This window comes from Xenopus tropicalis, chromosome 8 (assembly GCF_000004195.4).
Source record: "Xenopus tropicalis strain Nigerian chromosome 8, UCB_Xtro_10.0, whole genome shotgun sequence".
Classification (NCBI taxonomy): Eukaryota; Metazoa; Chordata; class Amphibia; order Anura; family Pipidae; genus Xenopus; species Xenopus tropicalis.
The window spans coordinates 102,751,214-102,823,302 of NC_030684.2; the positions used below are offsets into that span (position 1 = coordinate 102,751,214).

A 72,089-nucleotide genomic window follows, 5' to 3' on the forward strand; every position below is an offset into this window, starting at 1 on the left:
TTAGGAAAGCCAGTGGCTAAAGAATCATTGCTTTCTGTACTAATACTGGAAGGGCAGCTATGTCAAAGATTTTACAGTACTTTCCCAATCCATATGAGAATGTATTCAGTTTATTTAATAAATAAAGTTAAGTTTTGATTTCATAAATAATTTAGGACACTTGGTGAAAGTGAGTAGTGTATATTTAATACATTATGGGGCACATTTGCTAATCCACGAACGTCCGAAAAGCGTCCGAATGCGTTTTTTTCGTAATGATCGGTATTTCGCATTTTTTTCGTAAATTGTTGCGACTTTTTCATAGCCATTACGACTCGCTCGTAAATTGTCGCGACTTTTTCGTAGCCGTTACGACTTTTTCATAAATTGTCGCGACTTTTTCGTAGCATTACGACTTGCGCGAATTGTCGCAACTTTTTCGTAGCCGTCGCGCTGAGTACGAAAGTTTCGGATTCATTCAAGCTTCAGTATCGTGACTTTCCTGGTTGGAGCTGCAGAGTGCCATTGAGTCCTATCGGAGGCTTCCAAAATCATGCAAAGTCTGAAAGGTTTGGCCGCCGTTTATGAGAGCTCAATACGAAAAAGTCGCGACAATTCGCACAAGTCGTAACGGCTACAAAAAAGTCGCGACAATTTACGAAAAACTCGTAACGGCGACAAAAAAAATCACAAAAAACACGCAAAATGTTCATTTCCAATCCGAATTTTTCCGATCCGGATTCGTGGATTAGTAAATGTGCCCCTATGTGTATGAAGTAATGGGGGGGAAGGAAGAAGACGGACATATGAAGTGCTAGATGTAGGACTGAGGTAGATGTGTGTGCATGTGATCTTGAAAGTGTACATTTGATTCAATAATATCATCTTCATAGGTTTTGCTAGGCTTTAATCTTCATGGGCGATTTTGCCGTACGTTCTCGTTACCTAGTAGCCTGTAAATTAACCAGATATAATTATTTTACTTTATTTGATCAATTTTTAGTTTATAAAACAACTTTCTCCCCTAACTAAACAAGCATTGAGTACTAAAGCAAATAATGTAAAGTGTAGAGTGCAGAGTGAAAATGCAATTTCCAGGGGACATGATTACTTTACAAGTAAAGAGGGGATTATAGGCATACAGGATTTTTTTCCCTATTAAAACACCAGAGGCAACCCCTTTAGATTAGAGGAACAGAACTTTAGTTTGAAGCAGTGTAGGGGGTTCTACGCAGTGAGGCAGTGGAATACCCTGCTGGGTGATGTTGTGATGACAGACTCTGTTGCGCCTTTATGGCAATGTTACGCACTGCATATCTACACCAGCAAAGAAAAAGTCAATCTTCTCCCATCTGCCCAGGCACAGGATAAGCTTGTTAGTACACACAGGGGGAGATTTACTAAGGTACGAACGCTTCGAATGCGTCCGAATGCGTTTTTTTCGTAATGTGCCGGTTTTTTGTGACAATTTAGTCGCCGTCGCGACTTTTTCGTATCTTGCGTGTATTTTTCGGATTCATTCAAGCTTCAGTATCGTGACTTTCCTTGGGCCAGGTTGGAGCTGCAGAGTGGCATTTATTCCTCTGTGAGGCTTCCAAAATCATGCAAAGTTGGAAAGGTTTTTCCGCCGTTTACAATCGTTCAATACGAACAAGTTGCGACGGTGACGAAAAAGTCGCGAAATTTTCATTTCCAATCCAAATTTTTGCCATTCGGGATTCGAATTCGTGCTTTGGTAAATCTGCCCCACATTGTAGATTTTGGCACTGAAATCTAATAGTATGCATTGTCACTTCGAAAATCACTCCATGTGGGCACTGACAAGCTGATCCCATGCATTAAAGCAGTGCTGTCCAACTGGCGGCCCGAGACCCCCCCTCTGTGTGGCCCCCCACCTGTCTGGCTTCTTTGATGGCTTACCTTTGTGTAAACTTTAAATGGTATCAGTACTGAGATTAACTGGCCCCCTGCATTACTTTTTGTTTAAAAATGTAATCCCCTGAATTGTTCACACCTTTTAATCTCTACATTGTTCACCCTCTGAACTGTTCACACCTCAGGCTCAAAATGTAATCACCCACATTGTTCACCTGTTCACACCTCAGACAGACAGTAGGAGCAGTAGAAACCCACAAATAAACCCTGCACACTACAAAAAGAACACATACTGAGGTGGTACTACAATTAAAAAGTTTTTTTAATATATAGTTATGGTTCAGACTGTAGGAACAGTGCCAGCATTGTGTTACTGTATGCTGCCTGTGTGTGCCATACTCTCTCTGCCCTACCCTGCCTGTGTGTGCCATACTCTCTCTGCCCTACCCTGCCTGTGTGTGCTATACACACAGGCAGCATAGGGCAGGCAGAGTATGGCACACACAGGCAGGGTAGGGCAGAGAGAGTATGGCACACACAGGCAGGGTAGGGCAGGCAGAGTATGGCATACACAGGCAACATAGGGCAGGCAGAGTATGGCACACACGGGTAGGGCAGGCAGAGTATGGCACACAGGCAGCATAGGGCAGGCAGAGTATGGCACACACAGGCAGGGTAGGGAAGGCAGAGTATGGCACACACAGGCAGGGTAGGGAAGGCAGAGTATGGCAGGTTTATGCTGTACTACCACCATTAATATGGGTATGGTCATGTGATAACATGGGTGTGGTTTCAAAAAGGGAGTGGTCAAAACTGGCTTCCATTATCGGCCCTCCACCATGTAGGCCGGAAAAATTCCGGCCCTCGGTGCCATAGTAGTTGGACAGCACTGCATTAGAGCATAAACAAGACAGGGTGGATGGAAGTGGTTTGGCCTTTTCTCTGCTGGTGTATCTATGCCAATGAAGGAAACTCTTTATTTGATACTCCTTTAAGAATGGTTTGGTTGCCTTTTGATTTACAGATAGTTTAGTATAGTTATGTGAAATATATATATGAATGCATGCACAGGGATATATTTGGAAGAGTGGAACTTGATGAACTTTTGTTTCTTTTTTCCAGCCCAAATTAACTATTCAAGAATAAAATTACCACAGGATCCAGCAACAGCCATACAGACAACTATGTTAACTAAGATCTGCTAATATATTTCTTATTATAGGAAATATATACTGCATTCATTAGGTGTCTGCTGCATGAAAACCACACTCCCTTAAAATGCCTTTATTAGCTTTAACTTTATTAACGTGCCAATATGAACACTGATGTACTCACTTTAGCATTCCTTTCATGGTGATTTATATAATGCTGGGGGAATACACTGTGTGTTGTGCCTTTAATAAAAAATATATACTTTTCTATTAGAATTTGCAGAAAAGAAGATCTTAAATCTGTTTTACCACCGCAATGTATTGTAGTGCAGTGTATTTCTCGGTACTTAAATCTACTTGTTAAAAATACATTGAATATCTCTTTTAAAACTTTTAAAAATGCTGTTAAATGTCCTACAGTGTATACTGCTGTGAAGTACTAAAAATCCATATTAGTAATGCTGGTAGATTTCCTGTCAGTATATTTCATGAGCATTGAACAGTGCATAATACAATTCTATAGGTAGTTATTTTATTTTCATGCACACATACTCAGAACTGTGCCCCTTAATCTGCTATTCCATAGGCTTTATTGTATTGGATAAATGCTGATGCCATTAACTCTAACGATTGGTGTTGCATGTGCTTATCCTGGCTAATCACTCAGATTTCTCTGCATCCTGTGATAAGGGAAACAAACAGAAAATGACAGATAAAAGCAGTCCCCTCTTACTTATTATACACACCTTCCCTCATTTTCTTGATTGAATGGGTGCTTTTGTTGGCTGCGAGCTTGGCCACTTTGTTGAGTTAAGTAGGATGCAGGAAAATGTGTTCCTCCTCTGAGCTGCCTCAAGGCAATATCTTGGGTGTTCTGTGGATTATGTCCTACACCTACAGTGTAATTCTTTAACTTCTTGTCTGAAATTACATAAATGCATTTTACAAGGAATTGTTTATTTTCTATTTTTTTTTCCAATATATTCTTAATAGAAAAAAGATTAAGAGAATGCAGAATAACACAAAAAAACAGTTCTTTATGCAAGACTGTCTATTTATTTATGTAATACTATCAAGTTATGTTCGGAGGTGTAAACAGAGGCCTGTGGGTTCAGGTGCCTCCTTCCTTACTGCCCAAACTCCATACCAACGCCACAACCTATTTAACCATAATTCTTCCATCCACATATGGATGAAAGAATGTAAAAATGTGCTTTCACTTTTCATGTGACACTCCCTGCACTTATCACCCTGATACTCTCTTTAAAGTTTTTGTCACCCTATAGGGGCGATTTACTAATCCACGAACGGATCGAAAGCGTCCGAATGCGTTTTTTTTTTTTCAATGATCGGTATTTTGCGATTTTTTCGTCGCCGTCGTGACTTTTTCGTAAATTGTTGCGACTTTTTCTTAGCCGTTACGACTTGCGCGAATTGTCGCAACTTTTTCGTAGCCGTCGCGAAAAAATCGGAAAGGTTTGCCCGCTGTTTACTAGCGCTCAATATGAAAAAGTCGCGACATTTTGCGCAAGTCGTGATGGCTACGAAAAAGTTGCGACAATTCGCACAAGTCGTAACGGCTACGCAAAAGTCGCGACAATTCACAAAAAAGTTGCGACGGCGACGAAAAAATCGCAAAAAATACGAAAAAGTCGCAAAATGTTCGATTTCCGATTTTTTCCCATTCGGAATTCGGATTCGTGGATTGGTAAATCAGCCCCTATGACTTTGTACACATGTGTATATAGCCAGAGGTTTGCTCCATCTCCAAGCACATATATTGGTACAACCAAAGTATTTGTATTGCTCAGTTATCAGCACTTCTACCTTACTGGGGTCTGAGTTCAATTCTGCACAGGATACTGTGTGCAAGGAGTTTGTTTGTTCTCCCTATGTCTATGTGGGTTTCCCCAAGGTACGCTTTTTTCTGCAACATGCCAAACATATATAAAAGATATATCTTAGAAGTTAAGCTCCACACTGGGGCAGGGACTGATGTAACTGACAAACGATTTCTGCAAAGAGCTACACAAAATGCATTAGGAGTATAATTTAATATTTTCAATAAAAACTATTAAACAGGATGTTAGTACAACTATACACATACAGTACCATACAGTCACTGTTGGTTCTAAATGGAACATGTTTATATACCATTCAGTATAACTGTATTTATATGTGGCATATTTATTGTTTATGAAGAACTCTTCCATATATAAATACATTTTCATTAATATACAGCTAGAGTGCAGCGGCTGTTTAATTGCTAAAGGCTGACATCTTTGTCCTTATTTAATTGCTGCTGATTGACATTTTTGTTCCTAAGCATTAAGCATACGTTTTGAAATTAGCCTGTGTGTGTTTAATACAGAGTGCTTGAAAGAAAAGCTGTGTTTAGGGCTGTTCAATTATGTCAACAACCCTTGGCAGAAAATAATGTGTGCAGAAATTAGCTCTTAAGAGCCACCCAGCTCAGCGCAGACCAGCCAAGGGCGCAGAGTATGTAGACAGAATGAAAGCACAAATTAGCAATGTGATTAGGATTTTTAAAAAAAAAAAAATGTTTAGCATCCATTAACATATATACGGCAAACTGGCATCTAAATGTGATTTTCATATCCTGGATGTGCTGCAATTTACTTACACTTGTTTGCTTCATTTTGAAAGATGTCTTCATGGCCATTATTAAAATGGAGGTCAGCACCAAGGGAGTGGTGGGCCCCTCCTGCCAGAGGGAAGTTAGTTACACGTAGTGGCAAAGGCTTGCTCACAATCATAGTGGAAACAGGATTCCCCAGATCCATTACTGCATTCGGAACAGTCAGTGACTGCAAGGCAGAAACAACCAGAAATAAATCTCTTCTCAGCCTTATAATATATAAGCCTAATAAATCTCTTCTCAGCTACATGCTTCATAAAGTCATAGTGGAGCCTTAGCTATATATAAATATTTAAATACATTTGATAATGCATTTAAAAGCATTTTAAATTAACTGTTTAGTGTTCATAGATAGTCAAACAGGTATTGGATCCCTTCGCATTACAGAAAGACTGGGATTCAAAATAGGCCCTTCAAGAAATAGGCATTTCAAGTACACAGAGGCCCAAACAGCCCCCATCAGCCCAATAAATAGTGACTGTCTATGGCATCTTACAAGAGCCCCTCTGGCATTTGGCAGAACCCACAGATTGCTAGTTGTCTGTGTGACACATTTTATGGTGATGATTATAATAGCAATTTTGGGCCAAGCACCTTTTTCAATAACCATCAGTTACACAGTAAACACAGACTGCCCATATGATCATTAAAACAGTTTAGTAGACTTAGGGGCAGATTTATCAACATGTGCTTTTAAAGCTTAATACATAAAATCTCATCCACATTCTATTCATTCCTATGGGATTTTTAGAAGCATATTTATCAATGGATAAATGTTAGAATTCACCATTTGATAAATACGCTTCAAAAAATCCCATAGGAATGAATAGAATGTGGGTGAATTTTTATGTATTAAGCTCTAAACTCACATTTTGATAAATCTGCCCCTTGGTCTCTTAAAAAGCAGTGACATTTCCAGGGGCAAGAATCTATACTAGGGACTGCCACAGGAAACTAGTGATAGCTGTAAGCTACTTTGTGCCAAAGTTCATTCTTTGCTTGGAAATAATGCCATCTGCTGGGCAAATCAGGAAAATGGTGAATGGTGCTCAGCTATGGAAAAGCAGAAAATATCTAATTGCATTTCTCAGACATGAAGTAATATTAAAGGAACAGTAACACCAAAAAATGAAAGTGTTTTAAAGTAATTAAAATATAATGTACTGTTGCTCTGTGCTGGTAACACTGGTGTGTTTGCTTCAGGAACACTACTATAGTTTATATAAATAGGCTACTGTGTAGCCATGGAGGCAGCCATTCAAGCTGGAAAAAGGAGAAAAGACACAGGTTACAACAAACAAACAGAGATATCTTTTTTGTTTTTATTTACGTATTATTAGACATAAAACAGAGAACTTTTACCAATGCAGGGCATAATATTTTAATTACTTTGATACATTTTCATTTCTTGGTATTACTGTTCCTTTAATCATTTTAAATATGCAGTATACTGTACTTTTAATTGCATTAATACAAACAAAAGGAATTTGTATTTTGCCTCACAAACACAGCCAGAAGCTATTTCTACTGTCAAATAGTGGATTTTACCTGCTGTTCCATGAAATACATTTCTGCTCTTGCTCTGTCTTCTGCAGTTATGAGAATGCCATCTAATATCTGCAGGTTTTGCAAACGAACAACAAGCAGATTTCGGAGGAAAGGCTTGCGGGAAATCTAAAAGCGAAAGTAAGATATTTACAGACATGGCTAAATAACGTCTTTCTAGTGGCCAAATAATGTGATTTATTTTGCCTCCAGAACTGGTAATTGGTAACTGGAAGCTGTAAAGCATCACCAGGACTGAACTGCCGGCCATGCAGGACCTTTACAGACAGCGCTGTAGGAGGAAGATGCAGCGGATCCTCTCTGACCCCAGACACAGTCTTTTCACGCTCCTACCATCACGCAGGCAGTACAGGAGCATCCAGTCCCACACCAGCAGATACAGAGACAGTTTCTACCCACAAGCCATCAGGCTTCTGAACTGCTGACATTCTGCACACACCAACACACACTCCCCATAACTACTGGACTCTTTGCAGTGTCACTTTAAGCAAAGCCACTTTAAATTCTCACTGCATAATTTCAAATATTTCATTGTATTTTTTTATTGTAAATAATTGTACCTTTATTGCACACTTTTATTATATTTAATATTTGTATTTTTTTTTTTTTGTCTATGTAAAATTGGGAGGAACACGGGTCAAAAAAAATTTCAAAAAGCATAATGATGCTTCATTGTTATTTGTATATGACAATAAAACTTGGAACTTGAAACTTGAACTTGGTGGCATCCATAGTCAAACCTGATATAGCAATTATGCCACATGGTCTAAATTGTATAGGGTCGTATGACATAAAATGAATTTCATACACATTTTACGTTATTATTTAGCCAATTCGTTTCTCAGTTCATTTATTTTAAAGTCCAAGGAAAGTTAAAACCACCAATGGGAGGGGGGGGGGAGTGTTATGCACAACCCCCAGTTATTATGAATAGCTTGCCGGATACTAAGGGCCAGTGCTTGTTTTTGAAAACTGTATCTAGCTGGGGTACTTTTGTATGAGCACCAAGTCAGAAATTTTCTTCTTCTTTCTTTGGTTTGTTTGAAAAACTAGAATGTGCCAGTGCATAATACTCTTATAAATATCGAAGGGATGTGCTTAAATAAGCTGTGTCTCTGCTGATTTATTAAAAATTTAGACAAAACCCCTACTAATCCAGCCCATCTGTGCCACTTCCTGCTGCCTCCTTTCTCAGGATGTGCAGGGGAGTCAGTAGCATTCAACACACTGCACCCTAGCGTAGGAACCAGTCAGCAGCTACTGTAGGATGAACAAGGGAAGCCTGTCTTTGCTTGTGTAATTGTATGTGATTGATTAAAAATATTAAAAACATTCCCTGGAAGAAAAAGTAGGTATCTGTAAAGGTGGTTTATTCCCCTCTGGATCTTACAGTCTATGATTGGTACCCTTTTGGGTCAATTTACAAATATATATATATTATTAGCAAAAGATCCCTTGAACATAGTTAGCTTCTGTGTGGCTTTGTTTAGACAACAGATAAAAACGGTTGACCAATGTCCAACGCATTGCAATAAAATACAGGTCTGAACTTTGCTTTTGCATGTATTCTTTATAGAAATAAATAGTATTCCAATTAAAACCAATAGTTTCATCTTTGTTTTTATTGCTCCTTTAAATGCCTCCATGTTTTGCTTAATGAAACAATTAATGAAACTTACAAACCCTTTGGTTCTGAATATTTCCATTAATATATTAGTGTACGTAAACATAATTTCTTTATCTGTAATATACTCACTGGATTTCCAGAAATAGAAAGTTCCACCAGTGCTGGAATAACTTCAAGTTTTTCTATTTCAGATATTTCCTATTGAAAGATAAATACACATGCAGATAAAATGTGTCTCAACATTTGGTTTGGCTAAAAAAAACCCCAACAAACTTAGATTCAAGGTTAGATTCGGCATGAAAACCAATGTGGCAACTATCAATTCACTGGAAATATTAGAAATAGCCTATTATACGGAAGAAACATAGGAGTTTTTTTTTCTTTTTAATGCATGTTTAACCTAAAACCTTACTCTCTACAGTTCAGAAAACTGGGCCAGTGTAATAGTGTAGGTCTCTGTGTGCCTAGGCATTTATATATTTAACCAATGCAAAAAAATAAGGCAAGGTCCTATAAGAGAGATAAAAATAGCATTTAATTAATTCATTAAGACTGATAATAGCAATCTGGGAACATGATGACCGAAATATCTAATATAGTTCTAACCTCGATTCCTAGATGTGTTGGGAGATACATTTATGTATATAAAATATCTGTACTCCTCTTAAATAATTAGTGGCAAGATACCTTTTAGAATAGAACCTTGAGTTTTTACCAGTGTCAGCCTGGTACAATGGTTTAAACGTGGGGAGCATCACTACCATCACATAGCCGCATTATGGGACATTAAGTAAAAAAGAAGTTATCAGCAGATCTTGATAAGTGTTATTACTTTGTGCAGTTCATCTGCTTTATTGTGCTCCTCTCTGCATTTTTCTTAGTCTTTCATGTTACAGGTATGGGATCTCTTATCCGGAAACCCGTTATCCAGAAAGCTCCGAATTACGGAATGCCCGTCTCCCATAGACTCCATTTTAATCAAATAAATCAGAATTTTAAAACTGATTTCCTTTTTCTCTGTAGTAATAGAACAGTATCTTGTAACTGATCCCAACTAAGTTTTAATTAATCCTTATTGGGGGCAGAACAGTCCCATAGGGTTTAATTAATGTTTTATTAATTCTTTAGTAAACTTAAGGTATGGGGATCCAAATTACGGAAAGACCCCTTATCCGGAAAACCCTTGGTCCCGAGCATTCTGGATAAAGGATCCTATACCTGTATTAACATTACAGCTGTACAGCCTGGAGAATAGCATAACTGGGCGATGATAGGGGCCATGGGGTTATAATGTGTAAATGCAGCACACACAGCTGCTAGAGCTCTCACCATGAATGCAATGTACAGGGCACCACTTACACACTTTCTCAGCTCTTGCCAAAATAGAATCGAACTGCTTAGGTTGCACAGCAATTTTAGGGTAGCAAAATGAGATATAAACAAATGCCCCATTTCAAATCTGTCACATGAAACAGCAGCATTACATGCCCACATGAGTAATTAAGTCACTACCTGAATTTTATTGGAACCAATAAGTAGCTTTCTTAACTTAAGAAGAGGCGGTAAGTTATTTAGGTCCCGGAGTCTGTTTTCTTCCAGATTAAGAGAGACCAGAGAATTCAGTTTGGCAAATGATGTCTCTGCAATAGCTTTAATACGGTTATGGTCTAACACAAGCTCTCGGAGAAACTGTAGATTTTCAAGACCTTCCACATGACTAATTTCATTACCTGGCAGGCAAAGAAAAAGAGAGCAATTATTCCATATGCTGAAGTTGTAACTCATATAATATGTCTCTTAATATGCTCCTATTAAGGGGTTTTATGAATTCCAGTTACTAAACCTTAAATATAAGAACTTTTCATAAACTTAAAAGTAAAAATAAAAAAAGTAAAAATAGAAATATTTACAGGTATTGTGAGCACTGCTAACCAAATCTTGTATTACATTGCAATTATATTGCAATTAAATATGATCTCTGGGAACCAGGTTTCTCATTATTTTTACCTTTTTTTATACAGCACTGTTACATCTACATAGTGCTTTGCACGTGTTTATCATTCACAGCAACTTTTGCCCTAGTGGAGATAACAATCTAAGTTGTCTATCAAACTCATTCACACTATGGCTGTATGTTTTGGGACATGATATCAAAAGTGAACTCAGGACCCCTGTGCTAGGTGACAGTACTGTGTCATTTTGCCACTTATGAGCTCCTGACCACATTTTCAAGGCAACATATAATTTATATACAGGTATAGGATCCATTATCCAGAGAACAATTATCCAGAAAGCTCTGAATTTCAGGAAGATCATTTCCTTGTTTCCGTAATAGTAAAACAGTACCTTGCACTATATCCCAACTAAGATATAATGGATCCTTATTGGAGGCAAAACAATCCTATTTGGTTTAACTAATGTTTAAGTATTTTTTTTGAAGACTTAAGATTTGGAGATCCAAATTACAGATCAAAACCCCAGGTCCAGAGCATTCTGGATTACAGGTCCCATTACTGTGATATATAAATGATAAATGAACCATGTTTGATGTGAAAACATGTGCCAAAGTACCACATTTCTATGTACTAAAATATAATAAATGAATACTACATATTTAATCAATTACATTGAAAATGCTATTGAGATTTGAGTCTTGCGCATTACAGTTCCATCTATGCTGCTCTTATGACCTGGAAAGGTTTATACAGATGTAAGGGTGTGCTAGCACAGGTAATAAAAATCAACCATTTTAGAGGAACTAAAAATGCCCAAACAAAATTAGCTAGGAACCCCCCTCCCATACACATACATGCACTAACAAGGAAAAGAAAACAAGTAAAAGAAACATGCTAAATATTGGGTTTATCAGTTATCTAAGATATACATCTAAACAAGTGCATCAATAAGCTACCACAGACATAAAAGGATATATAAAGGGGCAGGCATAAGTGCTCACATGCTAGCAGATGCACAGTGATTCCTGTTTAAGGAACAAGTCCTAAGGCCAAAGTCTCGAGGCGCATTTCAGCCTCACAGACTCCTACAGTACCCAATAGCCTTAATGGGAAACGTGCAGGTAATGTGTAAGCATTTTTCGACTTGAAAATGCTCTTGTGAGTGTTTTCAGGATAAAAAGTGCTCATATCTGTAGTTCCTCATGTTTCATTCAAGTTAATGGGAACCAAGGGAGGCAGCTTCAAGCACTTTTTAGCCAGCTAAAAAGCACTGCATGTGGAAATGTACCTTATCTAACAGTACACAACAAAGTACCAGCCCTGAGAATTACAAAGATCCTTTTCAAAAATTACACAAAAACAATAAAGATACTGCCTATATTCCTTGTAGAAGCAGTGCACACAAGGATAAACGTCAGTGTATGTATTACTGCATAGGGAATGTTGGGTGTTCTGGGAACATCTCAGCAATGCCACAATTCCTAGACTTTGTTTTCTTGTATCCATTTTTCTAAAGTTTATCACATTGTTTGAAGTTGTTTGTCCCCTCCCAATCACTGCAACAATGCTGTCTGAATTTTATTACAGCATACTGTAGGTTAATTTGGGCTTTGTTTTCTTAACCAAACTAATTTATGAAATTTACCAAAAGAAGGTCAGTAATTGAGAGCTTACCTTGCAAATACAGTGATTTCAGATTTCGTAACCTGCCTAGCTGAAGCATGGGCAGACTATTGATGCCATTGTAACCCAGGTGAAGAACTTCTAAACTTTGCATTACTGGACTTAGGGCTTCTCCATATACTGTATCTCTGAAACAATGCAGTAATACAGATAATGAATAATTTTTAAAGGTTCATTTGAAATAAGCAGTATTATGCAATGCAAACAAGGGTACCTTAAGGCAGGGATCCCCAACCTTTTTTACTCGTGAGCCACACAAGCATGAAAAAAGTTCCTTTAGGATGCAAAATAAGGGCTGTGATTGGCTATTTGGTAGCCCCATGTGGACTGCTGGCCTGTAGGAGGCTCTGCTTGGAGTAAAACTGTGTCTCTGTGCTTCCAAAACTTGTCTCCAAGCCAGAGATTTAAAAATGAGCACCTGCTTTGAGGCCATTGGGAGCAACATAAAAGGGGGTGGTGAGCAACATGTTGCCCCAAGCCACTGGTTGGGGATCACTGCCTTAAAGAAGAACTACACCCCACCCCCCAGCTATAAAGGCCCCCTTAACTGGCTTGCCTCAACCCCCCTCACCTCTCCCTTATCACATACTTTGTAATTTAAAAACTGACACTGTCTCAAACCCCAACCTAAAAATGCAGAGCATTGCAGCTGCGTACCTGGGCACCATCTTCTGTTCAATCGTAGAAGCTTCGGGTCTCACCGCCGCTACGGACCCAGCATGAGTATGCGAAGTTGAGGTTATCAGAAAATGAGCTTCAACTGTGCATGCTCAAGCAGGATCCATGTTTGGGACAGGGGCAGTTTTTTAAATTATAGAGTATGCGATAAGGGAGAGGTGAGGGGGGTCGAGGCAGGCCAGTTAAGGGGGCTTTTATAGCTGGGGGGGTGTAGTTCTCCTTTAAGGCAATGGGGCTGCCCACTCTGGAGGAGCCTGAAGTGGGGGGGGGGGGGGTCAGTCTAAATGAACTGAAATAATCCAACAACCACTGCCTTAAGGGGAGGCTGAACAGAGGGGCAAATTACAAAGAAGTATAGAGATGTGTCTGGGATTAATACACAGAAAGATTCCAAATAATAGATTTGGGAGTAGTGTTACAGTTGCACCTGCTTTAACCATATCGTTAATCTCCCATGGTGCTATATCAGCACTTAGCCTTGAGGTTACCTACATGAGTAAGCTTTTCCTTGAGAAATTAATTAAATCTTAAATTATTCTAATACAATGCCATATGGAAAGGTAAATGAAGACAAAACATCTATTGCGTAGAAATGACAATTACAAAGTTTAAAGAATAAGTTAAATTATTTTACAAAAAGAGGCCCAAAAGGACTAACAGCAAGCATATTACCGGCTTCCCTTGGAAGTTCCTTGTTGTCCATAACCACTGGAACTGACTTTCTGGTGAAGGATCTGTCTGTTAGTAAGGTGACTTTGAGACTTTTGTTGGGGCAAAATCGATTCAATGCGATTGTGATTAAGATACAGGTTCTATTGGCAAAGGAACAGCATAGTGTAGTGTTTAAACAAGATATTTAATATGGTTACTGGCAAAGTTGCAAAAATAACTAAAGAAATTCCGTTAAAAAAGTAATCCTAAAATCTGTACAATTCACATCTGAATTGGTGAGATGCTGACTATGTTTTGATCCTTTTATTCCGGATACAAGTAACCTAAACATTCTGCTAGTGGGGACAATCGTATAATTTAATTTTTTTGCGCTTAAAAAACTCAAATTAGAGTTATGGTTCAAAAACTCGAATGCCTGGTTATTTAAGAAAAAACCTGAAAACCTGAATGTAAAAATTCACCATCTAAAAGCTTGCGCATTTCTATAGAAGTTAATGGGAACTGTCATAGGCAAAGGCAAGCCTTCACAAACTAATATTTTTTGAGTTGTTTGAGTTTTAGGGCTCAAAAACATGAAAAATTCGAGATATTCGAGTATTTTTATAGGAACAAGTTTTCCTTATTAAAGTGATACTGACACGAAAAAACTACTTTTCAAAATATGAATATACATAAAAAACTACCTATAGGTTGTGTTGACGGTTTTTCGCTGACAGGTTTGGTTTTATAAGTAATTGTTACTTGAAGTTCCTAAACCTGACTGTTTTGCCAACCTGACTGTCCCTTCTCAGCCTGTCAGTTATAGCTTCTAATGCTAACGGACAAATATGGCCGCCCCCTCATAGAGGAACACAGGGGATCAGACAGGTAATGTAAACGCATCAGGCAAATATTTTTATGGAAAAATTATAAAGTTCTTGCAAAGATAATGTTATGATAGATGTAAAAAAAAGATTTACTTTCTGCACTGCAATTTAAATTTTTACAGTCATGGCACTTGCACTTAGCATAAACCAAGGAACACTGACGGTGTCAGATAGCCTTCATTATATACTGTATATTTACATGTTTTCAATGACATCATACATTTACCTACTGTATTATAAAAAGGCAAGGCACTGTTAGTTTGTAAACAAAAATATAAAGAAAATATTATCAAGGCACAACTATAATGAAGCTTATAATATATGAAGTATATAGTAGAAGAAGTTATATGAATGATGTGTGATAACGGAATATATATCTTCCCGGTTAGCCTTAATGGAACACAGATACCCCCGATCCTTGTCAGTCATAAAAACATATATATATGGTAAGAGCAAGATGTGTTTTTTTGCATTATTCATAAAGCACTTAAACTAAAATCAAGCTTGATGGCTAAACATATTCTATATTATTATTATTTATTTATACACTGTCTTTTCCTTATAGCAAAAAACCTCTCTCCTCAGGCTCTTAATAGAGCTTACAATGGTGAACAGATATACTTGTGCAATTTAAAAGGGTAAATGTCTGAACAGTTTCATCATGAAACAACTCATGCTCAGTTATCTGCATGGTTTATTAACACACAGTTCTGTGTGAGTGTCTAGACTTGCCTGAAAGGGTAAATAAGCACTGGGAATAATTATTCTATAACAATTTTTCTCTACGCTTCCAAATGATATGTAAGACATCAATACTGTATGCTGCATACTGTGTTTTCTGCACAATGAATTGGCTATACAGACAGAGCAAGACTCCTGGGCCTGTATGGCAGATAATATTGGCCGAATAGTGTTCACAATGAACAATTCAAATAAGGGTGCATTTCATCATCTTGCTGATGGAATGCAGACATGCAGGAAACCTCTCACAACTATAAATAATGTATTAGCAGAGATCATCAATGCTTCCCACAGGGACAGGGGTGTTTATACATGACTGCTTCTTATGCTTCCCACGGCCAAACTCCCGGTTTCATCACAGCTTGAGCAAAGTACCTTTCTAACATACTGCACTTATAGCTCATTTGGAAATAATTGTTGGTATTTATTCTTTAAAAAAATATTGAAGCACTCTTGGTGGACATGTATGGTAGTCTTCCAGTTCTGGACAGAAACTTTTTAATTGTTCTCAACTGTTTAATACACCTATTAATCCAGATCCGGAATTGGCATTACTCCTTTTATCCTTTTGCGAACTTATCTAAGAAGCAAAATGCATTAGCCTCTCACATTTATAGCTGCAGCCAAATGGACGATAGCCTTGAATTGGCTTGTACCTTCCCCCTCCCTAGCTCAATTAAAAATGCAAGCGGACTACACTCGCTCTGTCTTACCTTTCTGCACTGTTACACGATAACATAGTCCTACGACCAGATTTGGGAACCCTGGAAGAAACTAAGACCTATAACATCATTGCATCTTGCCTCATAAAATGTGCATCTTATACATTTTAATTAAGTATACTTGCTCTTTAGAAGTATGGTAGAACCACCAAACCCATTGTTCCTAAACTGTTAATTTTGATTTTTTATTAGCTGTTTTGGAATATGTAACTAATATACCTTTTTGAAAAAACAGTCATATGTTATATATTATTAATGTCATTCTTGACCAATTTGTGATACATGTAAAAAGCTAAAATTTGTTCTTTTAATAAATAAAGAGAAAAAAATATATATATATTTTGAACACACCTTAATATTTGGAAGGAAAATTAATCCGCTGAATGACGTGAGATTATTATTCTCTAAATTCACAGTTTGCACGTTCCTAAAGTGGTCAGCAGGAACAAGATCAATTGATCTAGATCACACAAAAAACACAACATTTAATAAAGGAATTTTTGGGATGTTTCAGTATCCTTATCAGGCATATTTGTTGTGTAATTAAGTAAATGCATTAGCTATTGGGTGTAAAAGAAGTCTGGTTGATAGCATAACCATGTGCCCAATAAAAAAGCCAATGATTACCTTGACGTGGTATCTTATGATCATAATTTTAGTACATGTGTTAGCATAGATAATTTACTTATTAAACAGGGGGCCAGGGAATGTGCATTGATCATTCCCCCTATCCTTTTTGTAAAGTTAGATGGATTTGCTCCATCTGTATGTATACACAGAAAGCAAGAAAAAAAAACAAAAAAAATTCTACCTGATAGATGAAGTTCTCCAGTTTAAGTCCTGCAATTCAGTAAATCTCTGGTGGCCTATTCTTTCTGCAATCATATCAGATGTAAGTCTTCCGCCAAACATATCCTTAGCATTCTCACATTCTGATGGTTCCTTTCAAAACAAAAACCATAAAGAAAATCCAGAGAATTAATATATATCGAGATTTATTGTCATACAGTGTTGTGAAAACAGCTGTAAATGATATCACTGATCAGATGCTCTAAAGAACTGTATTTATAAGGACATAAGTATAAAAGTGTGTTCCATCTGGGCTAAAATGGAACTGTTCAAAAACTGATGTTTCAGTGTTGAAAAGTGAACAAAGGTATTTTCAGTAATCAATAGAGCCAACTAGGGACACAGAAACAATTTAGCTTGTCCAAGGAGATATTACTATGTGTGGTAGGGCAGTGGTTGGCATTCGTCTGGATGTGATAGGGACCTTAGAATGTAAGCTCCCAGGGGTCAGAAACAGATGTAAATGATGTTTGATCTTTCTAAAGCTCTGCTGGATATGTTGGCACTGTATAGATAAAGGATAGTAAATTTAGAAATTCCTTCTTCATCTTACCACTGCAACGCCATCCAAAGCTTTTATGGCAGAAAGATGGAAAATAACAAATAATCTGTAGTTCTCGTGTTTCAACAGAATTGGATTGCCCCACATATCCAGAATTACTAAGTTATTTAAACCCTGTTTAAACAAAAAAAAATATATTTAAATAATTTTGATGAATTATGAGTAGTTAAAAAGTAAATAGCAGGAATGTTTGGAAGGGTTATTTAAAAAAATCTTAACAGCCCTAAAACTTTGGGGCAGATTTATCAAAATGTAAGTTTAGAGCTTAATACATAAAAATGTCTAAAAATCCAATAGCAATGAATAGAACATGGGCAAGTTTTTATGTATTAAACTCACATTTTGATAAAACTGCCCCTTTTTGCAAGAAAAAAGTGGCTTTTCTATATACAGTAATCAGTACAATTTAGTCATCATTTTACCATTAAAACCCCCCCCCCCCACTCCTTCAGTCACTCATTTTATTTACAGTGACCGCTATTGTGTGCATCATTTTTTTTGAGCATATATAGTAAAACAGCAGTATTTTTTCAATTTTATTTTAGGCAGAGCCATAGCCTCTCTTCATTCATACCTCATAAAGGGATTCTATGTACACAGCAAAATGCTGAATTGCACATTAAAAGGAACAATGTCATTCTATTCTGAGATGATGGACTCTTTAGTTCCATTCTCTATACCAGGGCTATTGCTGTTACTTATATAACAATGGATGTTAGACTTATGGGCCTACTTATCAAAATTAGAATGTGTAAGTTTTTTTTCTACTTTGAATAATTTTAAAAATCTCAAGTGTTTGCTTATTTATTAAACAATTTCAATATAAAAAAACCCTGAATAAATAAAATTGTGAAAAAAAACTCAAATACCTCAAATTTGTTTTACAAGCTCAAAGTGTTTGAGTGTAAGTGTTTGTGCAAAAAGTTCAAATCATGTAAAAAATTCAAATTCAAGTGTTGATAAATCACCCAAATCACTCAAATGGAAATGCCTCTTACAGGCTGTAACACACATGGCCAAGAGTCAAAGTACCATTTTAACAGGAAAACCCCCGAATCTAGCAAAACAGAATCAAATAATTATGTGTTTGTTCCCATTTACTTTACCTTCAGACTGTAGATTTCTTGGTTGCTACTGATACAGTTATTGCTGAGGTACAGTTCAATTAATTTGTAACCTCTCTGCAGACCAGCTAGTGAGCTGATATTGTTGTTCTCAGCAGAAAGGAAGTGAAGATGAGACAGGCTCTCAATAACATGTCTGTCAAAGCCAGCAAGGAGATTGTTATTAATACTTAGCCTTCTTAATTTAGTCAGCTTTGAAAGCCCTACAAGAAAAAGGAAAATAAAAATGATTGGAAAATATTAACACATCTGTATTTATAAATGAACTTTTGGTATGTTTTTTCAAATTCAACATTCTGCATTTTTATGCTTCAATTAAATACTGTAGAGAAATATATGTCTAACTCACAAAGGCAATAGATGTGTTTAGCATGAATTCCAATAGATCCATTCAAATATCTGTGTGTGTAAGAGCCATTATTGGTCTCAATTCAGACACCATGTTCACAAGTAGTATCACCAAGCTATGGGTGCAGGCACCATGGTCCATTAAAACTAGTAAGCAGTTTTTTACAGCATATCTTTCTTTAGTACAGGTATAGGACCCGTTATCCAAAATGCTCGGGACCAAGGGTATTCTGGATAAGGAGTCTTTCTGTAATTTGAATCTCTATACCTTAAGTCTACTAAACAATCAATAAAACATTAATTAAACCCAATAGGATTGTTTTGCATCCAATAAGGATTATGTATATCTTAGATCAAGTACAAGGTACTGTTTTATTACTACAGAAAAAAAGGAAATCAGTTTTAAAATTCTGTATTATTTGATTAAAATGGAGTCTATGAGAGACAGGCTTTCCGTAATTCGGAGATTTCTGGATTACAGGTTTCCGGATAAGGGATCCCATACCTGTAATATAGCTATAGTTATCTGCCACATAAATTGCACAAATATGTATTGCAAACAATACATCATACCCTCTAGTTTGGAGATGGAGTTATCATCAAGGTTAAGCTCTTCCAGATTCACACAATGTTCCAATCCCTCGATTTTTGTCAAATGGTTGCTGCTGAAAGATGCCCATCGTAGATTTACTAGTTTTTCCAGGTTTGTAATTCTGACGAGATTCTGGCTGTCTAAGGTCAGGGAGGTTATCTATAAATATTGCAGATTAACACAGATTTGTAACTGAATGATTACAAGTAAATGATTTTTGTTTAAAGTAACTAATGCCTAAAAAACAAGACTATTATTGTATTGTGTACACTAAACTTTTAGTGTTAATACAGAGGTTCAGCAGCCCCATAACAGTAATGATCCAGGCATTCAAATCTGTCCACAGGAACTCCCCATCTTCTCACCATCTTTTTAAAGTCAGTGACACTGCACATGCTCAGTGTGCTCTGGGCTGCTGTTGAGAAGCCCAGATCATGCTCTTTAAGTTATCAGAAAAGATGAACCACTAAGGCATTTTCATAGGCAGAGCTTTTCACCTCTAAAGGGATGTAGTGGCATTGGTCCAGTACTCAAGTCGAAAACATAAGATGCAGCATCTCTAGCCTAAGTCTTTGCTGAGCAGCTTTACTTCTGACTGAAATAGAGCATTCTGTTCTATACAGCTAAAGATAGGACAGTAAATTAAAGTTTGTGTTGTAAATTAGTAGTTCACTTTTAAATTATGTTGTAGACAGGGTTATTCTAAGGCAATTTGCAATTAGTCTTGATTTTGTATGGTTTTTTAATTGTTCAAGATTTTGTTCTGAAGCTCTCTATATTCTCTATACAGTTTGAGCAAATGGTCCTATCTGTTACACTGAAACTGGAACAAAAATGTGTGAAATGCATGGCATGTATTTTACTGTCACCAGATCCAGAGCTATGTATGTATGTATGGATATATTTATTTATAAAGCTCTACTTATGAATGCAGTGCTGTACAGTAGAACAATATATTAATACAACAGAGGGTTATTATAATAAATACAAAGTATAATATTAAATACAAGGTACAGTTGCAATAAGTTAAGAATCAAAGAGATTAGAGGCCCCTGCCCTGTAGAGCTTACAATCTATATGGGTGGGTAACCTACAGACACAAATAGGAGGATATTAGTGCTGCAGTTTACAGTGGGTGACACTGCAATATAAGTGCTAGTTTCCAGATTGGTTGCTGTGCAAGTGCTCCAAGAGGTAGTCTTTGAGTTTAGTTCTAAAGAGACTGAGGAAGGATTCTCTCTGGCAGAAATCAGGGAGGGCATTCCAAATGTAAGGGGCAGCAAGGCAGATTTAAGGTGAGAAACGGCAGTAGTAGTGGGGGGCGCAACTAAGCGGTTGTTCTGAGAGGAGCGGAGGAGTCCACAAGGAACATATGGACACATAAGAGAAGAGATGTAGTGAAGTGCAGAGGAATGAAGGGCTTTGAAGGTTGTGAGAAGGAGTTTGTAAATTGATAAGAGGAGGAGAATTCTGGCAGCAGTATTTAAGACTGTGGGGAGGGGTAGATGGGAGTTGGGGAAGCCAGTTAGTAGTAGTAGTTACAGTAGTCTAGTCAGGATAGGATGAGAGCATGCATGAGCAGCCTTGCTGTTACAGTTAAAAAAAGAGGTTGAATTTTAGCAATGCTGCGTAAGAAAAAGTGACAGTGGAGTTAACATGGTCAGAAAAGGAGAGACAACAGTCAACATCACACCCAAACAACATGCTAAGTTGACTCTTCCTCAAGATTAGTAGTAGTTGGAGTCCCATGAATTGAGCAGTACAACATTCATCTGTAAATGAAGGCTGTCCCCTGGTCATGTTTCCCACACTGTGCTGAAATACCATACCAGCTCAAGAAGTCTACCTTGTTCTAAGGCTTAGCATACATTAACTTAGATCATATGCTTGCAGAAATTAATATATAATTAATTAAGAACAACGTATAGAAGTGTTAGACACTAATTCATAATTACACACAGAAGCAAACTTATTTGCTCAGTTCTTCCTGCAGTTTTTTAAACTTGTTAAAAGTGTTCCTCTGACAGCTGTTCTAAATGTCTATTTCTTAATTCATACGCTATGGTTACCAGATAAGGGAAATGATTCTCCCAGCTATTGTAAAAACTTGTAGATAAAATTGAAGTGACAGAAAAGCTTTTAACCTTTCATTTTTGGCAGTAGTACATGATTTCTCATGATCAGTAAGATCATAGCTGAAGGAAGATGCACCTTTGGGATCTGTAGTATATGCTATTTTGGAACATATTTCTATCTGCCTAGCATAAATAATTAAAAAGAAAACTACTGATGAAATGTGAAGATATGTAAGTCTTGACAAATATGTTTTTTTTAGAAAATGGGAAATGTATGGTTCCTTGCAATGTGCCTTGACACTCTTCATCTCCAGCTGAAACAGAAGTCATACTGTCACTTGCTATAACGACAGACAGGTTTCTGTCCTGTAATCATACATAATTACCAGTTAAAGGGAAAGTTCATCTATAACATTTTAATTTGTGTCAGAGTGGCCCATTTTTTCCACTGTTCTCAATTCTTATTATTTTAATTATTTGCTTAAATTGCTTAAAAAATGTAGAAAAATAACATGTACAGACCAGCAGCTGAAGATCTTTTTGTGCTGTGGAGGATCTGAATAGTCAGCTACAGTATGAACACTTTTGTGTGTATCAGTTTGTTTAATGAAACTGATAACCAAAATACAATTGGCAGGATTAGCCAGATGGTCAAGTATAGCATCATTTATTATTCACAAATGTTTCACCCAAAATGCTGTGTACTGCCTTATGTTGTTACAAACCCTTTTGTAGAAACCTTCTTTTACATCAAGTTGTTCTGAATTCGGTGTTTGTACTTTACAATGCTAATTAGTTTTCTCTCACAAAAAAGTGCTAATGTTAGATACCAGTACATACAATCTACTGCGTAACGTATCTTAGTTTTTTGTCACATACAATACACAGAAGACTTCTTCAATTTCTCCTATTATAAAGTTAGTATAAAAAGGAATTTGTGCACATGAATGTCTCTTACCTTGGTGTACCAACTGTTACTCAGTTCAGCATTTGGATCCAGACAGTTCTTGCTAAATTGAGCAAGAATTTGTGCAGATGGCAATAAATTTAGGCAGCGCGGTTTTACAGTATCTGTCCTTGCGTTGATTAGTAGTGAAGCCTGAAAGAACAAAACCCACAAATCCTCTTTGTAATGTTTATAAGGAAGGAATATGCAGTGTAAACACCCCCAACAATCCCAAATGAAAAGTAAGGCAAGCCCCTGATCCATATGAACCATAGTTACACATGTACTTGCCTACACAATCTGTCAAAAAACCATTTATACTGCTGTGTAAGCCCCTTACTTTAAAGTTCTGGATATTGGGTCGATCACATCTAAATGAGAACAATTTGAAAGTACAGTATGCAACACCACAAGGCTATTACATTATCTGTTTTATACTATTGCCAGTCTCTAGCCCTTATCTGAAAATGGCCAGAATGACTTTTAATTTAAATTCCAACTCAGATAAAATGACTAATACCCAGTTTAGGTAATACTAAATAATATAACATAGAAAACACACAAAATTCTATAAATGTTAATGTTGCATTATCAAATACCTAATAAAATATGAAATACACACACAGCTGATAGACTAACAAACGAAAATATTACTGTCTGTGGTAACTATGATACATGTATGCTTTCAACCTTGTTAGCATTCCAGGTTTTAACGTGACAAACATGCCCCTCTTCTGACTGCTTACAGAATAACCATAAAGTGTTTCTTTGCTCCACCAGCAGAGTTGCCAGTTTACTCATTTATGTCCCCATTTTGTCTTGTTTTTGTGTCCATTTTACCCCTGTTTTTGAACCCCATACAGACAAACAATACTTAGTTGGCTTTTATTGAAAAAAGGCACTTATAGTAGCTAGTTCATGTATGGTCTTAGATTCCCAGTATATTTACCTATTGCATGTCTACTAATTTAACTGGAAGGGAGATCCAAGCATCCAGTGCCTTTTCAGTAAAGTAGCATTTTCCATTATTAATTCTGAGCTCCCCACCTGAATGCTTTAGGGCACTGCTTCTTGATTTATTATTCTGCTTTCTATGAAATATAATCCTCCCTGAATGTACTTTAGTCATTTGATATATTTAAACCCTCTCTACTTTCTGTTTTTCAGTCTGTATGATGTTCAAGACCTGTCTCCATTTTGTCATTCCTCTAAATTATTTCAGCTAATTCTAATTAGTTACACATCACAATCAGGAAATCATAGCTACTGTTCTTACACATTTGTATAATTTTTCTAACATGGAGATATCTTCAATACATCAATATGTTTACTTGTATTAAAGAGAATAAAATTTTAACCTGTGTAATTCTGGACCCAGAGGAAATCTGCAAAGCCTCCGAAATCTCATCTTCTGTTATGGTGACACCATTCAAATGAGTCAATGATGGCAATATTGCAATAGTGTCCTTGAGCACTGAAGCTGGCTTGGAAATGTGTAAAGCAAGAATTACATGAGACATTTGATAAAAACAACATACAAGATTTCTACAAGAGCCTTGTAGAGTCAAATAATGGCAAATGTGTATTACGAATAACAATAGAAACTGTGGTATATAGGCCATTTTACCTGTTGGGACTAAAACTAGGACATGCATTCAAGAAATTGCTTTTATAACTACACAGTTGTTTGACTTTGCCAACATTATATAATCTTTATTATAGTAAAACAAAGATTTCTGCAATTTCATTTGATATGCTGCACAATACAGAGTGAGAATTTCTGAACATAATTATAAAGACACAAAAGCTGATAATGCAGTGGTATATTACCCATAATGCTTAAACAAACTATGTAAGGCAAACATAGCATGAGGTAAAAGAAAATAATTACACTTTCTTCAATAAGATATTCAAACAAAATAGTCTGCAAAGAAAGCTGCAAAGGGCTTCCATTGAGAGTAGGCTGAAATAATATTAAAGCCAATTAGCATCTTAGTCATATTCTTCAAGAAAGCGGTGCCTTATTTTGAAAACTCTAGAATATTAGATGAAATGGCATAGTGCTAAAAGTGTACTTTAGGGAAATCCATCACTGAGTTATTTTTTGGGAGTTATCCTAGGCAAAGTCAAGCCATATTTTCAATTTGAGATTTTTGATTTTTTTGAGTTTCTAAGCTCACAAACTCGAAGTATTCAAGTGTTTTTTATTCAAACACGTTTCCATATTAATTAAAAAGCAAGCATTCAAATTTTTTTAAATGCGAGTTTAAGCGAATTCACAAACTTGAAAACTGATAAATAAGCCCATAACTGTATATTCTCTTTCTATGCAATTCATAGTCAGTTATGCCTAGGTGGTTGACTCTCTAAAGTTCAGAGGTCTGTTCAGCCATAAAAGCCTGGTGAAAGCAGTCTAAATGAGTATTAATGTCTCAGAGAAGCAGTCAAAGTAAGTTTAAATCATTTTTTTGGGGGGGGGGGGTTTAGATCCCCTTTAGTGGTTTGTCCCTACTAATTATTATGTTATCCACTTTGAAGATTCCATATTGATACACCACAAACACATTGTGGTGGCTACTGTGGCTATGCCCCCTGTTGCTATGGAAGGGGATAAAGTGGACTAAGGGAAGCCAAGGGTAAAAGCTGCAAATAAGAAACAGGCATAGGGAACCAGAGGCCTGCCACATGTTGTACTACTACGAATGATGAGAAATGCTTTTATGTAGCATAATAAAAACAATACCAATACATTCTTAAATGCTGGTAATAACTAACAAAGTTAATAATTCGTTTACCAACCTTTTGCCAGAAATTGTATCGAATGTCCAGGGATGAAAGCTGTATTGCATGCTTACGTAAAATGTGTAGATCTTCTCTGCTATTAGTCAACTTGTTCCAACTTAAGTCTAAGTACTTCAGTTTTCCTAAACCTTTAAATCCTTCCAGAGTTATCACCTGATTGTGGCTGGCATCCAAGTATTCCAAATTAGTCTTTGTAAATGGTAAGAGGTTGAATGGTTAGAGAGACAAACAAAAAACTAAAGGAAATGTATAGCATTCAGTTATATGCAACTACAGTTATGTAAAGGACACCAAACATGAAATGTATGAGGAACAATCATGACAATCAAATTATTTTATGAGGAATGTTAAAAAAGTATATTTTTAATTTTATGTGATCAAAGAGTAAACATTCTGAATTCTTAATGAGTTAAGATTGCTTTTCCTTTCTATAAGGCCCTCCATTTTGTAAATGTTACTCAAATGAAAATTATATTCCCAATTTTAACAAAAGCTTATTCAGTTGGATTTACATAGAAAAGGTACAAATGTTTATGTTGTCTGTGTGTTTTGTCAGTTCAGCACCCACTCTAGAGTCTCACTATAATGCAACCCTACCCTTATCTTGTTTCATTGTGAAATGATGAATTCTGGGACTTAAAGTCCTCTGCTTTCTAGAGAATATGTGCACCATCCACTAGGGATTTCCAGTTCCCGGAATGTATCAGTTTACAATGGAACAAAGTAAGAGAGGGGCCAAACGGATTATTTAAGCGGCAATGGGGCAGTCGGTTCGGGAACCGCATCAACGAGCCGATGCGGTCCCCGATCCAACTGGATTTTCTAACCTGGCCGACCGATAGCTGGCCAATTTCAGGCCAGATATCGGTCGGCCAGCCCGCTCATTTCTGCCCCTACATGGGCAGATAAGCTGCCGAGTCGGTCCAAGGGACCCTTTAGGGATCTTGTTGGCGTTATCATTGTGTCCTTCAGTCTGTGGAATCAGGTATGTTTGTGTAAAACAAAAACACATTTATATCTGGAAATTCAAAGTGTTTGTGTACGTTTTCTACATAAACCCATCTGGATTACATTTTGTCATAATTTTGTCAAAAAGGAAGGGGGGCATATTTTCTCTTTTTAGAGAATGCCCAATCCTCAAGTATTTTAGTTCATGTAGCCTTGTAAGAGTTCACAGTAGTTAAAGGGAAACTGACACAACAAAAAAAATTAAATATAATATATTATAATATAATAAAGAACTTTATACAGTACAGTACCCTGATTTTCTAGGCTCAACTCACTTAGGACATTTAGAAAGTTGGATTTCTTTTCCTTTTTATAGGTGTATATGAGTGCTGCTACCCTGACTTCTTAAGCTACAAGTGGGACATGGAAGTTTGGGTGGCTCTACAGTTTATAAATGAGAAGCTTAGTGAGGGTAGCCTTACTAAGGATCACTGGAAGTCATTTTTCTGTAATTTTCTCGTATGAAAGTATGCTGCAACCCAGCTTCATATAACAGCCATTAGTTGAATCTGTCAATGAATTTCAGGTGTTTGTACCCACAAAAAAAGGATGGTAAGAGAAAAAATGTCACCCCCTAGGAAATCTGTTCCTGGATGGCATATAAAGGATTACAACAAACAAAAAGTTGTCTTGTGTATGTGAACAGTTTTAGTGTAGGAACATAATAATCTTTTGTAAACAGGATGATGGCTCATTTTTTTGGTCCATATCCACAGGTCTGATTTATAGAGTTCGCCGGCCGGCTTCCACAGCAAATTCCCAACATCATACTGTACTAAGGCCATTAGAAAAGTGCATTATATCAACCACCCTAATTTACAGGGTTGCTTGCTTGTTTGCTAAGAAAGTACCCAAGAAGGTCAGGAGTTAGTAATTCTGGTAAAAAGTAATGGATTTTTTTTTTTTTCAAATAATGTTTTTACAAATAATTTGACCTGGTTAAATTACCCCTAGTTATTATAGCAATTGTGTGCAAATATTGAAAATGTCAAAAGCTCTTTAGAAAAATGCACTCATTACGGGCCTATTACATGATTCTAGCAGTGGCACTGGTCGGCTTAAAGTGAACATTTTGTACACTGTGTATAAAAAAAATGAGTTTTACTACTGTGTACTATATACACAGGTAAGCAATTACCAGACAGCAACTATGAGGAAGCGCATTAAAAAAAAAAATATTTATATACATATAGGGGCTGTTTCATTAAAACACGAGTTCGAATCCCGAATGGGAAAAATTCGGATTGGATACGATAATTTTGCAGATAAAATCGCGATAAGATCGCAAATATCACGAAAATGCTTACAAAAAAATCGTATTACTCACAATAATATCGTATTGGCGATCCGAAAGTCACAGATTGTAACCAGCGGCAGAACCTTTCAGAATTTTTCACTCAACCGTGCGAAAAAGCCGCGCGGGCGTACGAAAAAGTCGCGGAATGAACGCTCCGAGTGTTCGTGTCTTAATAAATCTCCCCCATTGTGTAGTATGTTTGACTGATAATAACACCACCAAGTGTGAACAACTGTAAAAGTTACACTAGATATATAACCTTTACAAATGAAGTATACTGTGTAAAAAATATGTGAATCCTCCATCAGTAATGGTAAGCATGCCTACTGACCAAACACATATACCAGAGGTTTAAATGAAAAAAGTATTGCTGAATTCCTTACCAGGTAAGACACATCTTCCAAGCTAGAAAACTCATTAAAACTTATAATGAGTTTTCGAAGTCCGTTTAGTCTTGAGATATCTTTCAGTTTACTTAGACTGTTTCCATGTAAATTTAGGACCTATTTAAGAATAAAAACATTTTAATGAAACTAATATGATATTTTTTTTGTGTGTTATGCCAAAAGAGGATCTATCAAATTTCTGAAGTCTTTGAACAACCTGACCTACATTCATTCTGTACATAAAAAAACATAGTCTTCACTGAGGATCCAATATTCTATTTGTTTGTAAATAGCTACCTGTTCTTCATTAAAACATAAAATCTATTTTTTTAATTGTTTTGAATTACTTTAGTTATGGACTCTGGCATGCTGACATAAAGTAAGCTGATGTTGCTAACTTGCCAAGCAACAAAAAAACACAATGACAGGAATGACATGATATCCAAGGTGACAAGGGAAAGGTACTTGGAGGACTAACTGATCATAACTTAAAACACATGGGCAGATTTATGAAGGCACAAGATTTGGGTTTCTGTATATGATTGTTTGGGCTTGTTTCTGAACCCAGAAAATATGTATTTTTCCCTACAAGATAGATTTGTTTCATAAATAATTAGCTTGCAATGTTTTAGGGGGTGAGCTTTTTATTGCTAAACCAGTTCCAAAGTAAGCCAAAACAATGGTTTGCAAAAAACACAAGTTAGTTAAGAAACTCTATAGCATTTTCTGCAACCATTCTGCACAAACCTGAACCCTGACCCATGGGTTTAAAGTCCTTAACTGCAAAAGAAGACATTATAAATAATCCAAAAAAAGTTAAAGCTAATACTAACAATATTGTACAGCTGATGTTTCATAGGTTCCTTTGCATCTGTGCAAACCATCTTGGCTAAATTTGTAATGTGAAGCAAGGGGTAGAGCTCTGCTTGCACCCGCCAGTGGCACAGAAGCATGATTTTCATGTACACCAAACAATGTAGGCCTCTATAAAAATATATTGCATACACAAGCTCATATGTAAAACCCTGCTCCAGCTAAATAAACCATTGTCATAAAAATAAACTTTTTTAGTAGTATTTGCTATTGGGTACTCCTAAATAGAAAATTGCCATTTTAAGAATTATGGGCCACCCCCTGGGATCATAGGATTCACAGTGCACACAAACAAGCCAAGGCACACATACATGCTAGGCCACATCAGCCAATGAATGGACAGTCTTCTGCCTTTCGCTTCCACACTTCTTTCTGTTACAGTTAGAGCTGCATTATATCTGGTCAGGTCATCTCTGGGAGCACACAGCCCATCACTAAATAGTGGACCAAGGGAAAGGATGTAAAATGCCAATATTTTCTGATATATATCTGTTGGTTAAGTACGCATTCTGGGGGTATAGTTTTCCATTAAGCACTTAACCCTGTTCAATTGGTAATCAAGACCATAATATCTTGTATCACCAAAAATAAGCAAATGTTGAGTGTTGATATTAAAGACTAGTAGATACTTTTGTTTTTAGTTCCTCTGATCAACAGTTTTAATTATTTCACCAAAAGAAACACATATATACAGAAAATATATTTACAGTACTCACTGTTATCTGGCTATAAATATTAGCTCTAGCCACTGATAGAACTGTCTTTTCATCGAGGCTGATAATTTTGGGTTTTGGCTTTAAAAAAGGTTCTAGAGCAATGGCATCTTCATCAAGCTTAAGATCATGTGATACATCTTCAGCATTTTCATTAGATGGCGTGACAAACCCTGATGACTTTTCCTACAAGAAAAATACAAAATGTAACTTGGATAAAATATGGTTACATAAAGAAAAACAACACAGCTACATTTATTGGGTTTGCTGTATATTAATTTAAGCCTTTTTATAGTTACTGGTCTAAGAGGCACCTATCACACTTTGAATAAGAACTGAAGCTCAAGAAAGAAGTATGAGCGAGTAGTAGTGATGTAGTGATGAGCGAATCTGTCCCGTTTCACTTCGCCGAAAAATTTGTGAATCTTTCAAAAGATTCGCGAAACGGCAAAAAATTTGTGTAACGGCGAAAATGTTGTGCATCGGAAAAAAAATTGTCGCCCGCGGCTATTCTTTTGTCGTGCGGCTATTCTTTTGTCAATTCTTTTGACAAGTTTTGGACGCGCAGCGAATTTTTCCATGGCAAATATTTTCATCCGTTTCGCGAAATCATCCGCCAATGCCGAAACGCAGAAATTTGCCGCAAATCCATGCCTGGCGAAACATTTCATCCATCACTACATTTTATTACATGTGGGGGTAATTGTGCAGTATCCAGAAAACATCAGGAAAGCACTGTACAAAATAGCATGGTGAGAATACAAAATATGTATCTGCCAATACAAAGTCATTTTTTTATGCTATTGGAAATGAGTATATTTATCGTACCATGGAAATGTATTCAAACTCGACAACGTATTCAGGCAAAATGAATTCATGATCAAACACAAGCCACTCGCACTGTCGCAGACTGCAATCACAGTTCCCATGTTCCTTAGAAGAACAGATTTCTACAACAAGGTACATAAGCATTAGCACTAGCAATAATCAAAATGTTTATGTTCTTATATATTTTATATATATATATATATATATACAGTGGTGTGAAAAACTATTTGCCCCCTTCCTGATTTCTTATTCTTTTGCATGTTTGTCACACAAAATGTTTCTGATCATCAAACACATTTAACTATTAGTCAAAGGTAACACAAGTAAACACAAAATGCAGTTTTTAAATGAGGGTTTTTATTATTTAGGGAGAAAAAAATCCAAACCTACATGGCCCTGTGTGAAAAAGTAATTGCCCCCTGAACCTAATAACTGGTTGGGCCACCCTTAGCAGCAATAACTGCAATCAAGCATTTGCGATAACTTGCAACGAGTCTTTTACAGCGCTCTGGAGGAATTTTGGCCCACTCATCTTTGCAGAATTGTTGTAATTCAGCTTTATTTGAGGGTTTTCTAGCATGAACCGCCTTTTTAAGGTCATGCCACAACATCTCAATAGGATTCAGGTCAGGACTTTGACTAGGCCACTCCAAAGTCTTCATTTTGTTTTTCTTCAGCCATTCAGAGGTGGATTTGCTGGTTTGTTTTGGGTCATTGTCCTGCTGCAGCACCCAAGATCGCTTCAGCTTGAGTTGTTGAACAGATGGCCGGACATTCTCCTTCAGGATTTTTTGGTAGACAGTAGAATTTATGGTTCCATCTATCACAGCAAGCCTTCCAGGTCCTGAAGCAGCAAAACAACCCCAGACCATCACACTACCACCACCATATTTTACTGTTGGTATGATGTTCTTTTTCTGAAATGCTGCGTTACTTTTACGCCAGATGTAACGGGACACGCACCTTCCAAAAAGTTCAACTTTTGTCTCGTCGGTCCACAAGGTATTTTCCCAAAAGTCTTGGCAATCATTGAGATGTTTTTTAGCAAAATTGAGATGAGCCATAATGTTCTTTTTGCTTAAAAGTGCTTTGCGCCTTGGAAATCTGCCATGCAGGCCATTTTTGCCCTGTCCGTTTCTTATGGTGGAGTTGTGAACACTGACCTTAATTGAGGCAAGTGAGGCCTGCAGTTCTTTAGATGTTATCCTGGGGTCTTTTGTGGCCTCTCAGATGAGTTGTCTCTGCGCTCTTGGGGTAATTTTGGTTGGCCGGCCACTCCTGGGAAGGTTCACCACTGTTCCATGTTTTTGCCATTTGTGGATAATGGCTCTCACTGTGGTTCGCTGGAGTCCCAAAGCTTTAGAAATGGCTTTATAACCTTTACCAGACTGATAGATCTCAATTACTTTTGTTCTCATTTGTTCCTGAATTTCTTTGGATCTTGGCATGATGTCTAGCTTTTGAGGTGCTTTTGGGCTACTTCTCTGTGTCAGGTAGCTCCTATTTAAGTGATTTCTTGATTGAAACAGGTGTGGCAGTAATCAGGCCTGGGGGTGACTACAGAAATTGATATTGAAATTGAAAATTGAAATTGATAAACCACAGTTAAGTTATTTTTTAACAAGGGGGGGCAATCACTTTTTCACACAGGGCCATGTAGATTTGGAGTTTTTTTTCTCCCTTAATAATGTAAACCTTCATTTAAAAACTGCATTTTGTGTTCAATTATGTTATCTTTGACTAATAGTTAACGGTTTTTGATGAGCAGAAACATTTAAGTGTGACAAACATGCAAAAGAATAAGAAATCAGGAAGGGGGCAAATAGTTTTTCACACCACTGTATATATATATATATATATATATATATATATATATATATACACACACACACACACACAATAACATATGTCTAGAAATAACATTTGTAGAACATAAGGGAAGTCTATCACTGTTACAAAAGTGTATGTGTTATTGATATTTTCTTAACTGAACCAGTTAATTTATTGCTCTTTCAGCTTTCTATTACAATATATCAATTTCTAATATTTTCCACTGTACTGTTATGTAAACTTTGTTTTAAAAAGGTGTAACTTATTTATCTCATTAAAGGAGAAGGAAAGGCAAAGTCACTTGGGGGTGCCAAAATGTTAGGCACCCCCAAGTGACTTTAATCGCCTACCTTTTACCCCGGGCTGGTGCCCCTGTTAGGAGAGAACAGCACTAACCCGGGGTACCTGGAGCGCAGTGCTTCCTCCTTCCTGCTTCCTTTCTGAAAATGCCAGCGGTCGGCGCATGCGCAGTAGAGTTAAAAGCCGACTTTTCTGTTAAAGTTCGGCTTTTCACTCTACTGCGCATGCGTGCGCAGGGAACCCGGAAGTTGGAATCGATCGCTGCTACCCCGGGCTGGTGTGGTTTTTTCCGTACAGGGACACCAGCCCTGGGTACGGGGTAAGCAATTAAAGTCACTTGGGGGTGCCTAACATTCTGGCACCCCCAAGTGACTTTGCCTTTCTTTCTCCTTTAAATAATGTTTTTGTATGCGCTATTGCTATATATTTCACTATATACATATCTGACAGCTTACCATCATTTAATGAATTAAAGGTGCTGTTTGCAAACTTCTGCAGTCTGTAGACTGAATTCACCTTTGCATAATTATTTGGCTTGATAGGAAGATCATCCCGTGCTTTTACACTTCGTCCCAGAAACACTTTAGCAATGACAATTATACCTATGGATAAGCAAAGAGTTCCCAAACTTGTTATAGCTGATAGTCACAAATAATATGGGTTATTCAGAGAATAATCTTGGCAAAGGGCAAAGCAAAACAGATATGAAAGCAGTATACAGTAATATCATAACTTTACATGCAGCTAGTCTAAACACTTTTAAGTTATTTAAGACTAATGTGTATATAATAAGGAAACTAGGACAGAGCAAATGCTTTATATAGCATTATATGATTCTTCTAGTCAGAACAAGAGCGGTGTGTAATATCATCCTTAGTGCAATAAATGTAGAACTAATTTGGTCTCTTATCCCTAATAACAGTAGAAAATACAGTTCATATAAACATAACATTCACGTTATGAATATAATTCTTCTGAAATTTCTTTATGATGCATATACAGTATGAAGTACATCAGTTACCACCAAGAAATTTAGACCATGTGGCTTCATGGTTCTACTATGAATAGTATGAATTCCTTATGTACTGGGTTTAGACCAGGAAACTATCTGCATGAAGTATGGGTGTTTTCTCTGTGTTTCTCTTGGTTTGCTTCGCGTGTGACTATATACTCTGTATGTGTTATATGTTGCAGATTGTAACAAAAGAAGGAATTATGCCCATTAAGTTAAACCTTCTATATACAGTTCTCCTTTAGTGCTACACATAAAGGTATAAAACTATCATTTTAAAGAAGTCTTCAGTCACAAATAGCAGCTGCATTGTAAAACAACTTTTTCCAGTGCTGTAGAAAACTCACTGGTCCTAGAGGACTTTTTGCATGTGTGTGTGTGTGTCCTGCATATAGCCATGTATTACAAAGGAGCCATGGATATGCTATAAATTATATCCTTATAAATGGTCTTTAGTGATGTTATCAGCTATATTCGGTATGCAGTGATGTCATTTGTCATATGACTCACTAAAATTTGTGTACACATAAATAATGTGCCCCCCTACTGTAAAGTAGGAAAATATTAAGCCACCTTTGAGTCCCTTGACCTGTATAAAAGCACTTGGCCTTCAAGGTTGTGCAATTATATGGCCATGGAACGGTTCAGTGACTTTTAATACATTAATTCACTATATAAATATCTTGACAAAAGTCTCAAGAAGACTGAAACGTTGGAATAACAAATAAACTTTATTACTTTTTAACCATACTTTTAAGTCCTGTGAGTGCCCTGCTTTATATGACAGTATATATATATATACACACACTCACTATCTGTAAGGGTGCCTAGAATATTACAAATCCAATGTAATTTTTATTCTGGAGCAGTAACCTATGGCAATGAATCAACAATTAGTTGTGACTGCTGATGAAACACAGATAATTAATCAAAGCAAAAGTCTGCTTAGTGAATTCTCAGAGAATACATATTCATGACCTTCCTCAAAAGCACGACTAGTAAGGTAAGGTATACCATTTTCTTAAATCAAAAGATTTGAAGATCAAGGTAGTCAGATATTTAAACAATATATTTATTTTCCCAGAGTTTTGTTCAGTTTATCTTAAATGTGTTTCATTCCTCTATGTAAATGAGCTATCATTGTGCCTTCTGTAAATCTGGGTCTTTCACTATAACAGTAAAATTAATTCTTCTGATTCTTATTTAGTAAATTCCTATGTTTATCAAACCCCTTTCCCCAGTAAATGTGCTTGCTGAACCAAGCCTATAACATTCAGCACCGTTCCACAAGGCTTCCCAAAGTGCTTGATTGTTATGCAAATCGTTCCAAAACAAAATGTAGGATTCATCATGTCATTTTTAATTTACAGCTGAAGAGCCCCCCTAATTAGGTTACCATCTTTAAAAGCCTCTGGATCGCAGCTCTTGTTCATTGCTTGTTTTTGTAAGAACTCTAATCTTGGTCCCTCGCACAAACTCATACTGTTAGTAAGTAGAACAGCCTCAACTTGTTCTTGTTCAGGCAGCTGCATAAAATACAACATGACACATTATGGAGTAGAACAATACACTATGACAAAAAATTTTTTACCACATCACACAGTTCCAGTCTAACTTCAAAGAATTTGTTAACTTAGCCAAAAGAGGCCATCCTCTAATGATTCTTTTTTTTACATTTTTATGTTTTGAATTTTTAAAATATTAGATTTGCTGTAAGCCATAAAATTGCAGGCCAAAAATAATTTTCCAGTTTACACATATGTCTCCTTTTTGTTCATTTACAGGACTTATGTTTAAAATTCAGTTAAAATATCCGCATGGCATAATAAGAGTAGACCCTACTCTGCATCTAATTAACATTAAATATCTTAATATCCCATGTGATTGGTAAATATGCAGCCAATGTGCTTGTTTTGGATAAATGATATTTAAGCATATAATATACTGTCTAGAAACAGCTTCAAATCTGACAGGAATAAAGGACTTATGCAACAATTAAAAATATAATAATTATAAAAGTATAAACTTTACAAAATCATGAATTAGAACCTTTGTCTCTCAGAAGTTATCTGGAATTTTAGTTTAAACTTTTTCTAAAGACTGATCAAGAAATCTTGAAGGATTCGCAACAGTACAATTTTTTGTTTACATTTATCAACACTGGGACAATCAGAAAACTGGTAAGAAATTTGCATTATTACCCAAACAGTTGTGTGTGTTTGACATTAATTTTCATTGGGGTGTTAGTACTTAGCACAGCCCAGAATAAGTACTGAGCACTAACATCCCTCTGAATTACTGACCCCTAATGCAAATCACACACAGAGATTTGGAAAATTATTATGCATGTAAAAAAAATTCTAAAATAATTTGTAAAGTTTTACCAGGTGCCAACTATTTACTGTTCAGTACAGTTTCTAAATTAGCCTCCAAATCTCCCCTATAAATGCAATGAATAAATGGGCCTATGGCCGGTTCAGATATAACCCTTAGGCTAATGCCGCACAAGGCTAACCGAACGCTAGCATCAGCCTTTTTCTGCACCTGCACCCGGACCCATTGCATTGGCTTGGGTGTAGGCACATGTAGAGCAGATTTCATTGGCAAAATATACACTCATGCAATTTGTGTCCAGCCAATGCAATGGCTTCAGGTGTAGTCACAGAAAAGGCTAATGCTAGTGCAGGGGATGGTTCCAAAAATCATACCTGTGTGGTATTAGCATTAGGGGTGAATGCTAAGCAGGTTTAGAATGGGTATTATTTATAAGTTTTATCTCACTGTAATGTATCCTACCAGATAGCACAGGGGTGGTTCAGAAGAGGTGGAAACCTCTCGGCATATACTGCACAGTGGGGAAAATGTACAGTGCATCTTACACTATCTTGGCTTAAACAAAACCTACTACCACGCACTGAAATGTTTAAAATAGTGCGTTAGATGCTACTGCATCTTAGACATTTTTCATTCCAGTTGGATGTGTGTTTTGGATAATATTCTTGTGTCAAACCCATCTTACTCTACCTGGGATGACCTGGTGATATTGCAGCCATTTTCAAGAACGTGAAGAAGTTCCTTTTTATCTATAGGGAGTTTGGGGTCAAATATGTAAAAAAGATACTCCAGTTTTTTCTTGTAGCTCCTTATAAATATAATACAGAAAGGAAATAATTAGTGACAGTGGTAAATATCTATATCATTTTACAATATTTGTCTAGCACCAATGAAAACCTATTCATGATAGGAAATTGTGTATATGTAATGTATTTTATTTTCTAGCTTACTTACAATTATGAAATTATTTACAAGATCACAAGTACTTGCTTGGTGGGGGGGGGGGCAAAAGTTGATGCAAAGCAGCTGGTTTAGAGAATCTACTATTATTATTACAATCACATATTTATAAAGCACTAAAATATGCCGCAGAGCTGGGTGCATACATTGAACATACAAATTTATATACAAAGAAGCCAATAATCAATAAAGGCTAAAGAGGGCCCTTCCCAACAGAGCTTACTAGAATTGATTACTTATACAGCTGATTTATAGAACCGAACAAAGGTACTACATTTTGCAATAGTAAAATGTAAATCCTCTGGAGTCTGAACAAACTGCACTAATTACATATTTTAATTAAGTTAAAAAACTGAACTTATATTTTACATACAAAGAGCAAGGAGTAAGAAAGGTTGCACTAGAAGGCTGGTTGTTCTGTTCTGGTACTGCTGACTCACAGCACAGGTAAAAGCAGACCAACCTATTTATTTTTGTTTCAGACTGACGGTATAATCTAAAAGATTTTTTGGACCCTCCCATTTTCAGCTGTTATGTGAGTATTCTAGTTCAACTCACTGCTTGTGCATCTCCTTTTTAAGGGATCTGATCCAAACCAGTACAAAATGGTTAAAGTACAGTATTTTCCATGAATATACAATCATTCAAGAGGGTCAACTCAAACCACACCTGTTAGGACAGTTAACAGTGTGAAATATGTCTGGGTATGCAGATAGGCTAGATGATTATTATGGAAAAAAAATTATAAAGGATTGGAAGTCAGTCTTTAAAGGTTATTGATAGTGATGGGCGAAAAGTTTCGCCAGGCATGGATTCGCGGCGAATTTCCGCGTTTCGCCATTGGCGGATTGTTTCGCGAAACGGATGAAAAATTTCGCCGCGGAAAAATTCGCCGCACGTCCAAAAATTGTCGCCGGCGTCAAAAAAGAATAGTCGCGGGCGTTTCGCGAATTTTTCGCCGTTTCGCGGATCTTTTCAAAGATTCGCGAATTTTTCGGCGAAGCGAAACGGAACAGATTCGCTCATCACTAGTTATTGACAATAGAGATGCTCGCTATTCTGCATAACATTTTAATGTCCTGTCGTGCACACTGCTTTCTTGCTCAAGTATCTGAACATAATTACACCTAAAATATATGGAAAAATCACAGAAAACAGTCAGTAGGAATTACAGAACAGTACCAACATGGGTACTGCTATTAGTAATTCCATAAGAAATTATTAAAATAAAAACTTACTCTGTGGTGTACAGGTCTTCATTATCCATCCAGTACTGCACTTTATCTTCAAATTTTAGTCTAAGAATACGATTGTGTACTCTGACTATTCTGTGAATTTTAATGCCCGAAATTCCATAAGCTCTAAAGTTCATTGCACAAAATCTCGAAACAATCAAATCATAGCAAGATTTAAACCTGGAATGAGAATACAGAAAACAGAAATAGTTCAATTTTTCATGCCAATTTTCACATCTTAAAGCATTTGGTCAGCAAGTTCTCCTCTTGACAACAGTCTCTAACCAATGTTCACCTTAAGGGTGATAACAGAAAGGACAGTTTATTGCCAAATCTCCTCCAAATTGTAGGAAGATACCTTTGCATTGGTGTCAGTGTGAATCTCTCTCTGTATTTCTGTGTTCCTATGACACAATCCACCTCATTGTATGCACAGGCATTCTTATTTAAATAACACGTAAGCATGCTAGAAAATGCAAAGTTTTAAAGCACTAGTGTACCTGCTTTTTAGGCCTAGAAAAGAATGAAGTGTGTGCAGTGTTATATTTGATAACATAATAAAGGCATGTCGACCCTTCCCACCAAAAATCATTCAAGGCATTTTTAAACCTTGACCAGGGTCGCCCCAGGGGCCCTGCAGGTGCCCCCGCCAGTCATGTCCCCTACCCCCCCCAGGGGCCCCTCTAACCTCCCCGTAGGGCCCCCACCCGATGTCCTCTCCGAGCGTGTATAAATTGAACGCGTCAGGGGAGGAACAGTCAGTAGGGGGAGCGCTGGCAAAGGTCGGACTGGGGCACCGGGGCCCACTAGGTATTTTTCCCAGTTCGACCCTGACCTTGACAAAAGGGGTGAGTAAGTTCATGATCAATCTACTATATGAATATCAGAATTAGAATGAAAAGCATTAACTTTTTGGATCAGAAAGGAGGGCCTCAGTTTACAGATGATTTAATATGCTGAAAACTACACATTGGAAAGTTTCACAACTGCAATAGCTGTTAATTTGAATTCAACAAAGCTTTTAGAGCCATTATACTTTTCTGTCACCCAACAGATAGAATGTTAAAGTAATTATCTCAGCACTTAAAGAGAACCTGTCACAAGTTAAGCTTACCATGAATCTGCTGCAGTGCCTTCTTCAAAGCGTACATTCCCGACAGTTTCAAGCTCAGTCTGAAGAAACTGGTCTAGCAGGTGGAAGCTATCTTTCATCCTTCTACATTTTTCCTCATGATGTTTTTCTACTCTAGAACAAGAAATGAAGGCAAAAAGGGAACACATTAAACTAAAGAGGGTGTGCATCCTTTGTTAGCATTTAGCATCAGATTACAAAACCTGTTCAAGGGGGACAATTGCACAGAAAAGAAGTGGGCTGATTTACTAAAACAGTTGCTAAATTGTACCAACACGGTTAGCTTTAGTAACCAATGACTTTTTTAGCCTCTGTTTAAAATGGTCAAAAATGAAAGCTGAGTCATTATTATTGGTATGCTGTTGCAATTTAACACCCCCGTAACCCATCCCCACGATCTCAATTATTAATGCTGGCAGAGTATAAAGGGACCCTCTGTCATCGCTCACAACTGTCGTTCACTTTTAGCTTTTAACCATTCACCAAAATGAGCAAATGAAGTGATGTATGGTTTAACTGAAATATAATTCAGTCATAACTTGTTTTATCTCTAATTTAAAGCCACTTAGGATACATGAAGGTGCTGGTTTGTTCTTGCTAAGATGGCTGAGCAATGGTACCCAGGAACAGAAGCTGATCAAGTTACCCAGCAGTAACTGCAGATTTGACAATGGCAGTGACATTTTAATAAGCAAATTAAAGTTCAGATAAGGTTCTTCCATAGTATGCTTACAAAGATAAACTGGCAGTTTACTATAACTGTAAATAAAACACATATTTTTAAAGGATTGTAAACTTGGGGGAAAAAAACGTACTCAGACAATTTCCTTGTCCAGAATATCATCCTTTCTTTCAGTGCACATATTTTTTTATGGATCTGCTCCAGACGATCTGAATTATTCTTGCGTCTTTCACTGGATTGCTGTGAGTTTGACTCTTCTGTGTCACAGTTATTCTCATGAAACTTATTGGAAATGGGAATATTTGCTTGCATGTTGCCAGATGACTGCATGTCAGTGAGTTCATGCTCTAACTTTAAAACAAACTGAAGTTATTATTCTTGAGCTACGGACTAAAGGACTAAGTTTTATAGAGAATAAAGTAAAATATAGGTTTATTTTAAGTCACCGAGTAGTTCCATGACAATATAAAAGCACAAGGCCAAAGGTCGAGTCATGGAACGCCGAGGTGACTTCTAATATCCTCATATTTTATAACACTTTATATTACACTATATTTATTATAATATACAAGTTTTAGTAAATCATGTAACAGAAATTACATCACTAAGCTCCAATTAAAACTGATGGCATCACTAAGCACCATTTATAAGGATATAATTTACAGTTTCCCATAAGGAAATTACCAAATTGTATTTTATATAAGAAATAATGTACTCCCTATTGTAAAATATAAGGATATTATAAGTCACAGAGGAGTTCCATGTCCATGACCATATAAAGACTTGAGGTAGAAGGTCCTGTGCTTTTATACAAGTCATGGAACTCCCATCGCCCAGTATGGCCAATATTTTGCACCAGCCAATGGCCAACCATTAAGCCTGACAGCTCAACATTTGCTCCGCTTATGTTACTGGGTAAGAGCGTCCTACAGCACCAATTATGGTATTACCTGGGGGTTGCAACAGATGCTTTGCTAAACTATTTTGGATGCTATCTTGTGTCCTATGGAATACTTACTTTCAAATTCTTTGATAAAGGGGAAGTTCATAAGCTAAAGAGGAAAGGGTAGTTTATTCCGGGCACTCAGACAGAGCCAAGGAAAATAAAGGAAAGAGAATTGTTTTTATACAGCACTTGTCCCCTATAGGACTCAAGTGGCTTTACAACAAGCAAGGTGGTTATTACAGGTGCACTAAGTATGCTGATACACTGGGAGTTACCACAGGCAATTGGACTATGGTCTCAAGCACAGGATCCCATATCAGAGGGTGATTGCTTAACCTCTAGGTCAGGCAAGGCACAGGGAAAGGTGTGCTAATTTTAGTAATGAAACACTGGGTAAATAATTTGTAGTTAGAACTGTGATGCAGGTAAGAACATTAATATTTAGACCCCTGAGACACAGATGGCTTATTGTGACGCTGAGACACAGGATAATTCATTTTTCAGAACAGTATTCCTGCTGTTTTTGTGATGTGCAGATATCCACATGACATTCTCGTGATTACAAAAAAGTTTTTTTGTGATCACTTTGATCATATATGTACAATACAAAAAATGGTTAAATAAGGCTTGGGAAACATGTTGAAGGGGCTAAAGTGATACTGATATTTAATTGTATTTGCACCCAAACCTAAGAGTCAGATTTGTCAAAATTTGAATTTTTCTCATTTTTATTTTTTTAAAGTCGCAACTAAACTCACTATCACAAATGTCAGTCATTTATCAAAAGATCCAAAACGAAAAAAGCACGAGTGGGAAAAATTTGTGACTTCTTCGACTTGTTATTTACAAAAAATAGCTAAACTAGGAAAAACATTTTTTAAATGAATTAAGTAAGCATTGCAGACTCAGCCCTCCAGTGGCCAAAATGAGGGAAACACTACAATGTTAAAGATTAAGTCCGCAAAGAAATCAAAATATAAAAAAAAATTCTTTATTGTAATCCATTAAAAATCATACCCCATGTATAAAGCCTAACGCGTTTCATGCCAATCTGGCACTTAATCATAGGCTCACCAAAGTTTGTTTACACATCTATATATACACATGGTGAAACATATACCCACCAAGGTTAAAACCAATCAGTATGGAGCAACTCTCAGATACATAGTTAATTTGACAAAAGTTAAAATATACATAGCACAGGGTTATGAAGTAAAAATACAAATATTTAAAAAGTAAATAGTATTTTTTCATACAAAGCAAGTAACATCAAAAGTGAAATTCAAACCTAAAGGAATACGTGTGTTAAATAAAAAATCCAATATACTTCTCGCTTACGGAGAAGAGTAAGGGTATTTCCTCCTCTCCTTCCAGTTTTTACCTGTTCTATCGCTTGTACTGAGAAGAATTTTTTATCACTGTTATTGCATTCTGCAAAATGTCTGGTGACATGGCTCGTAAATGCATATTTAACATTACAAATTTGCTTAATGTGTTCTTTTATTCTATCTTTAAGGGATCGCATTGTGCACCCCACATATTGTTTTTTGCATTTTTGGCAAGTCACTAAGTATATTACTTCTGTACTATTAAAATGAATAAAACTTCCTATTTCATAACTTTTTAGTGATAGAAGATCGAAATTCCTTTGAGACCTCAAGGTGTTCACACGTAACACAGGGTTGCCACATTTAAAACACCCTTTTATATCTATAAAATGTTTTTTAACACCACTTTTGTTAAAAAAAACTGGGAGACAATCTATCCCTTAGGGTGTGTGCTCTCCTTGCTATGCTACTTATCCCTGTCCCAGAGTCTCAAAAAAATCTCGATCAGCATATAGTATTGGCAAAAATCTTTTAACTATCTGCACTATCTTATTATATTGCCTTCTGTACCTTGTAATAAAATATATTTTATTTCCCAAAACCTTGTCCTGTCTTTTTGGTATAGAGTTTAATAATGATTCTCTGTTTGTTTTGCTTGCTCTTCTATATGCATGTTCTACATCCCTTTCTTTATATCCTCTCCAAATGTATTGCATTCTATATCAGTGGAGCAGTTCCTCCTCAAACTTAGGTATAATTCTAATTAGATTCTTAGGATGACAAGAGCAAGCATGTAAAAGTGATAAAATAAATAAAAAAAATAAATAAAAAGTGATAAAACATTTCAAATCTCTACAGTACTCACTATATTTTTCTAAATGATAATTGATTGCCACCAATCCTTCTTTATGTGAGATGGATGAATATAATGATGTCACATCTAGTGTGGCCCAACCATATCCATTTCTCCAAGTCACTTGACTCAATTTATTCAAAACATGTGTAGTATCTCGCATATAGCTATGTACTCGATAGACTTGTTACTCGATAACTGCGACTTTGTCAACTTGTCGCTCGATAACCACAACCTTTTCTGATTATCTGGACATCTGCCATTAACTTTTACATGATTTTGACAGGTTTTAGCTAAAGTGTTTTCGATTTTTTTACTTTTTCAGGTTTTTGGAGTAAAAAAGGGCAACTTGAAAAAAATTTCAGCTTAGTAAATGTCCCTCTAAGAATAGTTAGGTTGCAACCAAAGTTGCAACCAAAAAGCGGCATGTCTTATATCTCCAGTTTCTACAGCTCCTAACATTCTTGACATCTGGAGTGTAGAACATGTTTAAAAATTGTACATGGCGCCCTTGACTATAACATTGGTCATAAATTTACTTACCACTTCAAACAACCCAAGAATCATTGAAGATACACTACTCACATTTTTGACTAAGAAACTAAGTGCTCTGATCCGATTCTCTGGAACCTGCTTTGCCTTGGATGTCCTTTCTCTCACTTTTTCAAGTTCCTCTCTTTGTTGCCTTTGGTTATTCTTCATACGCATGTTATAATACATTATTTTCTTAACCACTGTAGACTTTGAAGGAAATATAAGTTTTTATATTATATAAATAAATATTTATTATACTATGTATTATATTATTATACTATGTATATTTATATAAATAAATATATATTATACTATGTGTTATGACACCTTTGTTAGCCATATTACTTGCAAAACATGATACAAAGCCTAGCAACATTTAATTTCTGTTTCTTTAAATGCATGACATATTGCATTATATGGACTACCAGCACCTTTGCTATACCCCAACTGTGTTCATTCCTTCATTTAGCTAATAAACAGACCAGATAAATGTGACCCCCCCACAGAACCAAGAAGAGCAACCAGTAAAGTGAGGTATGCTTAAACCAGCAGTGAAAACCAGATTTTATTAAAATGTTCTGTATCTAAATGCCTGTTATAAGTTAAGGGGGGAAGTGGACCTCCAGTGGGTCCTTAAACTTAAGTGGATCACTTACTTCAGCAAGGTTCTTGATCTGCTTCTCAGATACATCATACGTGTCAAGTCTCTGCAGCTGAGGTATGTGATATAATACATGTATAGCATAGTTGCAGAGAAGGCAGACAGGATTAGGGCTATACTGTGGATCCTTCAGACCCAAGTCCATTAGGCTTGGCAACCTTGCTAAATTGGTCAGTTCCTGTAAAAAGAATAAAGAATTTTGCTCAGTGATCAGTAATAAGCTGATGCAAAATATAGCCCCTGCAGCAAATATAGGTCAAATCAGTCTTTTGCTGATAAAGCATTTATGCTACTTTGGCTACCTTTAGCAGCTTTCTCCTCCTAAAGTCACAACTACACCCCCTTAGAAAATTCATGTTTCCTGCAAGAACATTGGCCTACACACAGTATACAACCAACTTAAATAACTATGGTGTTTGCTATGAACTCATCAGGCAAGAACACCATTATTCAGTATTTTTTCCTCTCCATTTTTTTTAGAAAAAATCCATATTAATCACACAGAAAATAGTGATGTATTGCTTCCCATTATCCAAAGATATACTAGTACAGAGGCTACTTGTGAAAGTGCCCTGAGACAGAGAGTGTGTGTGCCCGTCACTATGGCATAAAATTAGACTGTAAGCTCTAGTGACATGGTAACTGCTGAGTGACTCTGTACTCTCTAAACGTGATCTATTATAAGTTAGAGCAATATAATGATGCTGAAATCATGCAGATGCCCAGGTAACGTCTCACTCAGGCATATCTACTAAGCAGTCTAGGGCTACAAATTCACCTATGTGACTTCTTTCTGCATAGGCAATTGTTAATCTGCATGTACCATGAAATTGGAACAGGTGGCCTGCATCCAAACTGTAAATGCTACAAAATGGGGCTTTAAAGGAGATATCGAATACACTTTTACACTGAAAGGGTCTAACATGGTTCTAAAGAAGTGACTCTAACATGCTGGCACCGAGCATTTGTTTATTAGTCCAACCCATTAGGTAGAATTGTGCACAAGTGTCCCTATTATGGCAGGGAAACCCTGCCACTAATAATACCCTGCAGACTACTTTGCAAACTACACTAGCCCTATTATGTAACAAGAAAACAACAAGGTGCTCATCTGAAATAAGCATGAAAATAGATACGTATTCTACAACAAAAGTATACCTTGAAAGAGGATATTTTGTTACCAGACAGATTTAGTCTTTCAAGTTGTACATTAGGATCTAAGCTCTCTCCTGTAAAAAATACATAACATAAAATATTTAAAATTGTCTCAAACTGCAACAATTTGACATTCACTGAACTCAAGCACACAGGGCAACATTTGCAGCTAGATACAAAATATGTTCATTTAAAAAAAAAAAAAAAAAAAAGTGATTTTACCATACTGGCAATCTACTATAATTAACACCAAAATATAATGTACTATTGCTCTGCACTGGTAAAAGTTGTGTGTTCGCTTCAAAAAGACTACTATAGTTTATAAAAATAAGCTGCTGTGTAGCCATGGCAGCTGCCATTCAAGCTGAAAAAAGGAAGAAAAGGGCACAGGTTATATAACAGATCACATAAGCGCTGTAGATTACAGTGGTATTTTACAGAGTTTATCCATTATCTGCTACACAAGCTGTGACATTTAGCCTTATTTCAGTTTGAATATCTACCCCACCCCACCCCCATAGCTACACAACAGCTTTGTCTATATAAACTATAGTAGTGTTCTTGATGCAAACACACAACTTACCAGTGCAGGGCAATAATATTTACTTTACACTTTAATTTTTTGGTGTTACTGTTATATTACCAAAAGGGTAAAAATAATTAGTCCACCATATTTGCAAAATTGCTTTTACGTACCTATGGAATGTATTAAATTGTTGGCAAGATTGAGCTCTTTTAAATTCTGCATCATATCTAATCCCTGTAAGAAAAAAATGGTTATTTTGTGATGAAGGGCGCAAAGGAAGACAAGCTGAGATAATATATGCTACAGATGATTGCACTCTCACAGCAATTATAATCTGTTCTTGAAACCTCTCTGATTTTCAAGTTTATTTCCTAAAGCTGCACTCCCAAGAAATGAACTGACAATATGCTTTGATTAATAATAATAACAAGTCTTCTTCTAAAACATCAAAGTGACCTTCAGCAAGTAAACTGGCTTTTTTATAAGAATACATGTAATCTATTTATGCAACATGATCACTCCTTAAAATGTATTTAGAGAGAAGTCACTGGACAAACATCAAGCCAAAAGTGACATTTCTTAACTGTCCACATTTCCTTTACTATCCACATTATTTACTCACAACATTCAAAGCTTGCAACCCAGCATGCCTTATGTTTGTTTTTGACAAAGTGGCAAAGTACCATTGCATGCAGAGAAGAATGAAGGATACAGAGGCCAACACAACCATGTGGCAATACCCAATATGTGAAATGAAACAGACTATCTATAACCACTAATATAAAATGTGTTTATGCAATGGCTACATGGAAGACCAAGCTTCAGTAGCTAATTCTGCAGGCCAGATGTTGCCCTCCAGTGGATTTGTATGGCCCCAGTCTGCTCAAGGACTCTATAGATTTATTGTATGACATCATCATTTTAATATAATATGGCCCTTGAACAGGCTGTATGAGAAATAATCATCCCACTGCAAGTAATACGTTGGACAGCACTGAGAATACAGCATCTTAACATAAAGAAATTGATTTCAATGATATCCTGGCTTCATACAATAGGATGCACCACACTAACACAACATTGTTGGCCACTGTTGGTCTACTGTATGACTTATATTAAAGTTCACTAAAAAGGGAAAAACTTTCTCCTGTGCAATTTTCAAAGGCATTTTGTCTATAAAGACCACTAACCTGCACCCACATAAACCCATTTTTGTTCATCTTTTGATGCAAAGATGGTAGTCAACAGGCATATTTAGGTAAAGTGGGTAACAGAGTACGGGGAAAATAAGTTATGCCAAGCAGCTTTACATTAAACAGAAATGGGACTAGCATGCTGGGTCAACCCATAACGTTAAGATATAAATGTTTACACTAAGCAAGGTACACCAGTCTGCATCATTTATTTCCTGAGTGATTATTCCCTTTATTCTGTAAAATGTAAAAACTGACCTTTTCTTACCTCTATTACGTTAATTTGATTATTATTCAGCCATAACACTTCCAACTTGAGCAGGTTTTCTAGACCCTCGATAACAGAAATTTCGTTATGATAAAGGTAAAGCTTTTGCAAATCTGCACAATGATGAAGGCCCTGAATTTTCTGTGTAAAAGAACATGTAATTAGTCAGATATACATGTAATTAGTCAGAAAAACATGTAACCTTATCTGTCATATTCAGAAAAAAAACACTGTGATCCAAAAGATAGAACAATATTGAATTTGCAAACTGGGCAATTTACAAGATAGCCCTCATATTAAATAAGAACTAAACCCTTAAATTGAATATGACTTAAATGCCATATTTAATATACTCTACTTACTGCACCAGCCTAAAGTTTCAGCTCAATTTTATCTCATTAGCAAAAATGACTTTACATTTTACTCGTTTTACACCCAGAACATCATTAAAAATAAATAAATAAAGCCAAATATTTTTTTCAAAATATAAGGAGTGCATATTTAGGAACCTCAGTACCCCCAGGGGCTGCCCTATATATGTATATATATATCTAATATCAAATTATGTATCTTATTATATATTAAAATATATATCAGTTAACTGATAAATTATACTGGTTATTGGGTATATTGCCGAAAAATACCTACATCTATCAAAATTAATTTGTTTGAATAGATATAGCAACATCCTGAAGTTAGTCAAACGCTACTCTGCATGCTATATAGTGTACTTAATAGACAAGTAACACCAAGAAATGAAAAATTTAGAAAACAAAGGTACTGTTAAACAGAAATTACATGCTTCCTCTGAAGATATAGACAAAGTTTATATTACTTAAGAATACATTTAGGGAATTTCAATGTCTAGTGTTACCAACCCTTTAGATTGTAATTGAAACTTGCTGGTTTGTAAAAATGTGCTACTAAAAATGCGAATGGCCACGGAGATGCAAGAAATAAAGATGCCTAAATTATATTTGTAGCTATGCATGACATAAGGAGCATAATAGATATCAGTGGTATGGACACAGTGACAAATATTAATATAACAAATATTTTGACATACACTTAAGTGACACTCAGTAATCCACAGTTCCTTAAGAAAATGACAAGACTCCAGACCAGCAATACAATGTATATTTTGTCCAACAAGAATGAGTTGGGTGAGATTTGGAAAGTAGGAAAGCCCCGCCATCTTGGGGTATCCAGAGAAAAACATTTCCAGTGTTGTTGTCGCTGGTCCATCCTGTCTGATCTTCTCAAAACTTAAGCCATTGCACGCACACTGTAAGATAAATGGAAAATGACAACATGTACTATAACACATATCTAATACATAGTAAAAATGGGAAGATAGATGTGGTGACATTTATGAAGTACCAAGTATAAAATTGTCAAGCAATGCTTTTCTGGGAGCTTGTGCAGGGTGCTCACAATTGTCTAACAGAAAGCATAGTACACTAACCGACACAAGGAAGCATTAAGTACAGGGCCGTGTAGTGCTTTGTGCCCCAGTGCTCCTGGTGTGTACTTTTCATTCGTTGCAAAAAAGAGGCATGCTAGGGGTCACCCATGTCCCACCCCCACCTGTATGTAGCATTTCAGTTTACAGTCAGCATGACATACAGAGGAAATTTATTGAAGCAATTTTTTCTGTATAGGCACCCAAGGGTCTCAGGTGCCTATACAGTAAATACAGCCCTGACGACATAAACTCCAGGGATGGCTTTGCCATTTTTGCCCTTTGCGCAATGCCCCTATTTGTAAATGATACATTAGCTGTGTTAGGACTAATGACGTAAACAGTGACACATGCAAAGACAATGAAGAGAAGAGGTTAACATTACAAACTCTTTGACCCATGAAGGCAAATGAATGCAGCCACTTGTGCAATTTTGAGTGCCATTGCCAAGTTTTTTCTACAATGCGGTGTTTTTCCCCAGAATTCCAGCATCACTGTTGTCACAAATGGGTGATGTACTTGGCACACCTGTGCTGCACCTACTGCAGTTGCATCCACAACATTAACACAACTTTGTGCACATTTTGCCATTAATCAGGCACAACTTCAGGGAAGATTGTCTGGTGGAATTGTGCTGTGCCCATTGATGCTGGACACGAAGGGAACCCTGGAAGCTACTGCCTTGTTAGGAAGTAGCAGTAGAGCCAGGGTTCCCCAGTACAACTCTAAGGAACTGCTAGGAACACGTTTTGACGCAAATACCTTTCATGAAAGTGGTTTACCGCACAACTAACTGCAGAACTGGCAACTGCACTTGTCAATGTAAATAAGCCCTTATGTTTCTATATATATGTACCATGCCTATTATTTTATTTATTAAGACCAGAAGATATTATTATACCCCTACAGTCGGTTTAGATCATGTCAGGTGCAGGCTGCTGTTCTCTTTCACTGTGGGGACATACAAAACTTTGAAGCACATGTTTATTCTTGTGTGTCAAGTTAGACATTTTATATATTAACATCATGTACCAACATGCACCAAATCCTACCAATTCTCTTATGATTTCTTCAGAATTCAAGTTTTCATTTGACAGCATTTTCAGTGCTTCAGGATCATGCTTTATGTTCTTGCCTGAATGAAGCAGACAAAAACATGAATTAAGTAATTTATTTGTAGTTCAGGTACAGAAAACTCTTGTCTGACCTTAAAAAGGATTATGAATAGATTGACCTAGAAGAGATTCATATTTACACCCTCTTCAACATTAATGTTCTTCACATGTATGTATGTATGTATGTATATTTGTGTGTGTGTGTGTGTGTGTATGTATATTTATAGAGCACTGCTTATGTATGCGGAGCTGTACTACAGAACGTGATGCACAAAGAGTACTGGCACTGTTAGCAGAGCAAAACACAACAATTTTCTTAGTGTGGTTTTTAGCTTAATATACGTAGAAGCAGTACAAGCAGTTCAACACCAGGTGGCTTTCAGACTACACTAAAATATCAGTGATCATTCTCCCATCATAGAAAAATCTTTAATTTAAACAAACCAAATTAAAGATCTTAGATTTTGATTTCTCGTGTGAAACTACATATCAGAATATAAAAAGAATAGTAAGATTACAAATCCTGAAATATTTATATGCATAATATCAGATGCAGCCTTATATGAAGCAATTAATCCACTTTCCACTACACAATTAGTGGAAATCTGTCTCTATTTTTATTGCTTTTCATTTTATTATAGAACTGTTCTTAATGAAGTTGGTTTTGGTGTTGTTTGAACCTAAGAATCTATACTATTTACTGCATGCAAAGTGCACTTTTAAATGATTTGGCATGTTTTTGTTACCCATAATGCAGTGTTTTCCCTAGAATTTCAGCAGTGTTGCATTCAGCAGGGGGAGTTGCACCTGATGCAAATTTAAAAACAAATGCAACTGCGCTCACACTTAAATGCAAATAGGACGCAACTGTGCTAAAAGTGTCATTTCTAGCATTTGCCAAGAGTGTGAGAGAGATGTGCTCCCATATTCTTTCAGCACAGATTTGCTCTATGCCTATGGATGCAGGGCACTGTGGGAACCCTGGGGTTACCGCCAGTTTCAGAGGTGGCAGCAACTCCAAGGTTCCCAAGCCTCAATACGTGCATCAGCACTTGATTTGGAATAGGAGGCAGGAGAAGGGCAGCAGCTCCAAACACATTTTGATGCAAGTACCAAAAAAATGTTTTGTTTTTTCAATCAACTGATTGCAGGGATATTTGCAGTTGCTGATCACAATACACAGGGTCGGACTGGGCCGCCCTTGCGGTGACCAGACCCGACCCTTGCGGTGCTCCCCCTGGGCGTTATATTTACGCGCTCGGGGAAGGTCGTCGGGTGGGGGGGCCTGCGAGGGGGGTTGTGTTGTGTGTTGGAGGGGCCCTGCGATTGGGGTTGGGGGGCCCTCGGGGGGGGGGGGGTACGCTATGGGCGCCCCGGTGGGCTCTCCACACCCCAGTCCGACCCTGACAATACATAATCCTCTATACTCCTCCTATTGCTCAATACTTGTGTAATCTGCCAAAACACCAGTTGCTCCAGCTCTGAGTGTATTAGGTTCAAAGTACAGGGAAAGTGGATGCAATGGAGTCCTGGAACCAGTGGTGATTCTGGGGCTGCTGCCCCCCCTCTTTCTCTTACAACTTTAGCCTCAGAGCAGGTCCAGAGGTCACCAAATGACCAGATCTTTCTCCAGACATGCTAATATTCCCGATAATCCCACAATTGAAAAAGGGGTCGTCGGAGCGAGGACATCAATAAGCTGATGTGGTCCCCAATCCAATGGGAAAATCAGACATTTGGGCCTGGCCCCATGCACAAGCAGATAATCTGCTGAATCCTGTAATATACAGTTGGTGATGCACTCCTTTCAATAATTAGATATATTATGAGGTCCGGTGCTCACTGCAGTGGTCCCCTGTAGGATCCCCAGACACATTACTGAACTATACATATCTGCAGTAAAAAAGCCTTTATTTACATAAAAAACCTCAATGTGTTTTGACCCTACAAAGTCAATCAGTCTTCTTCAGGGACACAAGAAAAGCCAACACAACCCCTTTAAAACAATGTAAAGGAAGTCATTTCTCCTCCAGAGCTTTTAATCAGCATTAATCAGCTGGCCTACAGCATTGGTACAGGAGTCAGAGCCAGGAGAGAAGAGAATCCCATAAATTACATTTACAAATATCTTCAATATCACTAAAATACGTATTTAACATATACAGCACAGTTACTTAGAAATACATTTTCTTATGATGTGCAATTAAAAAAGTTATAGGGTGGAGACACTGAAAAAGCCGGTATTTGCTACTGGTTTTAAGTGCCTATTTATCATAGTAACACAAACCATGGCAGATGTTGCGGCCGGACTTTCAGGGAGGCCCATTCCCATTTTACCTGCTACTTTGGGCCGCCTCGCTCCGTTCGCACTTTCACAATCAGAAACTGAAACGCAGACTTGCTCTACAGCAGCAGTACGTTGTATTCGTAACCCAAGTAACCATTGCCATGGCAGCAAGAGATTAGCCAATCAGAGGTGGGCTCTTGCTCGTGTTACGCTAGTAGACTAGTTATAGAACGTGTTACTCATTTTGTTACTCCCAAAGTGGCGAGGAGAATATATTGTCAGACCTGCTAGTGAGTTAAATGAGAGCCCTGATATTTCTGTGGAGTCTTCTTACCGCACTAATGCCGCTTGTTCAGTTCTGAGCTCCTGTTCTGCTCCACTTAAATTCGTTTTCCTCAGGGTCCAGGCCGGCTGCTATAGCAACAGACAACACGCTCTGCTCTCCCACCCCTCTTGTTAGAGCAGATGGAACGCTCCTCCAGCTCCCGTATTGGAACTCACATTTGTGCTGCGGGGCGGCCGCAACCAACTCTTCTCTACATGGGGGTGGCATTTGGATATTCGAATAAACGAAAAAAATGAGTGCGGAGTACTTTGCTGTGGTAGTTTGTTTTTTTGTTCTAATTCACTGTATTATCGATTGGGAAAATGAAGTAGTAAAAACGTAACATTCTTTTGAAATGAAACAAGTCGTCTGCTAAAAGCAGAAACACAGAAATGTAGACATTGTGGTGAGGGGTATTCTGTTATACCGAAGCTGCAATTAAACCTGGGTGAATAATAAATAACGTTACTGCCATCCTAAAATGTAATTTTAATGACGCCACTTTAATGGTCATGGTTATAACAGTTTAATCAGAAAGACCATTACCAATTTATTCAATCATGGGCCTGAGAAAGTAAAATTTGGTCCCCCACACTATATGTATTAGTATAACATTTGCCTAAACATTTGGCTTTATGCATACCTCCCAACATTTCATTAAGAGAAAGAGGGACAAAAATATATGACGCTGGTAGTGCGGCAAAAATGTTTTGGCCATGCCTGCTTTGTGACCACGCCCCACATGCCACACCCACTTTACATGCCCCAGATGTGCCTGTATAATCACTAAATAAAAAGAATAAAGGACATATTAACTTCAAAGGTGCCAGTATGACTACATTAAATTGATAAAGGGCATATTAACCCCAGACATGCCAGTAAAATTACTAAATGAAATTGATAAAGGGCATATCAACTTCAGACATGCCAACAGTTCTGTGCATTTTCCAAAGTTATAAACAGGGCCAATTCCAGTGGTACATAAATCTATGTTATTTCCTTCCATTCTTAATCAGTTGAAAGCAAAACAATATTAATGTACCACTAGAATTTCTTGCCATATTAACAAGGCCTAAGGTTCCCAGACTTATAAGGGCCCCTTTTAAATGTCTGCTATATTTTATGAACGAGCGATACCTCTGTCTTCCCCTGCATGCTGTGCTCTGCCAGAGATTCCCAGGAGTGAGAGATATATGTTAGGGGTGGAAAAGTGAAACTGCCCAGCACACAAATAAAGGCAGCAGCCTCTTCTGCCTGATAAAAGACAGAGGCACCCTCAGCCCCTGACCCACTGAGCAGGAGAGGGATGCGGAGCCAATGCAGATAGTTGACCCTTGCCTGTCACAAATGCTCCTCCCAGGACAATTAAACATCAAGGTAAACCTGTGAGCTTGAGGTAGCGTAGCAGGGGAGATTCAATAGTTAAGGGGACGGGCTTTATTCCTGGAGCAGAGCAGGCACAGCAATCAATTAAATGGCAATGCTGAGAAGCGGGACATCTAACAGTGAATCCGGGACAGCGGGAAGTGCCATAAATATCGGGACTGTCCCGCTGAAAGTGGGATGGTTGGGAGGTATGCCTATAGATCCTATCAGTTCTGTGTCTGTGTTTGAAATGAGGGGTGGGCTAATGGTGCCTGCCAGAAGCACAATAGGAGGGGGAGAGCCAATCACAGGCCTGCAGTCACACAAGCACAGACCGGCTTCAGTTCCCTATCAGGTCAGCCTAGCTGCTGATTGGTTCCTATCGTACAGTACAGTGCACTGAAGGCCGCCGCCCCCCCTGCACATCCAGAGAATTCAGCCAGCAGGAAGTGGAATAGGTGGGTGGGACTAGTGGGGTTTTGGTGGAATTTCTCAATAAATCAGTCCAAAACAACTTTTTTACGCACAATCCTTCTATATCTAGAGGAGTATAATTCACTGGCACATTCTAAGTCTTTAATATATCTCAAGTTCTGTGTGATTTTATTAACTTTTTATTAAAGTGTGTACAGGTACACCCAGGGCTCTAAGGCAGTTTTGGGGGTGTGCCCATCATCTGACAAAGGGGCACATCCCGAAACATAAATTGATACTTTTTGACGCATTAATCACGAGGAACTAGTTCCCCATTACAGGTGCCCATACAGGTATGTGATCCGTTATCCGGAAACCCGTTCAAGTCCTTCTGGATTTTATCTCCCTTTTCCGAAACCCTCCACCTCCCTGACCCATCTGTTTTTTATCCCTTCTGTGTGTGCGTGCATTTGTGAGTAAGTGTATTACTATTTGTGTGTGTGTATGTTCATTTTGCTTTGTGCTTATGTGCATATGAGCATTTGTATATGAGCATTTGTGTGTGTGCTTGTATGTGTTTGTGTGTATGTATATATATATATATATACATACAGTATATATATGTATGTGTGTATATGTATGTATGTATGTGTGCGTTTGTATGTATGTGTATGTGTCTATGTATGTGTGTGTATGTATGTGTGTGTGTGTGTGTGTATGTATGTGTCTGTGTGTGTGTATGTATGTGTGTGTATGTGTGTGTCTGTGTGTGTTTGTATGTGTGTGTGTGCATGTATGTGTGTGTGTATGTATATATGTGTGTGTGTATGTGTGTGTATGTATATATATGTGTGTGTGTATGTATATATGTATGTGTATGTGTGTGTTTGTATGTGTGTGTATGTATATATGTGTGTGTGTGTGTGTTTGTGCGTATGTTTTTTTGGTGGTGACTTTTTTGCACAAAATACATTGGTATCAATGGGTATTTTGTCACCTTGTTTTCCTTGCATTCATTAATGGCACAGAAGGTCTTATTGATTGAGCTTCCACTGTCTCAGGCTAAACATGAGGGTTATTTACAATATACAAGGGTTTAAATTACAGTTTATAATGGACTGGCAACAATACAGTGGTCGTGGAGGTGGGGCACGCAGGGCATATTTATAAAGGTCTGTGAGTACAGGTATCGGACCGCTTATCCAGAAACCAAATATCCAGAAAGTTCTGAATTACAGAAAGGCCATCTCCCATAGACTCCATTATAAGCAAATAATTCCAATTTTTAAAAATTATTTCCTTTTTCTCTGTAATAATAAAACAGTACCTTGTACTTGATCCCAACTAAGATATAATTACCCCTTATTGGGGGCAGAACAGTCCTATTGGGTTTATTTAATGGTTAAATGATTCCCTTTTCTCTGTAATAATAAAACAGTACCTGTACTTGATCCCAACTAAGATATAATTACCCCTTATTGGGGGCAGAACAGCCCTATTGGGTTTATTTAATGGTTAAATGATTTTCACACACAGGTAAAGCACAGGTACTGCTTTATTATTACAGAGAAAAGGGAATCATTTAACCATTAAATAAACCCAATAGGACTGTTCTGCCCCCAATAAGGGGTAATTATATCTTAGTTGGGATCAGGTACAAGGTACTGTTTTATTATTACAGAGAAAAAGGAAATCAGTTTTAAAATTCTGAATTATTTGATTAAAATGGAGTCTATGGGAGACAGGCTTTCCGTAATTTGGAGCTTTCTGGATAACGGGTTTCCGGATAAGGGATCCCATACATGTACTACATAAGAATGAATATCTTGTAAATTATATCCTTATAAATCGAGATTAGTGATGCGATTGGTTATAATCAGTGCTTGGTGATGTCATTTCTGTCACATGACTCACTGAAACTTGTGTATTATAATAAATAATGTACCCCCTCAGAGCTCCGTGACCTATTTAAAAGGAATTTGCCCTTGTGCGTTTATATGGTCATAGAACTCCTCTGTGACTTAAAATATCCCTATATTTTACAATGGGGGAACACTTCTCACTACAGTATATTAATAAAATAACGTTTGTATAACGTATGTTATAGAATTCCCCATTCTTTGAAACTGTGCTATTGGTTTTCATTATTTCTTTTTTAATAGTATTTGAATTTTGCCTGCCTCTTTCCAGCTTTAAAATGGAGGTCACTGACCGCGGCGGCCAAAAAAACTGTTGCTCTAGAACCCCCCCTTATCCCTTCAATATGTACCAGCACCATATGTATTCAATAACAACACAGAGACATGGTTATGGCTAAATCTGCTGGAATCACAGGATTTATTAATATCACAGCCATAAATAATAAAATATTGGGCATTCCCTAATGCCAGCTGTGGCTCCCAAACATGGCTCAGCTAAAGGGCAGGGATTGGGTAATGCACCCACGAGAAACCTACCTTATCCCTCTCCCTGCCCTTTAGTGTGCAAAAATGGCTCTAGCCCCGCCCTAGGGGTGAACCGATACCTTCTGGCTAGGCCTGCACGATGGGAGGAGCCAAAATGATGCCGGGAGCAGCAGCTGGGTTCATGGGATGCACAGAGACCTAAACAGGCAATGATCCAGAGAAAGGCAAAAACCCTTAGCGCTCGGCCAATCTGCACTGAAGGGAAAAATTCCTTTCTGACTCCAAATGGCAATCGGTATTACACCCTGGATCATGGCTATGCACACATCATGCACACACCAGGCACACAAATGCATCCATACACTCACACCTACACATCATGCACACACCAGGCACACAAATGCATCCATACACTCACACCTACACATCATGCACACACCAGGCACACAAATGCACCCATACACTCTGACCTACACATCATGCACACACCAGGCACACAAATGTACCCATACACTCAGACCTACACACCAGGCACACAAATGCACCCATACACTCAGACCTACACATTTACACATACAAATGCACATATACACATGCATAATGCAAAACATACAACTATACACACTCAGAAATCCATGCATATAGAAAGGCACACATACACACACATACAAAAAACACACACACAAAAACATACACACACACATACATACATTCATACATACACAGACATACATGCATACATAAACACACATACACACACATGCATACATAAACACACATACATACATACACACACACATACACACACACACACAGGCATACATAAACACACACACACACACACACACATACATACACACACACACACATACACACAAATGCACACAGATCCAGAAGGGATAAAAAAACAGGAGGGTCAGGGAGGTGGAGGGTCTCGGAAAAGGGAGATAAAATCCAGAAGGACTCGTCTGGTGGAACGCTGAAAATAAAAGAAGAAACTGGTAAATGTTTAAAAACAGAATAAATGACAGATATGTAATTTGTTGTTTTGGATATCAAAGACTTATTCTGGGCCTACAGCATATCAGCCATTTGGAATGTCACTGTAAAAATGCTCAGCCTAGTTTGTATTAGAAGGGACAATGACAATAAAACATACCCCTCTGTATGATTTTGTTAATTATTATGGCTGAAAACACAGAATGATATGACTGAGATATTAAAGATGGTTTATGGGAATATGACATTATATGGCCAATGGCAGGTACTGTATAAGGGGTTGTGGCTGCATATTCATAATTTAATCTTTAGTTATACCTATGAAATCCTAAGTGGATTATGTGGTATGATAAAGATGGTCTAAAAGAAAATGACATTAAATAGCTTACCCGAATCCTCTGAAATTTCTTCTTTATGGCTTTTGTAAGCCTTCTCCTGGTGCTCAGCCTGGGCACCACCACCACCACAGGGGGTTCCTCTTGTTGTTCTTCTGATTTGATCCTGCGCAAAAATAAATTAAAATATGAGTCAATGTTGTATTCTGTTTCAAAAGTTTTTAGACCAGAAACACTAATACTGGCGGCATAATATAATGTTTGGACACAAATTTATTGCAATGTAGGTGTTTAGCAAAATGCTGGAGTGACAGCTGACACTCTTTTCAATGTATTCCTATGTGTCAGAAATTGAATAGGAAATGTATCACATGTATAATACTTACTTAGCAGCTTCCTCCAGCTCCTTCTGCCTTGCCACAATCTTATTATGCAAGCCTTCGAGTCTAGATCCCACAACCTGTGAGCAAGGGGGTGAGAAAAAAGTTACTTTTAAATATGCATTTAACAATGGTGTTAGTAGTTACTGCATTACATTGCAAATTAGAGAATAGGACTTACTCGCCGGGCTTGCTGCGTCTCTTCATATTGGGCCAGAATATGCTCCACATCATGCTCCTCCTGTGAGAGACAAGACTCTGCATTAAACTATGCTGATTTGTAACAGCAGCACAGTATTAGTACTTAGAGGGCATAAAAGAAATAGCACTGATAATATTATTAAGGGCTGTTGCTGGGGATATGGTGAGTAATAAACTCACAAATTATAATAATAGGGTTACAGTTGATACAATAAATAACCTCACTAATAATAACGAATATAATATTAATGATACTTACTTCTGACAAAGCCAGGACTTTATGGATGCCATAAAGCGTGATCTCCAGCTCTTCAAGTTGTTTCTGTAACATAAAGGAAGGTACCAATTTGAGAAAGGGATCTCTACGTCATAGCTGTTCCCCTTGAAATCAGACCTATAAAGCAATTTTGCTTTAGTTTTACTATTAGCCACAAGGGGCAATTATTTAAAGGGTGGCTTGGCCTTCTGCATTTTTCAGCTACTCCTGGTTAACAGGACACAATAGCCAAACGCACACATTCTCCTTTCTTATTAGTTTCTGCTCACCCATATTAACTTTGTACACACTAGCACAGGGGTATATTGAAACCCATTATCCTTTAAACTGCATAATGGGAATAGCTTTAGTTGTGTAGAGTGAGGGTCTGGATTTGCTCATGTTATTCCCTGTTTTTAATGTACCGTATATACTCGAGTATAAGCCGATCCGAATATAAGCCGAGGTACCTAATTTTACCTAAGAAAACTGGAAAAACTTATTGACTCAAGTATAAGCCTAGGGTGGGAAATGCAGCCGCTACTGCTAAGTTTCAATAATCAAATAAATAACAGATAAATAAATAGATAACTTTAGGGAAAGAAAAATGCTACAGCAGCAGACAAAAGCAAGTTTGGGAACGCTAAGGAAGCTGCCATACTAATTATCAAGTACTTGGACCCCAGTGTACAAGTCCCACCACAGTACTACAAAAATAATTTTCTTACATTTTGAAAATCAGTTTTGTGATTGCAGTACAGCAGCCCTGCTTTATGGCTAAGATTCTAGTCATTAGGGCAGTAAAATTCTCTGACTTTTCTTTTATTTTTTTGTATTCATCAGACTGTATTTGTGTGTGGTTTCACACAGGAAGAAACACAAATCACAGTTGATGTAAAAGCAAAAGGCAGGTGTCTTTGTAGTGTAGGCAGTGTAAAAAGGACTTGCTTGGTGCATAAATCTTCCTTACATACAGTATACAGGGGAAGTCCTGTTGGCAGCCATTCTGCTGAAGTGCCAAGAAGATGTAACGTGCACCCAACCCCCCCTGCCCCCCGTGAACGGACGTGTGTCTAGGTAGATCAGGGGTACTAAACTAATGGCTTGTCCCAAAGAGCTTACACTCTTATTACACAGTTACAATGCCCACCACGCTTCCACTCCTACTCACCAATGACTTGCCCCTTGCTGGTCCCATCCTGCTTCCCCTTGACCCCCAATGCCTTAAGAACTCCCCTCCTTCCCCTCCTTGTTAGTGGCCAGAGACTGCCACTCATGACAAGCCCATCCGTGCATCAATCGCCTCCTTAGAACTACATATCCCACAATGCGGTGCAACCGAACTGGGCAACTTGTGATTGGCCGTGCGCTGATCTTGAACCCGCCCCCCATGGATGGAGGTGAGTCCGTGCGCGCAAGGATAAGGAATCATGTACAGTATCTGGGACAAGTGAGTTTTTGCGCAGGTGCTTTGCCGCCGTGTATAGTGATGAATCGCTGTGCTGATCTGCCAGCCACATAATCTGCAGGCAGTTCTTTACCTGCACTGTCCGGACCAGGAAGCGGGGCCGGGAACATTCTTCTTGATCTGACGATGTAATGCGCTCGGAGGTGAGTGTGTGCGCATTGCATCGTCAGATCAAGAGTCGGCAGGAGAGTGAACAGAGTGCACGGTGTCCATATGCGCACACGCTACGCGACGTACGAGGTGGCAGATATGTTCCAGCTTACGGCTCTGTTTGAAGAATGCTCCTGCTTCCTGTTCCGGACAGTGCAGGTAAAGAACTGCCTGCAGATTATGTGGCTGGCAGATCAGCACAGCGACTCATCACTATACACGGCGGCCAAGCAAGGGGGTTCAAGCATGTTACGTGCAGGACGGACACAAGTGGAGGGAGGTATACTCGAGTATAAGCCGAGGGTTACTTTTTGAGCACATTTTTAGCGCTGAAAAACTCAGCTTATACTCGAGTATATACGGTAATTTCCCCCATTTCATCATTTAGAGTCACACAAAATATTTGCAATTGAATTTTCTTCTCTGTTTATCTAAATGTCTCCTTTGGATTCCTTACCCTATAGGCATCCATTACAATGAAGTGGGCCATGTCCCTCAGATGTTCAACATCATAATCAATATAATATTGATTGATGAAATGATCCCTAAAAAGCAAAATCCCAACAGATCATTAGTGACACTTCCTACCTACTATTTCACTGTATTTATACTGTACGTGCACTTATTCATTTTAACAGATACAATATGGGGCAAAGACAAAATGTGCCACAATGCATTGTAGGGTGCAGAGTCAAATGTCATCTGTGTCTGTTTAGGTGCTGCCTATTCTTTGTAACCAGGTTTGAATGATCCAAAACAGTATAAAAATGAGTACAGGTATGGGATCCCTTATCCAGAAACCTGTTATCCAGAAAGCTCCGAATTACGGAATGCCCGTCTCCCGTAGACTCCATTTTAATCAAATAAATCAGAATTTTTAAACTGATTTCCTTTTTCTCTGTAGTAATAAAACAGTACCTTGTAATTGATCCCAACCAAGATATAAATAATCCTTATTGGATGCAAAACAATCCTATTGGGTTTAATTATTTTTTATTGATTTTTTAGTAGACTTAAGGTATGGAGATCCAAATTATGGAAAGACCCCTTATCCGGAATACCCATGGTCCCGAGCATTCTGGATAACGCGTCCTATACCTGTATACCATTAAAATAATAATCAACTACAAAATAAACATTTTAGGCAAAATAATAGTTTTAGGAAAAGATGAAAAAGAAAAATCAAGGCAAAATTAGAGGATTTGCCCTTTTTAATTTTCCCAAAGAGCTTACAATCTAATCTGGGAAAGGTAAGATAATTGATGAGATCATTTTCATGTTACTTACCAGTCGTCGATGTCCGGAAATCTTCGAATGTATTGATGTTCTGCAGGGAAACACATTGCCATTAAACACTGAGCTAACAGAGGGAACCAGTCACATATAAGAAACCAGCACAGAGGCCTTTGCCAAGGACAGTGGCCATGTTTCCACTTTTCCCAATAAATTTTGGGTTAAATGAAACCATCATATACTGATGTCATGTACTGCAGTGTACTATTCAGTTAAAGGAGAATGAATCCCCATATTATTGGAGGGGTATGATTTGCTAGATACTACCAGTGACTGTACAGGTATAGGACCTGTTATCCAGAATGCTCGGGACCAAGGGTATTCCGGATAAGGGGTCTTTCCGTAATTTGGATCTCCATACCTTAAGTCTGCTAAAAAATCAATAAAACATTAATTAAACCCAAAAGGATTGTTTTGCATCTAATAAGGATTGATTATATCTTAGTTGGGATAAATTACAAGGTACTGTTTTGTTATTACAGAGAAAAAGGAAATCAGTTTTAAAATTCTGAATTATTTGATTAAAATGGAGTCTATGGGAGACGGGCTTTCCGTAATTCGGAGCTTTCTGGATAATGGGTTTCCGGATAAGGGGTCCGATACCTGTAATTGATAAATAGTGTATAACCTCTCCTTTAATATAGTTGTCCCATCAGCGGTAATAGCATTGTTCTGGTCCCCCTCCCCAAAGTAAAAGATTCATGGGCCTCACCCCCATCCCATGGTCCCCTGGTAATTACACTACCGTGCCCCCTATTGTATGCACCAAGTCATCTCACTGTTTGCCAGAGAATTAGCAGCCCTGAAACTGGACAGGACTTACTAAAAAGTGGGTTGGCACTACACAGATAAAAGGAAAGCATAATTTTAGCAGAAGAAAAGTTCTGAATATTTACAAGGGAATGTTGGGTGTGACACCTTTATATTTCTGGGGCCAAAAATGCAAAGTTACTGATCTTAAGCGCAATACTTACCGTAGTAGCCATAAATGGCCTCATCGAAGCTCTGCTGATGAATATAGTCCTCCAGGACTGCGAAAAGCACCTGTAGGTAAAAGAACGTTAGGCACTCAATTCTCAATGGATCTATATGCTGCCAGGGAAGATCCTAAGTATATGCTGCCAGGGAAGAGGCTAAGTATATGCTGCTAGGGAAGAGGACAGTGTATATAGTAAGAAGTAATACAAAATAGTCTCAAAGAAAGTGTTTTTCTGTGGCACTTTTTAGTTTTAGTTTTTTTGGGCAGGGCCCTATTTACCATTTGTATTCAGTATACACTCATACACAGGATACACTCATCTATTGTACAACACTTTGGAATATTTTGGCATTTTATAAATATGTGCTAAATAATAATAACAGAAGGTAAAATAAGGCAAGATGATTTCAGGGCAAGAACCTGTAACTGAAAGATGGGGTGCTTTATTTATGATAGTTTAATGTAAGGCAAGATAATATTGGGTGAAAGACTGTCGGATGGTGTGTGTGTATAATATGGCAAGATGCTATCAGTAAAAGCTGTAACATAAGTAGTAAGTATAGGAGGACAAAATAGAGGAAAATACTGATAGTACGGTAAGATGGTATCAGAGGGAGAGTCTGTAATAAGGATATTGTGTCTAGTAAGCAATGAGGAAGAGGTTTTAACTAGTATAGTGTGTATAGTAGGGTAAGAGGATACACTTTTCATGGGAATTGACTGTAAGCATCTGGTCCTGTAATGGACACTTATTGCTCACAATTTCTTAACGCCTGTCACTTACCTGCACCAGCCATTGGCAGGCAATTCCCATTCATAGTGTTTGGGGGGTTATATTAAGCAATTTGTCCCCATCTACAAATGCTCCTTGGCAACAAAACCCTTTAAAGCACCCTGAGTGCTATTACCATTAAATTAAAGGACATACAGTATATATATATATATATATATATATATATATATATATATATATATAAATGATGCAAGGTGTCAAATCGTGTATAATGAGACCAAGCACTCAAGGAGAATGAATGAGAGAGAAAGAGCACTTTAGATGAGTGCAGAGATCCATTTTCCCTTTACTTAAAATGAGAGAATAAAGTTATTCCTTACCTTTACCTCTGGCATTCTGCTGCCTCAAAGTACAGCCACCTAAAGGCAAGTGATACAAAGGGGCATTATATGAGTATTAAATAGTATTCTGGGCAGACTTGCTACATAACAAATGGTTAAAGATCAGTAAGATTACCTCTAAAAGATGTGTGCCAGAAGGTGCCGTTGGAACCAGAAGTGCCAGATGTTAAACTCTTCTGGTTCGTATAGTGAGGGGTTCCTCACACTTGAGGACCGGCACAAGGCCGGGGCACCCAAGGGAGACCTTCAGTCGAAAGTGGCTTTTCCCAAGCTCAGACCAGAATAGAATTGATCGAACTAAAGGGGAAGCCACTAAATCGCTCAGGAATAGCAATTAAAGTTACCGGTCGCACAAACCGCAGGTACAGTAGCTCAGCAGTATAGCAATCTGGATAGAGAGACCATAGAATATAATATAAGAGCAAAAAAACTTCAGACAGAATGCATTTAGTAAACTAGAAAGGGAAGTTTGAGAACAAACTTCATGTTGGGTTGAAAAATGTGAAGTGTGTTGTTGGTTCTGCCTACTTTTGCTAACCTTGGACCACAGTTATATAGTAAAAACCACTGTGCAAAGTTTGGGGTCCCTGGTTTTAATAGTGTCTGAATGGCAGCAATTGAAATTTCCCCACTGAAAGTCAACAAATGACATCTGATTGGCGGTTGGTGGCTCCACCCCCTTTTGCAAAATTTAGGGACCCTAGGATTAATAGTTAAAGAACGTCAGCAGATTTAAACCAATTAAAGTCAATAGGTAAATTGTGATTGGTGGTTGGTGGCCCCGCCCACTTTTTCTAACCTTGAGTCGAAGTCACCCAGTGACAAACAGTGGGCACCCTGGCATAAAAAGTGTGAGAAAGGCAGCATTTTAAATTTAAACCAATAAAATTCAATGGATGAAATCTGAAATCTGGCTGTTAGTGGCCCAACCCACTTTTCCTATTTTTGAACTGCAAAGTTTGGGGACCTTAGTATTAATATGTAAAGAATGGCAGCAGTTAACATTTCCCCACTGAAAGCAATGAAAGAAATGTCATTGGCTTTTGGTGGCCCCGCCCACTTTTTCTAACCTTGAGTATGAAGTCACCCAGTGACTGACTGTGCAAAGTTTGGGAACCCTGGCATCAAACCAATAAAATTCAATAGGTGAATCTGATTGGCTGTTGGTGGCTCCGCCCACTTTTCAAAACTAAAACTGCAGTCTCCTAGTGACCAACTGTGAAAAGTTTGGGGACCCTGGGGTTAATACTGTGAGAATGGCAGCAGGTTGAATTTCCCCATTAAAAGTCAATAGGTAAAATCTGATTGGCTGCTAGTGGCTCCGCCCATTTTTTTAAAAAAAAGTTTGAGAACCCTGGCACCAAACCAATTAAAATCAATAAGTGAAATCGGATTGGCTGTTGGTGGCTCCGCCCACTTTTCAAAACAAAAACTGCGGCCCCCTAGTGGCCAAGTATGAAAAGTTTGGGGACCCTGGGGTTATTACTGTGAGAATGGCAGCAGGTTGAATTTCCGCCAAGTCAATAGGTAAAATCTGATTGGCTGTTCACAGCTCTGCCCACTTTTGTGCATCCAACAATCATCATATTTTCATTCAGGCTCACCCCATGACTATGTGATTCAAGTTTGGGGAGTGTAGCTGTAAGCTGTAAGTGTGGCAGCAGTTTCAATTTCTCCATTAAAGTCAATGGGTGAAATTTGATTGGCAGTTGTTGGCCCCTCCCACTTTGGGGTCATCCAACAAATGTTGCTGTTTCTTTGGGGGTGACCTCATAATTACAGTATGTTATTCAAGTTTTGGGGGGTGTAGCTTCAAAGCTGTAAGAGTGGCAGCAGTTTGGGGGAAGGAATCTGCTAAATTAGTATTATGGGGCCCCATCATTACTGATGCCCCGCCTTCAGGGTTGCCCTGCCCCCCAGCCAACCACTTTGGGTTCCCTAAGGAAACTACCCCCCCAGTTTAGAAACCACTGCGTTGGATTTAACCCCAACTCCAAAACATAGAAGTAGTAAAGCACGCAGCGTTTCCATAGTAAACAATGTGACAGTGACAGTTGGAGAGAGGCATAAAGGGGAAATCATTTCTGCTCCAGGATTTATGAACATAGGCGCTAAATTGGATATTCATGGAATAATAATTGAATATTCTAACACTGTGTATTTACCAAGGCTAAATAGTGCAATTCTGCTGGATATAATAGCCTTTAGACTACTGCCATTGCTTTACCTTAGTACCACTTAATACATCAAAGCAGGGCAGCCATTTGAGGGTACAAGGTGCTAAAATCATCATTTCTAGAGAAAAATAAATACTGCCCAGTACAGCACATGGCAACCCAAATGATTATATTAATAACGATACTTTATGGGGGAGTGTGTTTTGCTGCTATCCCCCCCAACTGTCAATATTGGTTGTGTCCCTCAGCCAGAGCCAGCATTAAGGTCATCTCCAAAGCCCATTTTAGACGAATTCTGCCCAAATGAACTAAAATCCAACCCCCACTAGTCTCAGGGGCACAGCACTATCAATATTTCCACTCTTTTTGGAATAAAATAAAGTTTTTTTGCCAAATAATCTCTCAGAAGGGAAGATCACTTACCTCTCACTACAATGCCAACCAACTGAATAACTGTCACAGCGCTGATGTCACAGATTGTAAGGCAGGAGTCACTCTTAAAGGGGAAATGTACCCTGTTAATGAGTGAGGTTTATATGCCATTAGTTTGCCCTTATATGAGCAGTACCTACACAGATCATTGTGTACATAGAACATTGCTTTACTGTTCTGTTGGAATGATCCATTAATTCATCTACCATGGGTTATCTACCTGCTGCTGCTAAATCAGATGTAACCGGGGCTCCTTAGCAGGTAGGGTGTCCCTTCCTTGGCCTGAATAGTGGGCAGAGACGGGGGTTATACCCACCCTCAGGGGTAGGAAGGGGTTTGGCCTCAGCTGGTGAAATGTTATATACAAGTTATGTATGGGGGGGGCAGTTTCCTTCTAGTAAGGGTGCAGGTGGGTGTAGGAACAGCGCAGCTCATTCATTATTCTGGCAATGGCCAGGCTGCTTCATTGTTGGTCATTAAACTACTCAGTAAATATAAACTATTGCATCTTGGGAAACAGGAAGTGTTTCTGCATCCAGAGAGATGTGTCAGTAACATAATATGTCACTTATTTTATAGAACTCCCATAACTTATGTCAGGGAACCTCCTATACACACTGCCACAAATCTTTACCCACTAATTATATTGACTATATTATACTGTATATATATACATTTGTGGCTGTTTGTCAGTTTTGCTATATGAATAAAAACAAATTCCCCATGTGGATCTATGATTGCCCAAGGGGCACTGCCTTTGTTAGTTGTATTACTGTATATTTATGTAGCCCAGTGCTGTCCAACTTATTAAATGTAGTGGGCTACATTTGCAACAGCATGTTGGTGGGCTGTATTCAGTTAAAATGATCATTTCATATAGTGAAGTCTATGAAGCCCCTGAGCACACTGGGGGCAATAAGAATCATTTGGTCACATCTGACCCGTGGGGCCTCCAGTTGCACAGCCCTGACATAGACAACACATATATTCAGTTAACCTTTCCACCTCAGAACAATACTGCTTTAGCCAATGGTGCATAAAAAAACACTATTAAGTGCCAAATATAGGTTGTGGGGCACAAACACACTGATGTATAATTCAGCAAGAATTCTCTGACAGACTGCTACAACAACTAGCACTCAGGGACAGACTGCTCAAGAGTTGGAAAAGACAGTTTTTCATTATTTTCCCAAAGCGCCAATGCCAGTCCCTTGTCTCTGGGCTCCAGCACTGCTGTGCAAACACAACCTTCTTCTTACTTAAAGGGCACCTACCATAATAAAACTGGTCCTCCCACTGGAGGTGTGGGCTAATAGTGCCTGCACTCTGGCTGGGGAAAACAATAACACTTTCTCATGAAAATGCCCCTGGCTGTGTGTTAGGGCACATATAATGTGTGCGTGTGGATCAGGGGACTCATCTAATGAACCTGCATCACAAGTTACAGACTGTGTAGAGGTCTTGATGAAAGGATAAATAATTTTAATTATAATATATAATGCATATATAGGTATGAGACACTTTTTTTGTGAGTAACTTATGGCTAAAGGTGGCCATACACAGGTAGGTTTTAGCTGCCAATTCTTTCAATCTGAGTTGAGAGCCTGTATACGTGGCACTCTGGCGGATTATCATCCAGAGATCGTTCGGACAGGTTTAAATATCTCATTGGAGTGATGACTGCATCAGCTCATTGATGCGGTCTTTGCTCGAATGGCCGGTATCCTTGTTGTTGGGACCCAATGTTGCTCACATCAAAATGGGCATATCGGCGAAAGATCTGCTCATTTGAGATATACTCATATAGATATCCCTTTTTATTTATGCCTTACTATGTGTATAGGCATTATGGTTGAACGTGATGGACGTATGTCTTTTTCAGCCTAACTCACTATGTTGCCATGTGTGTAGCTTATACATAGTCACCTGAGTTTGATTTTAGCTTTGGCATTATCTGCAAGGAGTTTGTATGTTCTCCCTGTGGCTTTTTTCCAAGTACTCTGGTTTCTTCCCACATACAGACAGATAAGGGAATTTAGAATGCAGTTTAGAATTGAGAGGAGTATTATTACCCGTGTTTCCCCGAAAATAAGACACTGTCTTATATTTTTTTAAGCTCCAAAATATGCACTAGGTCTTATTTTCAGGGGATGTCTTATTTTTCCATGAAGAAGAATACAGTAAACATTTATTCCATCATTTGGGTGGGTGTCTTATTTTCGGGGGGTGCCTTATTTTCCGAGGGGGTGAAAAATCGGGGGGGTGCCTTACTTTCAGAGGATGTCCTATTTTCGGGGAAACAGGGTAGTTGCTTCCATGTGACCCCATTACTTGTTTTCAGCACCCCAATGTATTCTAACCTTTCCTTGTCCAACAACCACAATAAGTATTAAGATGGTTTTATGACATATGTACATTTTATCTTAAAGGGCACTTATTATAGGAAAATTTTTCAACCCCACCACCATCATCAGTGGGAAACAAAATACTATTTTGGCCCCTAGAGAGTGTTATGCCACCCGCACCGGAAGCAGCCACATATATGTATGCGACATGTCGTGCGACATCTCGTGCATTTGTATAATGAAAGAGCTGGGACTCTCCTCAATATTTGTATTTTTTGAGTCCCAAAATGGTCCCCTTTACCTGGGGCTCCTTCCTGCTGTGGGCATGGATTCTCTGCGAAATTCCACATTTCGCCACTGGTGAATTTTTTCAACTGCCGCAATAATTTGCTGTGACAAAAATTCACCTAGGGAGGGAAAAGTTGCAGTCACGTCAAAAAAAGTTGCGGTTGCAGAAGTAATGCAGTCGCTGTTATGTGAATTTTTCAGCAGTTTTGGAAAACGGGACAGATTGGCCTATCATTAGTGGGCAACATAGCACTCGAACAAAACAGTATTTATCTGGCACCTCTCATGAGAAAAATACATTTCCTGTGATAGGTGCCCTTTAAAGGAGACATATAGGATAAATGGGAAAAACCCTAATTTTGTAGGCAATTATGAATAATATACGGTGCTGGTTTCGCTTTGGGCTAAAAATAAATCCTATATGTGGAAATGGCCCCTTTATTGGAGCTCCCTATAGCATACCTCCCAACATTTCATTAAGAGAAAGAGGGACAAAAATATATGACGCTGGTAGTGCGGCAAAAATGTTTTGGCCACGCCTGCTTTGTGACCATGCCCCACATGCCACACCCACTTTACATGCCCCAGATGTGCCTGTATAATCACTAAATAAAAAGAATAAAGGACATATTAACTTCAAAGGTGCCAGTATGACTACATTAAATTGATAAAGGGCATATTAACCCCAGACATGCCAGTAAAATTACTAAATGAAACTGATAAAGGGCATATCAACTTCAGACATGCCAACAGTTCTGTGCATTTTCCAAAGTTATAAACAGGGCCAATTCCAGTGGTACATAAATCTATGTTATTTCCTTCCATTCTTAATCAGTTGAAAGCAAAACAATATTAATGTACCACTAGAATTTCTTGCCATATTAACAAGGCCTAAGGTTCCCAGACTTATAAGGGCCCCTTTTAAATGTCTGCTATATTTTATGAACAAGCGATACCTCTGTCTTCCCCTGCATGCTGTGCTCTGCTAGAGATTCCCAGGAGTGAGAGATATATGTTAGGGGTGGAAAGGTGAAACAGTCCAGCACACAAATAAAGACAGCAGCCTCTTCTGCCTGATAAAAGACAGAGGCATCCTCAGCCCCTGACCCACTGAGCAGGAGAGGGATGCGGAGCCAATGCAGATAGTTGACCCTTGCCTGTCACAAATGCTCCTCCCAGGACAGGTAAACATCAAGGTAAACCTGTGAGCTTGAGGTAGCAGGGGAGATTCAAGAGTTAAGGGGGCGGGCTTTATTCCTGGAGCAGAGCAGGCACAGCAATCAATTAAATGCAATGCTGAGAAGCGGGACATCTAACAGTGAATCCGGGACAGTGGGAAGTGCCATAAGTATCGGGACTGTCCCGCTAAAAGCGGGACAGTTGGAAGGTATGTTTATGGCCTATTATTACGGACCCTTAGGGATTTGCCTGAATAAACATGTTGTCAGTCCGAGCCTGGGCATTATGAAATACAGTGGTGTACTCAATATTTTTAATGGCCCTGTAAGGGCTGGAACTTTAATAGTAAACAGTGTCCCTTAATGGCTGCCCTGCTTTTTGGGGTACTATATAACTTTCTATCCTGCTGGGGGTGTAAATTTACAAGTTAAGGAGGGATAATCACTTCAGTTCCATAACCAACAGAAAGAAGGGTAGACATTGTAATAGTTCACTCTAGGGGACAGATTTATAAATTTGTGAGATTAGAGTTTAACAGAAAAATTCACACACTCTGTTCATTTCTATAGGATTTTAAGAAGCGTATTTATCAGTGGGTGAAAGTTCACTATTTGATAAATACGCTTCTAAAAATCTTATAGGAATGAACAGAGAGTGTGTGAATTTTTCCATACTGAGCTTTAATTTCACACTTTGATAAATCTGCCCCAAGGAGTGAAAGATAGGATAAAGGCTAACAGCGAGAGGTTCCAAGAAGGAGGCTATTAGGTGTTAGTACCTTGTGGTGTCAATGCTGCCATTATAGGGATCCAAGCAGTTACAGGTAGGCTTAGAAAAAGGGAGATTTCTGGACTAATTCACTTCTGTGGGTTTCGCCTATTAATGAAAATTGATTACCAAGGCAGGCATTGCTACCTCTAGGTGTTGTGAACGCTACATCTAATATTGTGTAAGTATTAACTGATTGAGAAGATATTTGAACACTTGCTGATAAGTTCTGTAACATCAAGTGAGCACCCACCCAAGAGAGATTGTAAAGAAGTTCATTGATAAAGTGTTTCATCTATTTTTAAGAACCACTGACACCCAAGTTATTTAAAAGACTGACTTTGTGGGATGAGTGTTGTTAACCTTTCCTCCACAGTCAGCGAGGGCCCACCTGAGAAGAAAGAGTTCTGAGTAACACATGCCTGCTTTGAGTTGCTAGGAGCTGTGCCCAATTTAACCAGGCTTGAGGTAATATCAGAGAGGTATTGGTGGTTTTGGGGTTCCCCCCACCCAGGGCTGCTATCAGAAATCACTGGGCCCCATGCAACAAAACAGCCAGGGCCCCACGGGGGCCTAATGGGTAAAAAACAGAATACATATTTGTGGGCAGGAGCCCTAACAGTCTCCTTTAAAAAAGAAACCAATTTATAATATACTATTGTAAAAAGCAACCCCTTACCTGCAATTCCCTTTTTCGCTTCACTAGCTTTGATAATTTCTAACTGCACAAATCTTTAGACAGCGCTAGCTGCATTACTACATAACCCATCAACTTTGCTCCAAGTTCTGTATGGCAGGAAAGCAGC

The 72,089-nt window shown here is 38.0% G+C and overlaps 1 protein-coding gene and 1 long non-coding RNA gene across 5 annotated transcripts; both read right to left on the reverse strand.

Annotated features, from left to right (window-relative positions):
- Window positions 1–764: 764 nt before the first annotated feature.
- lrrc9 (leucine rich repeat containing 9) lies at window positions 765–52,568 on the reverse strand. 4 transcript variants are annotated; one of them, XM_012968697.3, is made up of 33 exons: window positions 52,441–52,567; window positions 50,041–50,123; window positions 48,593–48,811; window positions 47,527–47,667; window positions 46,236–46,299; window positions 45,543–45,613; window positions 44,380–44,562; window positions 43,775–43,930; window positions 40,196–40,413; window positions 39,363–39,494; window positions 38,252–38,428; window positions 36,744–36,861; window positions 35,116–35,245; window positions 33,163–33,309; window positions 30,578–30,699; window positions 29,753–29,935; window positions 28,161–28,280; window positions 25,470–25,661; window positions 24,029–24,154; window positions 22,683–22,823; window positions 19,631–19,808; window positions 18,692–18,912; window positions 17,577–17,699; window positions 16,986–17,116; window positions 16,526–16,634; window positions 13,846–13,985; window positions 12,487–12,623; window positions 10,370–10,587; window positions 8,987–9,055; window positions 7,213–7,338; window positions 5,650–5,833; window positions 3,752–3,926; window positions 765–932 (listed from the first exon to the last, which is right to left on the reverse strand). In XM_012968697.3, exons 2-33 carry the CDS (start codon window positions 50,086–50,088, stop codon window positions 893–895), a joined length of 4,539 nt encoding a protein of 1,512 aa, XP_012824151.1. In that variant the 5' UTR covers window positions 50,089–50,123; window positions 52,441–52,567; the 3' UTR covers window positions 765–892.
- Window positions 52,569–57,744: 5,176 nt separating this feature from the next.
- On the reverse strand, window positions 57,745–59,037 carry LOC116407056. Its single transcript, XR_004220029.1, has 4 exons — window positions 58,795–59,037; window positions 58,620–58,693; window positions 58,288–58,399; window positions 57,745–57,878 (listed from the first exon to the last, which is right to left on the reverse strand). It is a non-coding gene; the product is annotated as an uncharacterized LOC116407056 (long non-coding RNA).
- Between the last annotated feature and the right edge of the window lie 13,052 nt (window positions 59,038–72,089).

Excerpts from the sequence above, each read along its gene's own strand:
- lrrc9 (XM_018096335.2), bottom strand. The coding sequence starts at position 50,088 with ATGCTGTCAAATGAAAACTTGAATTCTGAAGAAATCATAAGAGAATTG. Across the intron at positions 39,495-40,195 it reads TGGACAAGGAAATTGTCTGA|AGTAGAAAAACATCATGAGG; the intron begins GTACGTTTTTTT and ends TTCTTGTTCTAG. Across the intron at positions 19,809-22,682 it reads GTAACAGTTGGTACACCAAG|ATAACCTCCCTGACCTTAGA; the intron begins GTAAGAGACATT and ends CAATATTTATAG.